The 58,903-nt window shown below is 41.3% G+C and overlaps 1 protein-coding gene across 3 annotated transcripts; it reads left to right on the forward strand.

Annotated features, from left to right (window-relative positions):
- Nucleotides 1-10,332: 10,332 nt before the first annotated feature.
- rhobtb4 (Rho related BTB domain containing 4) lies at nt 10,333-53,057 on the forward strand. 3 transcript variants are annotated; one of them, XM_054610760.1, is made up of 12 exons: nt 10,333-10,421; nt 11,071-11,167; nt 34,326-34,527; nt 34,853-34,956; nt 38,686-38,871; nt 39,318-40,137; nt 40,326-40,545; nt 41,556-41,674; nt 46,314-46,464; nt 46,752-46,840; nt 46,984-47,089; nt 47,745-53,057. In XM_054610760.1, the coding sequence occupies exons 3-12, from the start codon at nt 34,336-34,338 to the stop codon at nt 47,921-47,923; spliced, it is 2,166 nt and encodes a 721-aa protein (XP_054466735.1). In that variant the 5' UTR covers nt 10,333-10,421; nt 11,071-11,167; nt 34,326-34,335; the 3' UTR covers nt 47,924-53,057. The 3 variants fall into 3 exon arrangements, with proteins under 3 accessions (XP_054466735.1, XP_054466733.1, XP_054466734.1); XM_054610758.1 differs by lacking the exons at nt 10,333-10,421; nt 11,071-11,167 and adding an exon at nt 27,149-27,416; XM_054610759.1 differs by lacking the exons at nt 10,333-10,421; nt 11,071-11,167 and adding an exon at nt 27,149-27,333.
- Nucleotides 53,058-58,903: the final 5,846 nt, after the last annotated feature.

Below are 58,903 nucleotides of genomic sequence, written 5' to 3' on the forward strand. Positions count from 1 at the left end.
AACTGAAATCATATAAAAATAGAATAGATAAAGAAAAAAGAGCAATATATAAATACAAGATCAAATGGCAAGCAAAGTGATAATAATGTCAGCAGAGTCAGCAGGAGGGCTTCATATGCATCATGATGCGTTCAGTCATGTCCGCACTCTGTGACAGACTTAAATGTATAATTACATTTTTACTTTTATGTATTTCCTGTTGTAATTATTATTTTCTTTACAGTCCAAGATAGCTACGTCTGAAGCAATAATGTTTTTTCCAACTATGTCTTTGATGTATTTGTTACCCTTGCTTTCTGGTAACACCTTAGTCAATAGGTATTTAAACAGTAGTTTCTTTTATTTCCTAGAAAATTGCTTGAATATCTAGAAAGGACTTCATTGAAAAACAACCACCAAACTTCCATTCACCATTTTTTTTTTTAAGAATTACTGTGCAAAAGCAAGGTACAAAAGATAAATAGTTTTGTAGGGTCTGTTGAGAGGAGCTGATTATGCCTTCACTGAAAACAAATCTTGCCAGCTCTGTGTAATCTGGTATGGTTTATACCAGGTCATGTGAGTATTTTTTTAAATTCACATCAGGCCACCAGGTATTGTAATCCCACCTAATTTATTGTGACAAGACAAGAAGAATCAGGTCAGCAAGGAACCGGTGCTGTTTGTCAGTTTAGGGCTAAGCGTGTATTAAATCCCTGAGTTCTGGTCTTTTCTGGTTTGCAGTCAACACTGGTCATATAACATCAACTGACAAGACTGTTTTGAAACCACACACAAGGCAGGTTATATAACTCAAATGTGGTTGGTACCACCTGACAGCCCCGTTAATGCCTATAGCCTGATCAATTTTAAGGCATAAACATGCACTATTGTGCACACACACAAAGTCTATATGAATTCAATAATCAATAATTTTCAGTATGTCATGTTGTGTCATGCTTCCCAGCTGCCTTGGGGGAAGATAGCTAACTTTACTGGCTGAAAGGGGTCAGTAGAGGACTAAACTGTCAATATGAGGTCCCTAATGACAGGGACACTGAGGTTACATAACTAACTGGAACAGTAGGGAGGGAGGGAAAGGTTGGTCAAAAGTCATACAAGCAAAAGGATTGGAAGAGCAGAGGAGGTACAGAGTAAAAGAGGTTGTTAAAGAAAGGGCCAAGAGTAGAGAACCAGAGACAAACAACAGCAAACATTTATTCCTTGTTAACTAAGTCAATAGTTCTGTGCGACGCTCTAGTCCCATACACAGCCCCGGGGCCACTCATGCTGTGTACTGCTACAATACTTGTCAATAGTCGGCTCGTAGGTGTTACACACAGCTGAGCACACAAAGTTGGGGAGACCAGACTTCAACATGAACTGTGCTCAGATATGAAGCTAGTTGGACTGTTTAAGAATGCATGTGTGTACGTGCCTGTGTGTCTAATTGTGGTAGTGCAACATTCATTATCCAATTCTCCCTGTAGAAATCTTTTATTAATGAGAGTGAGATGAGAAAAATGGATTCTGCAAGACCTTCAATGAAGCACCCAGTGATGCCACGTGTCACTTTAATAAAATCCCAGATAAACACACTCTCTCTGAGAAGTCATCATGGCATGATTAAGGCACTGGCCTTTTATTAAACTTTCCAGCTATTAAGACATGTTTCGCAGTCTCACATTCTTATTAATCAAAGCTGATTAACCAACAAGACAAGTTTGTTCAGTGGACAACCGTACATGGGTATCGACGAAGCCCTGATTGTCAAACACAATGCCACAATACAAGTTCATCCATCAGGACCAGTTGTGGCAGTATGTGTTGGTGGGTGTGACAGGTATCTGTAGGTGTGTTTGTGAACACCATAACATGAATATCTTTCAGGCTGTTTGTTTGCGTGTTTATTAATTACTCTGGTGGAGAAGGAGTAATTTATCCCATGCCCATCCAGCCTTGTGGCAGCTGCCTAGGTCTGTGTTGCTAAGCCTACCGGGATGGAGCCGCACCACGGGGGATGAAGAGCCTAAAGCCCCTCCAGCCTGCTGCTACAGACAGACCAGCTCTCTGACAAGGCAACCAGGAAACCAGCTTCTATAGACATGCTGTATAAATAGATCTTACATTTTAAACTCCCTGAAATGGGGAGGAGGGGGGCACAACACACTGACAGACCTGAAAAACTGTCACTGCTGACTGACAGACGTACAGACATAGAGGTGCAAACCAGAAATAGGTCAAATAATATTTGCAAATGATCAGTTGTGTTTCTGGCCACGTGACGAATGTAAGTCCAATTTTCATTGCTCTGTTTTTTTGTCTACCAACTCCTGAGGGAAATATCTGGCTCTTTAGCTGCTAAATTCTCCACTATGTTATATGAGCAAGTAGCATAGAGTTAATTTTTAGAGCTTGTTTGCTGAAAACAGCTGCCTTATCAAATAAATAAAGTGGTGGACAGGGAAACTAAAGAAATGAGGGCCCGCAGATTCAAGTGACTCCTTTTACATATTGTTTTCATGCTGTCATTTGATTTTGTTATCATAACAAAGTTAAAATCATAGTTTTGCTCATTTGTTTTTAATTGGGCCATCTTAAAAAAAATCATATGTACTTTAATAATTCTATGCAAGGGATACGGAGTGACTGAAGTGGCCTGATGACTTGGACAGCTCATCCAGTATGCAAATATGCACAGATGACAGAAATGGGTTGATAGCAGTGTACTGGTTTAGCTCTGATTATTGTTACATTATAGTGAGGCCATGCCAACCCAACCGTCGCCGAAGCCACAGCTTCAGTGCATCATCGGGCTGTTTCATGGAAATCACACCCACACATGTCATGGCAGGACAATCCACCCTTCCTGTTTATGTGGGCTAAGTAATTCGAAATTTCGTTAAAAGATTTGACATTTAACTCATTATTAATATCTGGGTTTATAACATGTTCCGGTATATTCAGAATAGGCTTCTTAGGAACCATGTGGAATGATGTGGAAGCACAGCACAGTTGCATTGAATGACTTCTCAAAATAGCTTAGAAACAAAATACATGAGGCCATCGTTGACTCCAGGACTGATTAGTTTGTCGGTTATGTAATTTAGGTTGTTAAAAAAGGGAGGTGAATTCAGGGTTAAGTGTATAATGACCAATTAGGTGTATCCCATTTTACAGCAGCTATTAGTTAGTCCTTTCTGACAGACACACACACGCACATGCACAAAACCGGCTATATCTGCAGTACCGTCATTTAGACAGCATGGGTAGGCAATGGGACTTAAGTGCATCAGATTAGAGTAAAATAAACATGATCAGACCCTGCCATCTGCACTGGGATGGCATGGTTGCCTAGCACTCGGCAGTGTTTGGATTGTCTGATGACGCTGATGTGCTGACGTTAGAGTGTGTGTTATTGTGTGTGTGTTTATGTGTGTTTAAGACTATGTGTGTATGTGGCCATATGTGCAGATGGCACCAGTCAAATTTGGATTCAGTCTTTCAAATTAAGTCAGACTGCTCTCAGATTTGAATCAGTGTGTCTGTGTATGATCGCATGTGTACTGTATGTTTATGCATGTGTATGTGTTTAGTTTAGGTTTACTTTTTCCAGATATTTACAATATTTTTACAAAGTAATATTCACTGTAAAATGATCCCGGATAACTTGTTTCCACACCCTTCTTTTAGTAAAGGAGAGTTTATTATCATAATAATATATCTAATTGTAGGACGAAACTAGACTGGCATGCTTTGTGTGGTTTTTTTCACTTGGGAAAATATAACATAATACTACAGATCATTTGCATGGTCAATTTCAGATTTGTTTTTCTTTATGAAACTGCTTAAAATCTAGCTGCTTTTAATTCCCACCACTCTATTTCTCGCACATAAACACCCCTCCCGTTACCTCTGGTGTGTGGGTGAGAGTTATTGAGTCTCAAAATAGAGCTGCAGCAATAATAACAGCAATATCCTGGCAACCCATATCATTGTGCTTTGTCAGTGAGACTGCTAATAGGGTTAATATGAGAGAGATGAATGGGCGTCTTCAGGGCACAACCTGAATTTGAAATACATAAACATTTCCATCAAACATTGGGTTACGTGTGTTCTTTGTGTTGCTGCATGGGCACATAGGTGTGTGTGTGTGTGTGTGTGTGTGTGTGTGTGTGTGTGTGTGTGTGTGTGTGTGTGTGTGTGTGTGTGTGTGTGTGTGTGTGTGTGTGTCAGACAGAAAAAGAAATGCAGGCTTTATGAGTGGACCAACTTGGCATTCACCTCAATACGCTCACACCATTCCTAATTGGCAGCCATGGAGGAAGCCCAGGCAAACAAGCACTGCAGACATGTCATACAGAGTTATCTGGTGCACCGATGGAAAACAGATATGGAACCAATAGTCATTTTTTTAATCATCTCAGTCATTTTAATCACATCATTGTCAAGGTCCAGATATAAAACCAATAGTCATTTTAATCATTTACGTGTCAATGTGAACCATGTTCAACAATCAATAAACCAAAGAGTGCATTTAGCATTTTTACACAAATAATAAAAAGGAAACCGGTTGACTTTTAATGTTACCCTAACAGTACCACCACAGAGAGGGCCGTTTTATATAGCACCTGCTGTGCGTCAACAGAGGGTCTTCAGTTCAGCTCTGGTGTGCATGTGCCACATGTGTGTGTGCATGTGTGTTAATAAAGGAACATTTGTTCTTTCAAGTCAAGCAAAGCTCAATCAGTCGTGGCAGAAACAAAAATGGATCTACTTAAAATGTCAAATTCTTTCTTTAGAGACAGTGTAACTTTTGTCACCATGGTCAGTGAAGCTCTAGTTCAAGTGCATGCTTTTCATTCATTGTTGTTTGGATAACCTTTTCCATGCCAGGGGTATTGTGAACTAGTAGCTTATTTCTAGCAAGGCCATACATTCACACCCCTCTGCATGATGTGATCTTTTACTGTTGGACACTGTATCAATAATCCATAACAGTTCCATAACCTCTATATTTGTTTGAGCATCCCTAGCTTGTCATGCATACTTTTCCCATGAGTCCCTACTTAGACATAATATTGTTTTGGGAATAAAAAATTGGGAACTGTAAACTGCTTGTAGTTTGCATCATTATCATTACAATGATTATTATCATAACCTCCTTGGTAACAAGGTATTTATTCTGCTTTTTATTAGAGTTCTATATTTTCTATTGAACCCAAGAATAAAGAGATCATCCATTAGGTAATATGATTATAATGTATTTCATTCTTAAAGGCTCAGGCGAGTTTTCATATCAGAAAAGATGAACTGAAATGGTGCCCTACTGACACCCTCTACCCAACACATCATTCCCCAGCTGTTCTGTCACTCACCATGAGGGCACATGCACTACCAACACACAACCATTAAATGTGTGCCCACACCCTAATACTCACAACCTTATGACACATAGAGGTAGTCAGAGTGGTTTAAACTTTAACTGACTGGCTGTGACTAAATTATTGCTAGTTAATGTGTGTTCTTTCTAAACTCACTGGACATGAACTTAAGCCTTCCATGAGATATAGATGACTCCTTTGAAAAGTGTGCATAGTATCATGTAACGGCACTCTCACATGGTGAACTTTTCTTTGCTTCATCTGCCTATTTTAGTGAACAGTTCAATAGATGAATAGAAACTCTTATGATAACGCCGATAAGAACATTGTTTATAATGCCAAATCCTTCAGAGAGGTGACTGTATGAAAGATTTTTGCTGAAATTGTCAAATGTTTGATCATGATGACAATGCTAAAAAAGAACAGGAAAATCTGGAGGAATAGAATGAAGATTATCATTGTTTTGATATAAACTAGCAAAACCCTGTCAGGTGATAAAAAATGTATAAACCACAATACTAGGCCGAGGATGCAGCTGCTGAGTAACTACTATCTTTTAGTTTTGTTTTTATTAACTTAATAGCCTACCAGCCTCCCTCCATCCATCTGGCATCCTGCCTGCCAGCCAGGACACAGTAAGGTAAATGGAGCAGAAGTACAAACACTGCAATCTGCTCTCTACTTGTCCTGAGAAAGCTGTCGGACCTCCCTGACAAACGCAGTGACCCACACAGCCTTCCATTAAGGCCAGTCGCTCCCAGAACCAAATGCCTCTGTGGATGGAAGGAGAGGGAAAGAGGGAGAAGTTTGGCTATAAGAGAAGGTCAGAGGAGAAGAGAGACGTGACAGACCTCATGTACTTGGAAGACCCTAAGAAGCACCTGCTTTGGCCATCGACTCACCAGTGAAGAAGACACACAGTCAAACACACACTTTACACAGTATCCAAAGGAGACTGGAAGCCCCAGACCTTGCATAAATACACCATGATCAGTGGGTTTGTTCCTGTATTTTTCATTAGAGCAATGAGAACGACAATGACAAGACTTTAACAGTTCATGAATATGAAGCCCTCTGGATAGAATCACGAACCACCCGTTCCCCGCCGAGCGTCATAAGTCTCATAAACAGGAGACAGAGAAACCAAAAAAAGAAGAGAAAGAAAGAGATGGAGGGAGTAATAACAAAGGTAGAGGTGAAAACAGAAAAAAAAGGAGTAGGGAGAAAATGGGGAGAGAAAGACAGGAAGGAATAGAGAGAGAGAGAGAAAGACATCAGAGTTTGTCTGGAAAACACAACCAGTGGATGTCAGGGCGGAGGTAGTTGTGCTCGTCTCTGTTTCCATGGCGACCCAAATGTGCTGTCGGTGCAATGACGCCAGTTGGGAGTATTGCTTTGCGGCCGTTCTGACATGAGCCACACGTGCCAATGCCCTGCTGACAGCACTGAGCATACTCCACCGTCTATTCATAGCACCTAAGTGACACCCGGGAGGGACGCAGACAGCCTGCAGTGTGGGACAAGGAGGCCAGGTGCCCAAAACTGTGTGGGTTCTGGCCTAGGACTGGATAGCACCCCTTGATGGAGGTGGAGAGATGCATGGGGTATATTGAGGGAGGAACTCATGGTTGGTGTTATGTCCTCCTTTCTCTAAACTCTGTCTCACTGACAAAGTAACATTTGGCCCCTCGGTCAACACAAAGAGTTACACAAATCCCTGCTTTTTTGAGGTCTCTAAACATATGCACATTAGCACACAGTGTGCACAAATGTGGTGGGTTCATGACAGGTCAAACAGCACTTTAAAAAACAGCCCTAAAATGCATAGCAAATAGGAGTTACTAGGGCAGGTAAAGATGGTTACTAGAGTCTTGGGATAGGATGTTCTTTTCGAAACTGCCAGTATCTGGAAGATCAGATTAGGGACCTGTATTTAAATTATATTCACAACTCTAGTGGATCACCACTTCCTGGCTCAGCAGAAACATTGAATGAGAGATGGTTGTGTGTCTCTGCCTCTGACTCAGATCCAATACTTATTTTAGTCATATGTCCCATATCGGTTTGGGACACGTCATTGAAAAAAGATTAACAAACAAATCTTCTACATGTCCATGTCTTTTTTCTGCAGAATCAGATTTTGAAAAAAATAATATTGGAAACATCTAAGAACTGTTCTTCTGACCAGTTGGTAAAAAAATTATGCTAAAATCACTCAAAATTTCACAGTGAGATCTATTACTACTAATATATATATATTTTTTAATCCCCTGGGATACATTTTTTCTGATGTGCACAAGTATATTTAAATAAGATTGTATGTATTTTTAAGAAATAAGCTAATGAAACAGATTTTTTATTTTTATAAATAGAATCACCTAACAAACTACCTGAGTCTATCACTGTGGCTCATACCGATTAGAAAATCTCATGAAATGATTGTTTACAAATGAAAACCTATGCCACGAAGCCAAGTTGTACTTGTGAGCATGCCTGCATATGCCAATTTACCTTCACACCACACTGCCCAGAATGTGGTACAGTTGGCAAGAGCGCTGGAAACACCAAGTCAGTGCCTCCTTTGTGAGCGATTGTTCAAGCTCAATTGGCACTTCTGCAACACTGCTTTGTCTGTGAGATCAGGCAGAAGAATAGCAGAGGCTCTGAGGCAAAGAGCGGCCCATTGTGGTCAGTCAGCGCCCAAAGTTAGATGTCATTGTGATCATTCGATGGCTGGTGCCAAAGGCCATTGTGTCTCCTACCATGCCACAGTGGAGGTACTGAGTTGCTGAGGGAAATCGATCTGAGCGGGGACAAAGATCAGCGTTTTGTGTGTGTGTGTGTGTGTGTGAGGTTTGTATTGTTTATTTATGCGCTTGTATGTGTATTTGTATGTGTGTGAGTCCGTGTTGAGTGCTGTGTACTCTGTTTGTTTGTGGAAATTCAGCCGACGCATGACTTTCACACCCCTGGGATCAGCAGTTTGCCCCATCAGAAGAGAGACAGAGAGAGAGGTGGACCATGTGGACGCCCCCATTATGCCCCTATTGTGCCCATGCGGCTGCATCCATAGTGCTATTGCACGGGGCCAGTGGCATTGGAAAAGTGCTGTACAAGACACTTCGAGATAAATGTTCAGTAGACCTGTGTTTGGCATGAAGAAGAGAGGGGACAAAGAGCCTAATGAGAGCAGTGGACAGACTGAAAACACACACTGACTGTCAGCAGAACACAGGATGCAATGCGTGTAAAGCAGGCATATTTTTAAGCATTCACAGCAGTTTATCCCAAAATGGTATCCATGTCATGGCCACAGCATGATGTTCCACCACACATCTATACTTGTGAGTGTGTGACTCTGCGTGTTTGCGATGACTTCCAGTCCTGCTGGCCACAGCCTGAGGACGGTTGCTTAGGACTTGCATGCAAGCTGAGATAGGAGCAAGCCTGGGCAGGTCGCTTCGTTCCCTTCCCAGACAATGGCTGTTTCAGATGCCTGGCTGAGCAGGAGTCTTAGAGAATCTGTGAGAGACTGGGGGCCTCTCACAGCCCCAGCCTGACATGTATGCTTTTGCCAAGTTCCAGACAGACTTGCATACACAGAAAACAGAATCCTTAATTGCTTTTCTGATTGCTCAGATAAACAGCTCGACACTGAGGACTGAATTAGAGTCTTTTTTTTTTTTTAATTGTGTCATTTTGTAGATTGCTGTGCTGTCCTTGCTTGTTTCTAAGTGGAAGTTTAATACTTTGTTATTTGATAATATCCCCATAACTTAGTTCAGCAATACCTTGATCACACCAATAATCTCTCAGCTTTAAACCAGCCGTCTGGCTACTGTCAGTATGTGAACACTGAAGAAGTCCCTCCATACAGCTGTGGTTTACTGGGCATCTCCTGGGTATCAGTGTCAGAGGAGTTTGGCCACAAATGTTTGACTAGCACACAGACGTGGTATATGTTTCACTAGTGATTAATAGTTTCTACCGTACACTTAAGTATCGGTACTGAACAATGGCTGTGGCCAGCATCCTCCCTGAAGTAAAGTACCACACAATAGTGTTTTTCTAGACTTGAACATCCACCTCAATGGTTTCAGAATTAGTTGGGTGGGTAAGGATATAAACAAAGGTGTTGAAATGCTGTTACACAACCTTTCACAAACAGGCAGGTTCTGCAGGTGGACATGATGAAGTCAGCAGTTTGAAGGACTAAGCAGGGAGGACCTGCTGTAAGCTAGAGGCGGTTAGCCACAGCCCTCCTGAAGTGCTCTTGAGCAAGTTCACTGGTACTTCTTTTTTCTCATAATATTAAGATAATTTTCTTGATTAATAAATTAATTATTTGTCTTATTTTGTCCAGACGACAGTCTAAAATATTTTGTTAACCTAGCTTATATACTAGGGAAAAAAACAAGCAAATATTGATATTTTTTGGGGCATTAAACAAGTGATTATCAGATGTTCCATCACTACTCAATTTGTTGTTTCAGCTTCAATTGTCATCTGTGAAATTTACTCAGGTATCCAAATACAATGCAATTTACTAATTATGATACATTACAGCATATATCCTCTTTATAGTCTATACTGTATCCTTTCTCACCAATTACACATGCACCCATTAGTATCAAGAATGTCATCCTTGTGGAAAATAACAATTGGATTTATTAAGATGGAATAAGTCATAAAGTGCTCAATATTTCATTTGTTTTTCTATTTAGAGTACGAGACGCACACATTTAAGGCACGTAGCCAGAGTTAATTCATGTGTCCCCAGGTATATGAAGCACCATCTACCTCACTGGAGGCTGGAGGCTCTCTACTTTATGAATGGATGGGTGTGGCTCTGGTGACAAGCAATGATGCTGTGTCGTCACTGAGCTCCATGATAGGCGCTGGCGTGCTGTAGTGGTTGAAGGCTGGTCTACAGTGAAACATAACTGCTCAGACAACAGGAGAAGGAAAGGGGAGGAGAGGCGAGAGAGAGAGAGAGAGAGAGAGACGGAGACAGCACCCCACTCCCCAGCGAGGACCTAACTTCTGACCAGAAATTAGGTGAGATAGGGCTGAGGTAGAGGGGAATATATGGTTTATTATAGGACATGTTTTTTTTTTTTTACATGGGTAGTGAACAAATCATTAGGGGTGAGATTAGACAGATGCGATGAGGATGAAATGCATGCGAGCTGGGGAATAATCGTGGATAAATCCCTCTTTGCATTTGTGATGTAGAGTCATTACTTTAGAAAAAAAAAAAAAAAAAAAAAAAGAGTCATCCTGTCATGACGGGCAGCACTGCTGTGTAAAAACAAACAGACAGACAGACCTCCTCCATGTGCTCCCTCCTTGTAGGTGTGACAGAAACAACAAAGGGACTCGAACCAAACTCGCATCAGGACCACAGACATCTCTGAGCACCATAGCGTGTCTGCTGTGTTCATGTAATTACATTCCTCCTGGCGTCTCTCGGCTGCAACAGTCGGGACTATTTTTTTTCTTCTTCTTCTTCTGTCAGTTCTGGCAGGTCCTCACCCACCAAACACAAGCGTTTAGAAGCGAAACCGATCATTTGAGGACGATTCAAGTCCAGGCTGAGACGGGAGCAATTGTTAAAAAGAACAAAAAAAAAAGAACAAAAATGATTCCCATTTGTCATCCAGAGGGAATGCTCTGAAGTGACCGCATGTGTGTTTGTGCCTTGCAGTTTAATGGGGGAGAGATTTGACTGAAGGGAACAGAGTGAAGTGGACGGCGAGGGGAGAGAGACCTGCAGTGATTCCAGAAGTGAATGTCTGTCAAAGGTAGGATCCAGGGGATTGTCTCACACACAGCCTGCTATGTGTCTTAACTTGTAAACTGTATATACTCTCAACTCAACTCTACAGTGCAGACCACATGTGGATATTTAAGGGTTGCATAACTGTTGAGTTAGTTTGGGTTGCTCCGTTTTGCTCTTATGGACAGACCTGTCCAGTTGAAATGTAACTTCTTCTCCAGACAGTATTTGGTTAAGCTGTTTGGGAAACGAGACCCCATAAAAAGGGGCTGCAAGGCATCTTATATTTGGACTTGTCACTTGTCTGATGCCAAAATTTGCAAAATCAATGTGGGTCTGACACTTAAAGTCAAACCTAAAAAAAAATTCTGCTCTACATTTATAATAGTGGTTCTGCCCTAAAGGCTCAGTTCTATTTTGTGCCAAGTGAACTTGAAATGCCTGGTATTCTTTGGTTCTTTTTGCTTTTTAAAGATGAAAACATTGAGATGAAAATGGCATACTCACAAAGAGATCTTTAACATATATCATGCAATGTTACCAGGATGAATGATGGCAAAAACATTTTCGTAAAAAGAAACACAAATTACTTTTTTACAAAAAGGGGAATTATAATTTCAAGTATTAATAGACAATATTATAGTAGTAAAATGATGCAAAATACTTCAAGTCCCACAATGTTAACATCAGAGCCAGTCTTTGCTTTGCAAAAGTCTAGTTTGCTTGGCCTGGTTAAATACAGAATCACACATATCCACCACCTGCAGCCTAGATGAGTGAGTCCAGCATGAAGGCATACCTGAGGTGTGGAGTCACTCCGTGTATACAGAGCCAAACAGTGGCTGATCTAGATATTGTATATGCTAATGCACACAAAGGCCAAAGCATAGGAGGAAAGTGGGAATCTCTGACAACAGCCAAAACAGCATCCAGCTATCAGCTCCACCAGCAATGCCCACAGGGGTAGACTATTCCCTGTTTTTTTTCCATTCTTTCCTCTTTATTTTTCCTACGCTGTGTTCAGAGAACAGATGGTGGGTTTGACATCAGTTCCTCTGTTCTGTCCCACTCCTCTGTGTTTTTCTATCAGCTGTGGAATTTGAACCATTCTTCCTTCGGGTTGAGGCCCATCCCTCATGTCTGCCCCTGCTCAGAGGAGTAGGTTTTCTCCAGAGGAGGCTATGAGTGTGTTTCTGGGTAACTGGGGCTTTCCAGTCGAGTTGCGCATTAAACATTCCTGGCTGCTGGATGGCCGTCTAGAGGGCCAAATCCACACAGCTGGGAGTCATATAAGAAGCCCAGTCTTTGTGTGAGTTTAACATTATCGCACACATGCTGACACACATGCTGACACACATGCTGACACACATGCTGACACACATACAGAGTCTGCTTCGAGCCTACACCTCCCCTCAACAGGATCCAGAATGACTTGAGGCAGTGAGATGTATGCATGGGAAGGCTAGTTTGCATTGTTTGTATGTGAATGCATGTATGCCTGCATATATGTATGCAAGGACGGTGAGTTGTAATTATTAAAAAGTCGAAACAATGCCAATTGAAAGGCACTCGAATGCACACCCTTGCACGCCAACACAGGCATTCACACATCAAAAAAACCAAAAACTAAGACAGAGACTCACAGTCACCGTACAACATTGTCTTCTTCTCTTACCAGCACCACATGATGTTTGTCCTCTTGAGTAAGTTTTGCGAGAGAGTGTAAACATGGTGGGGGGGAGTGAGAGAGAGAGAGAGAGAGAGAAGGAGAGGGAGAAAGAGAGAAGCAAGTGATTGTGTTGGTGATGGCAACTGTACAGTTTGTTTCTCTCTCATTGGCTGCCTCTTTGGTTGTTTTTGAAATAGGGTGTCAGTGTGCAAAGAATGTGTATGCAAGAGCAGAAAGCAGAGTGAGACAGCGAGGGGAAAGTTAAGGAGCATAGGCCTTGTGTGCTGGGAGAAGAGAAGTGAAGAGGGGAGAGGGGAAGAGAAGAGAAGAGAGGAGAGGAGAAGAGAGAAGTGCTTGTTGAATAATATAGCTTGTAAATAAGAGAGAAATGAACTGTAGGGAGTAGAAAGAATGGAGGGAAAAGGAGTGCAGATCTTGAAGAAGAGGGACACGAAGGGGGTTTGGCTGAGGGGAAACTAGAGCAGAGCAAGCTGAGGGAGTGACAAAGAGAAAGAGAGAGATTGAGAAAGAGATCAAGTGAGAGAGAGTATGTCAGGCGCTAGACTGCGCGTTACTGTAAACATGTTCAATCTGAGGGCAAAACCTTGCATCTTTTCCCACTTCCTCTTCTAAGTTTAAACCGAAAAAATGGTAAAGAAAACAGGTAACCTTGCCCTATCTTGAAGGAAAAGTATCTGTTATCTTCTCAGAGCAAGTGAAAAACAGTTTCGCAACAGATTCAACATGAACAAATTTGAACATCTGTCTTAACTTCCTCTAATGTGGTAATCCGATGCACTGTCACAGGCACTTTTTCTGCCTCTTCTGTATGTGTGTGAATAGCTTTATCGGCCTCTGCGGCTGGTCTTAGTTACAGTGAGTTAATAAATTTCATCAACAGTTTGGTCCGCTAAACAATAAAAACAATATTAATATAAAATCAAACACATATGCCTGCAACAAACTCCTGTTTCATGTATGCAGGAAGTAAAACACATCTTTACAAGGCCAAACGGCTCACGTGTGAGGCAATGAGGCTGTTTGTGTGTGTTGAGAGACCCGGATAGGAAGGTGTTGCGTCGCCAGCGAGGACAGGGCAGGATCCGACCAAGAGGGAGAGAAGAGATAAGAGAGACACTTCAGGGATAGTGTCTTCATCCGGTCGTGGCCCTGCTGGGCTGAGGCCAGGGTCTGACAGGGGGCTATGGAGAGATCCAGGATGACTGCACTGACAGGGAGGCGTATTGCACAATCTCACTGTTGACAGAATATGGGTAAAGAGTTCTGGGCTAAAGGGTTTTTAAGCAGCAAGAACCGCTTCATTTATGTATGATCAGTGCTTTCAGATTGTAATTAATGAATAAAATCACAAACTTTTTATTTTTATTTTTTTAAATCCACTTAAAAAAACATATGTAGTTGTTTCTTGGTGGGACTTTATGCCCCTCTGGTTCTTGGTTGTTTTCTGTATGACGTCACCTGTAGGAAACTCTGCCTGCTCACATGTTCGACATTGTGCAGCTTCAAAACTGATTATGACAGGCCGGAGAAAAGTCAAGGTCAAGGTCAGGTAGCATTTCAGCGGAAGAAGAGACTGCTCTTTAAAGTAAATGGCAGGTGGATTTACTGGAACTCTGAGGTAATAGGGTAAAATCTCACATTTGCCAATATGCACATCATTAATCATTAATAGCATCTAAAAGCTGCTGCTACTGTTTCCCTAACCCTAACCCCTTAACCCCTACACACAGCAAATACATTTGAATAGTTCCTTCTTCAGACCTGATGTTAGTTTAATTTCACCAAATCTATGTTACTGACAGTTCATGTTTGTGGGTACTTGCATGCGTGTGCGTCTGCATGTGTGTTCAGAACGCGACAGCATGTTATGCCACAGACACCAAGAGGCACAGCTTGGTTGCTTGGCTCTAGCTCCTCTCTATTTATGTTCATGTTTGTGTGTGTGTTTGTGTGTGTGTACTTCTGTGTATCATGGTGGTGTGGATGTATCACTGCAACAAATATATCTTCCTGTGCATCTGCGTGCTAGTGTACATGCATTTATTTTTGTATGTTTGCATCTCTGTACGCAATTTCATCCCTGGGGTCTGTTTCTTTCTCTCTCGTTTGTGGCGGAAAGCCGATCCCCTCGGGTGAATTGGCTCCACAGTCATTTGACTGAGGATATGCCAGCTAGGTATTCAAGTGTTTGTGTGTGTGTGTGTGTGTGTGTGTGTGTGTGTGTGTGTGTGTGTGTGTGTGTGTGTGTGTGTGTGTGTGTGTGTGTGTGTGTGTGTGTGTGTGTGTGTGTGTAGAAATCAAAGATTGCATTTCACACCATAGGAGGTTGTCTGAGGGTTTTGAATAGGTTGATGTATTTGTGTTGAGTGCTACGTGCATGGTTGGACGGGTGTGGCTGTCCTTCCATCCCCAACAGGACTAAGGAGGCTGACCCACGCACCAACCACTTCCCAAGTCTGTGTGGGATCAAACAGCCCCATATGTCTTGCTTCTGTGTTGTTCACACGCAGTGGTGTTCTCTAGCGTCTCATTTTCAACGCTTGCAAGCGTTGGCTGTCTGTCTCTTTCCCTTCCTGTTTGTTTCCACCTCTTGTCTGCCTGTCTGTCCACCTGCCTTCCTGTAATAACTCACATCCCATTACAGACACTATTCAAAGCTGTGGCTTTCATTAATTCAGAATTAAGAAACCCCAATTAAAACCCTTAGCAACATCAGTGAATGACTGTGCTGGGTTGAGAGCAGGACAGTTTGTTAACAGTTTCATTTTCTTGTTTTGTCAGAGAGAGAGAGAGAGAGAGAGAGAAAGAGAGTTGCCACTGCATGCTGAATGTCACGTAGACGTTTGCTCTCATATCATTTTAGCACGGATTGCTGTTGTTACTGGAACACGTATAAATGTGGTCAAGAACAATGATGAAGAGGTTTCTTTCAGTTTTCTGTGACCTTGGGTGTTGCTGTGTTTTGGCAGTTAATTGCTTTCATTGTACAGTTCCTCCTTACTCTGCCTATATTGCATGCATCCAAAAACCCTCCACCACACCCAAATTCACACACACACACACACACACACACACACACACACACACACACACACACACACACACACACACACACACACACACACACACACACACACACACACACACACACACACACAGACAAACACAGATTAAAACACAATGACTCACACCCAAAACCACATGAACCTCCGAACCTATATTTGGAAACACAAAGAGACATTAATACATTGACACATGCATGTGCTCTCTTCCTGTCCACATGCCTTTGTCTCCTCTCTAGAAAGAGCTGAAGGCTATTAACTAATCTGTGGAGTGAGAAACGCCCAAGGGTGCCATTCCTGCTTATCAGGGTCAGACCAGTTTCAATGTTTGCCAAGGCACTAATGAAACCACAGGATTTTTATCTGTAATTATGTTTGTGTAAGTATGATTATACCTGTCAACGGGTTAAGGTGTTTCCTTTCAAATCTATATACAGGTTGTAATCGGCCGCAAGCTATTTGATCGAGGGCTGCCCATTTTTTTGCAGTTTAGGAGGCTGATGCAACCTGACTGACACTCTCTCTCTCTCTCTCTCTTTCTCTCTTTTACACACACACACCAGAAAGGATGAATCAGATTTACTGACTGAGAGTAGTAAGTTGCAGACGAGAGTTCTGTCATCATCCTAGTCAGTGTTTGTCTGACTCCCGTCTTTGTGGTTCGCTCTCCATGAAAATCTGAAATCGACTCACCATCATTTATGTGGTTTGGCTAACCAGTTTCAGCTTGGATCTATTTTTAGTCATTGCGTACTTCTGGAACCTTTTCCTTAATTAAAACAAATTGATGTAAAAAATCATAAAAGTCAAGTTGGTGCTTTTTTTCATAAATGACAGAGTAGTATGAAGCATGAGAATATGTAAATCATAAATATATATATATGTATAGTGAGTTATAGCTTGTATAGATCTGTCTAGATAGTATATTACTTTGTAAAGTTGTTCTCTCTCTGTTTATCACTAGAAAACAATACTCTAATTTCAACATAAATATTTAATCAATATCATCAATATCATTCCTATTTTATATCATGTGCTTCTTAATACCGATGCATTTTTCAACAGAGGTCCTGTTATGAATAATTATTGACTTCCTGAGTGTTGTTTTGCTCCATTATAGCTTTTATGGTTTTCTGTTAAATTGCTTCCCGTCACTGCAATGATCAATAATACAGTAGGGACATACTGTTTTTCTAAACTAAATAATTAAAAGCCATATAGAATTGTTCAGGACATTTTGCGATGTGTAAATGGTGTTTTGCACATCCTAGTGTGTCTCATCTGAACATTTCTCTGGTCTGAAGGTCCGCTGTTCACAAGTGGTTTGGATTAGCTGGGATCAACAGTTATGCACCATCTAAAAGAGCTTCCACCCCAATGCCCCTTGCCCTTATTCAAATGATTAAAGCCTCAGTCTCAGTGCTGCAACTTGGCAATGAATGACATGTGGTTACAGTGTGAGGTGACTATTGTGTGCCGGTTGTATCACCAGGCCACGGCGCAGCAGTGCGGAAATAACCGACACCAGTATAGATTTTTCCATAACGCTATTTTAGGATGCCGACTGTGCATAGTTTTGTGTGAGCATCTGTGTGCATGCATGTGCCGTTTTGTTTACGATATTCCTGCAAAGGTGAATATCGTAACACTATATTTAGTGGTTTTTTGTGGCCAGCTGAAGGATCACAAGGCTCCTCTACTGCCTGAGAAAAAGCTTTAACCTCTCAGGGTTACAAAACCCACTAAAGCTTTCTCAAACCACTATTGGATAAAGTCAAAACTGCATATCCATTGAGATAAATACGTTGTTGTTTTGCTCTGTCTGTGAGATGCAAGGTTTTACCACACAACAGGTTTGTTTTTGTTTGTGCAAGTGCAATACAATATGAGGAACTCTAACTAACAGAATGGATAAACAACATGCAGGGTATTTGAAGTAAACACAACAAAGGGCCTTCCTGTTATGCCTCAGCTCTCTGTAATGTGGTTTATTTGTCTGTGACTCAGTCTGTCTGTGTGATTTTTGCTTTTTCAATTCTGTTTTTTAACCCCCCCCCCTCCATTTCATCCTCTCTATTTATGTATCTGTGAGCAACAGTGTGTTTTAAATAGAGACAGACTGATACTGGTTTCCTTAGCCCGACACCAATATATATATTTAGCATAAGTTATGTTAAAAGAGGACAGTATATTGGTAGATATATTTATTTTACATTAACACTCATCATTGAAATGTGGTTGTTATGGTGAAATGTATCGAGTTAGATCTTTTACAGTTACATAATATAATAAAATTTTCATATCCGGCAACAAACAGTATACGGCTATACTGATATAGTGTGTATTTAATAAGCCAGTATTCGCTGATTAAAGCAGTCCAAGTGTAGCATTCAAGCTGTAGTTTTTACAGCTTAAAGAGCTGTGGCTCTCCACTTTTCTCTAATTTATTCTTTATTTCTTATGAATTACTAGATACTTGTATCTCCTTAAGCCTCTCAAAGTTATTCGAATAAACCTATACAAATAAATGACTCTTTAGTTTAACTGGTTGCCACTGGTGGCCATATGCAACCTGTGATGAGAGGTCCCAGGTACTTTGCTTCATTTTAGCAGGTCACAATCCATAGGGGCTGGGAACCTATACAGTACTTCTCAGAGTGTGCTGGGTTGATGTACTGACTGTGTGCAGTGTAATCTCTGCTTCTATGTGGCTTGTGGCTATGTGTTTGGCTTGGCTTCGGTTTGTGTTTGATCAGGCTGTTTCTGGAATACTGACTGACCTGTACCGAGGCCGAATGCATTTCCTCACAACGTTTGCCTTTTTCTTTTGCTCCTGCCCCTCCCCCTGGTTACTGTCACATTGGTCAAAACTTTACACAATTTCAATCCCTTACATTAAAGAATTATAAATCTATCAATATTGCTGCCCATATATGTTAATACATTACCAGATGATTACAACTAAAACAACCAAAGAAGATTTTTCTTTTTCTGTCCTATGTTTAGAAGAATGAGAGCTCCATTGCCCTCCGTCACCGTTTCCTGTTTGTTGTCTGATCTCAACCCCAGTCCAAAGTTTACTCTGATACATCCTCACCAGAGCATTTGAGTGTCTGCTGATCTGTCTGAGGTTCAGAGAGGTCACCAACATTCCCAACATGTCAGAGGTGTCCGATTGACATAGATTTCAAGTACTGTTGGAAAAACCTCCTGGCAGATGACAAATGACAGTACTTTGTTGTGGACCACCCATTGATCTGCCAATAACGGGCTGGTCAATGATGCATTTATAGGTATCTAGAGCATGACTTTAGCCATCATTGTAACCCATCTGAATCAGAATGAAGGCAGATGTGGCCTGCTGGGTCAGTTAAGTCATACTTTCCCTTAACACTATTAGATAGTATCAAGAAATCACCAAATTGTATCTCGTATTTGGCTTATTCCTGCAAATACATGGCCAAAGTTATGTGGTGACTGTTATGCAATGACTAGAACTAGGGCATCCACAGTAAGGTTTAATAGCAAGTTGTTTTTTAGCTGCCTAACAGGACATCAGTAAACACCAGGCTTTAGTCTCAGACCTTCACTATCTTCAATAAATTCTTGAGGAATCATCTATTTAGGCAAATGCAACAATAGGTCATACTGAAGTAAACACCAGAAGAGTCCTACATCATTATATGTTCAGGTTAACACGTGGGGTTTCATCTTTTTACATTTGTTAAAAAGTATTTCTTAAAACCCATCATATTACATTTGCCTTGCTATCTCCATATTAACAAGTTCCAGGAACAAAATATTCCATTTAAGGCACTTTGCAGGTAGTCCATGATAAGCTCCACTCTTATCCCTGCTGATGGATTAACTAAAGGACATATAAAAAAAAAAAAGCTTGGGGGGATATATCTGGTGGATTAAATGTACCTGGGGAGTAAGTGTCATAAATGTAATCATACGTGGCATAGAGAAGATTTTCAGAGGATTACACGTGTTAAACTTGTTAAAGGCATGATGTAGCAGAGATGTTTGACATGGTTATGACCTTGGTGACTCAGAATCCTACCATCAGGTACCAATCCTTCTTTATTCTTCAGAGTTCAGTGCTGTGCCTTGTCTTCCTACCGTTTGGCGTGTAGTCCAACATGTCAAAGGAAAGTGTAGACAGATACTGAATGAATAACTTGGTGATATGCTACATTTAATTACAGGTGCATGTGTTTTGGTATGTAATTAATAAACATTGGCATTTAAACTCACCCCATGGGTAACACTGAACCAAACTGCATACTGATTAAGTATCCTGATTACTTCTTGATCTCCATCTCATTCCTTGACCTGATTCTCACACCTGACCTCTGCGTCATTTCAAGCCAAACCCCATGATCTAAGCACAGCTCATCTTCACCCCTATCATGCCCTCAGGCCTGATCAGCCAGTGAATCCACCAAGGAATTCCTGAACCTACTGGCTCAACATGAACTTCCCAAGGTAATTAAAGTGATCTTTCACGTTGGTGGAGCATTAGCCACAACATTGAGTGCCCCTTCATGAGTCAACAAGCCACTGCGATCTTTACAGAATCTATGTGCATCATTATATGGATCTTTAAATCTTAATTCTCCATTTGCTTGCAGTTTCGAGGAACCATACAGTTTTGTCAAACCCATTCATCTAACACATATAATGCAGTATAATCTGTGCTTGAAGAGGACACTTCTTCCCCCAACAAAATGGCACCACTTCAGATTTTAAAGTTATGCTTGGATTCAAATGGGCTAATTTTCCAGCAAAGTGAACTATCACTTTAAGAGTTTGGACCAGCAGCTGAAGAGAGCCTTAATAAGATTAGCCCTGCCACTTGACAGCCACAGCTTAAGAGGCACCTCTACTGACCCGTGTGCCTCTACCCAGCAGAGAGTGTGCATTTGTATTTGTTTGTGCGTGTATGTATTACAAAAATTGGGTTTAGTTAGTGGGGGAGCCTGTTTATGCCTCCATGTTTGATTTAATGTAAAAACCAAGAGTCAGTCAAGTCAGAAAAACAATTAAGACATGGCTGTACAACCTCAATCCCCTCAGGTCAGAATGCAGACGGTATATCATGCCTGTGCTATTCACAGTTTGTCTTTATCACAGAAGATTTACGCCACTCAAGTATCCACTCAACCCTTCAGCCTCTCAAAAAACCCTGTTACATCTTGTCCACCGCCAGGCACTCTCTTGTTTTAGACCCTGGTTTAGGGTGAAGTAGGCTATAAATTACAGGCAAGGATTCTACACCAACAAGAAAATAATTCGCCAAACAAAAGGCCCACAGAATTACTGGATTGTCTTAAAGTTTTTCCTACTACAAATCAGAGATGTTTCAAACATGGTGCTTGAGGCCTTGCCAAGGAAACCATAGCCACAAAAAATCCGGGGTAACTTGACATGGCTACTGTATGCATTGCTGGTGGCAGATTTGCTGTTGGTGTTTGTGTATGCAAGATGCCACATGACTCTATATGGAGTCTGAGGGCAGCTAGCAAGGGACAGCTAGGAATATGTTGTCTTGTTCACATCAGGCACTGGTTTGTGAAAGCCATGCACCTCACAGTAAAAATGTAAGTTGGCATTAATATCATAATCAGAGGTCTGTTTATTCTCAGACAGAGAACCATCACCACCAACCCCACCACACACCCTCAGCAGTTCTGCCTTTTCTTTTTCACTCATCCCACCCTCCATCCTTCCCTTCTGCTTAGCTATTCCCACCTCTATCCAGCCTTTGCTCAAGGACCTCAAGCCACTTTACATTCCCAACATATTCCAGTAAACACTTTCTGTAGCAACGGGGGAAAATATCTAATATCAAGTGTGTCAACAAAAAGTGTTATAACGTTTGCTTACTGTTTGGGATACAGGGGACCTTGGGCACAGTTTAATTAATATTAATCATACAGACGTTATCTTTGAATCCATGTTTGGTTTTGACAGCACAGCTGATTCAATATTACTTCTTTCTCTACAGGGTGCACACCTCAAACACACTTTTTTTTAAAATGCTACCGAGTTTGTGGAAAATGTAGTTGCTTAATTTGGTCATCAGATGAAAATAATAACAAACATCTAGGATTTTTTTAATTCAAATTTGGACAATTGGTTGACTTTCAAATTGGACAGTTTGGTGTCTGTGGTCCTCCAAGATAATGCAAAAGATGAAGGCAATGCCAACAAAACATGAGATCTAATTTAAAATGGTCTCAAACAGACTTTTTGTCAAGTTCATATAAAAAGATTTTCGAGATAGATCATTTTTTACAACGCATAAAACCTGTGTTATCCTAGAGCAAAACAGCATTTAAGGGTGAATACATCCGTTAGCACCTAACTAATGCACTGTAGCATTTTACTCCATTGAAGTGTATTTCTTTTCTTTTTCTGTTGTAAGCAATGGAGTGATATGTCTTCATTAGGATACAATTAGGCAACAACAGCTGGTCACATACATGGAGTTTTCCAACTGACTGTAGATAAGACAAGCTACTGATAAATGACTAAGTAAACAATAACCCCAGCCTCTCTCTTGCACTCTGCTGTCTGTCTCTTTCTGTGCTTTCCCTCAGGCCTTATCTAGCATTGAATGTTTTTCACTTTAACTCACACTCTGCTAACATGCCCACTTCCTATTGCCACATAGGCCGGCTGTTACAAAACACTCTGTTTCATGCCAGAGTGCCGGCTCAGGCAACAGAGCTCAGTCACCTCACCATGTCAAAGTATGTGTGTATATTTGTGTGTGACAGAGAGAGAAAGAGAAAGACAGATTAACAGTGGTGGATGAAAAGGCGAAAAAGAGAGATATTGACGTAGATGTATGTATGTTTCTGTTTTATTCACTGTTCTTCTACCTGTGATCATTTAAGAATGCCAGTTTTCCACAGGCTCATTTTACTTAAGCCTCCAGTCGTTCATTCCTTTCTCACCCCTCACCTTTGACCTCTGAATTTTCTTCCCAGAGGAACAAATTGAAATTCCTGTGTTGATGCATTATTTCAACAGAATTGCGTCATCCTGCCAAAAAAGTAGCAAATGATCTCATACTGGAGATCTACATACACAAATGTGGTATGTAGGGTTTGTTCATGTGTGTGAATGTGCGTGTGTGTGTGTGTGTGTGTGTGTGTGTGTGTGTGTGTGTGTGTGTGTGTGTGTGTGTGTGTGTGTGTGTGTGTGTGTGTGTGTGTGTGTGTCCGCGCTTAAGGTAGAATTTAATCTTTGATACTGTTATCAGCACCATGGTGCTGGAGGACTGTTTGGAAGACCCACTGCAGCTCTGACCTACTTGTGTGAGTGTATACAGGGCTTCATGTAGGCTGTTTTCCACTGAGTGTGTGTTGTATGTGTGTGTGTTTATTAGTGCTTGGGACAGTGTGTGTTTGAGGAGATCTCTCTGTGGACTCAGGGAGTGTGAGAAGCCGGGTGTTTTGACAGCTTTAGAACAGTTCCAGTACAGTGCTGAGGCAGGGGGTGTGCAGGCCTGTTGGATATTTGGGCGAGCTGTAGGGGTGAGAATAGGGCCGGTGGAGGAGTGGACAGGAGGGGGAGAGTTTCATTTCAGTCCAAAATTGTGTAAAATTTAAATAAATTCATGATGTCATCTTAAATCAATCCATTTGAGCCCACAGGTAACCATAATGTAAACAAGTAGCGAATTTTACTGAAACACCAGCAATTTTTAAAATGGTGTATCTATTGTAAAATGAAGCCCTTCCTATATGTTTGATAAAAACGGAGGTGAAGGCATTTGCAGAGGTAACATGAAAGTATTGTGAAAGAGAAAGCGGTATCCACGGGATACCAAATTGTGATTTACTGAACAAAATGTTTTTTACCTAAATAAACAAATTCAATCCTTCAATAAAACTTGAGGAACATTGGATGGCGTTGAATATACTGCAGACTAAACGGAGTATTTGTCCAAGCAGCAGGACCTCCTTGTTGATGTAGTTATGCCAAAGAATGATCTCAGCTCATTCTCCCAACTTTAATCTCACCAAAGTGTAAAAGCAATGGGAGTGTACTTCCCACACAGTTAATAAAAGAGCGATAAAGCTCATGAAACAAAGCCACTCAGTGCTTTCTGTCCTACTGTAGCTGAAAAGGCCAGACATAAACTCAGGCTGTGCTGCTTTAGAGTTCTCTCACAAGAACACCTCTCCAACAAAGGGGCTGCCTTTCCACATTTCTAAGCCCGCTCAGTGCCAGTGCTGTTGAACCCCTGCTTTCTCCAGCAACATTCCAGTCCATCTTTCATGCTGTTTCATTCTGGCCATGCCAGCCAGGTCAAGGGCCAGAGTTTTCTCAGGGCTTCAAGACAAATAGATATAAAAAAGACATCTCCACTTGGTTGCACATTAAGCTCTTGTTCACATAACAGTGGTGTTGATGCTGGTGTAATGGCATGTGTGATTTTGCATGTTGTGTGCAAGAACATACATGAAAACACAGTTTGTGGGGACTGAGGAGAAAAAGGTTCAAGTAATAGATTTGTGGTTTGCTATAGCGTTATCCTGCGTCATTTAGCTCATTGCCTCTAGGCATATAGTGTGGCATTCACTGTTGATCTGCACAAGGACAGACAATGTAGGCTAGGTGCAGTGGCCTTGAGTGTCAACACTGACATAATGTAGCAGAGAGGGCAGCTTATATCACCTTTGTTTCAGAGAGGTCAGTACCAAATACTACCAGTAGATGTCTGTCTTCAGTCTTCGGTAAAAAAAAAAGGAAGTTGGTAGATCAGACTGTCCTCATTCCTCACATGGCCAAACACTGCAAAATGTCCTAAATTATTTGTAAGATGAAATGCAATCTAATACAAATCCATTTTCCCTTCTTATCTGGAATTGCAGGCATGGCTACAATGAAAGGCAGATGGACTCAGAGGAAGGTTCTTTTCTTTGAAACATGCCTGGGCAAAGAGTTCAGCTGCATAATTTAAAATTTAGTAAAAACTATTTTGCTGGCATAATAGTGAGGCATTTTACCCCCTGGCACCATGGCAACATTCTTCTTCCCAGATATAGCTTAACATTTCAGAAAGTAATTCCCAGACATCAAGATCTTGGAAAAATGTGAAGGGCAAAAGGCTTGGTGTTTTCCACAGCAATCCGTGATCTGCCTTTCTTTTCTTGGCTCCTGTCTTTTGCAGCAATAAATAAGTGTTGCTATGTGGTAGCTAGTTGCTATGAACACCCAGAATAACCATAGAACAGACATTCTCTCTCCATTGCCCATGAGTAATAACTAAACTATTGCATCATTTATCTGGATTTTAGTTTGGATAGGGGATGACTAATACGTATGGGCAAGGATTAAAGGAGAAATTAAGATAAAATCAGATGGATGTTTATACTTTTGCATTTTACTAGTGTATATTTGTATATATTTTTGGTAAATGTGTGCAATGCTTTTTTTTTTTTACTGTCCTGTCCCTCGTGTTTGATTAATATTGAAAGACATAATGACAGAGAGTCTACAAGCAGCACAGTAGTGGACGTGAATGCTCTGAATGACTGTAATGTAATGTAATGTAATGTAATGCTCCACCACCCAAAAGGCAGCATGCTTTATGGCACTTATTGAGTTAACAGGTTGGAAAGAGCACAGTTTCGGGGCGGGGATCCTCTCATCATTGCAGGATACGATTGGCTCTTAAGTCCTAATCTCTTATGAGACTTTAAAGTGGTCCTCTTCAGCTCCAACATCCGACATGTACGGTCTTCAATACAAGTTATTTGAAGTGTTCAGCCACTTCCATTGTCCACACCGGTGCAACTATTCATGTGAAAGAAAGCCACTAGACAGTTGTTCTCTAGCCCCAAGTCACACATCAAAGTAAAAATTGAAGATACAAGAGAAAATATAAACGCCAAGGGTTGAATATGATGTTGAAATTAATGCAAAAAACCCAAACGTTTTAAAATGTAAAATGCCCTTGCTATTAATCTCTTATATGCTTTCTAGTCCACCCTCAAAAGTCACGGACCTTCAGTCGGTGTATCTATAACAGTGGAGATGCCTTAAGGCAGGGGTGGGCAATTATTTTTCCCAGGGGGCCAAATGAGCAACTGAAAATATTTTGGAGGGCCGGGCCAAAATGCCGAACTCAATTATGCATAATATACATTTTATTTCTATATAAAAAGCAGTAAATGGCATTGTTTTGACCGCTGGTAAGAGTGTATGTTATTATTTGGCAATTAAAAGGTGAGGTTAGCTTTCAAAAATATCATTTATTCAAATAGAATTTCCAAAATGATAAACAAAATGTGAAACATTTGACTCATTTCCAGTTAATAGTTTCATTTCAGTCCAAAATTGTGTAAAATTTAAATAAATTCATGATGTCATCTTAAATCAATCCAGTTAATTTTCAATTAATAACAAAGGGCATTTTGAGTTTCATATACTATTGAAACAAGGATTTTCTTAGCTTTCTAAAGACATCACATCATCTTTGTAGCCAAAATAAACAAGACATGTCACTGAACTGTGTAACTGTGTAAAGCAGGGGTGTCAAACTCAAATACACAGTGGGCCGAAATAAAGAAATTGATACAAGTCAAGGGCCAGATGGGTTCAACGTTTATTGAAAACTTATTGAAAGAACCTTAGTGCACATATTGAACCTGGAACTAACAAGGCCTATAGAGTATTGGCGGCTGTGGCACATGAGGTAGAGCGCTTGTCCCGTAACCACAAGGTTGGTGGTTCAAACCCCTCTACCGGCAACATGCCGAGGTGTCCTTGAGCAAGACACCTAACCCCAAGTTGCTCCCCGGGCGCTTCATTGCAGCCCACTGCTCCTCCGGGATGGGTTAAATGCAGAGAAATAATTTCCCCATTGTGGGACTAATAAAGGATTGATTATTATTATTATTATTATTATTATTATTATTATTATTATTATTATTGCCTATAACAACATTAATTATGAAATAAATGAAATAAAAATGATAAATAATACATAAATAAATAAAAATAAAAGTAATAAAATCAGTTTCATTAATTGCTTATGGCTCTATCTGCAGTTTTTCCAGAGTAATTTAAAGTGAAAACATTGGACACAGAAAAGAAAGTGTATTCGTGTATTCGTTTTTTCTGACAGCAATTGAACGCAGCACAAGATGAGTTGTGTGGTGACGCGCATCGTGGGGGCGTGGCTTAGCTGCAGTCAGCTGGAGGAACAACAACAGAGCAGGAGGCGGCTCAGACCAGAGAGGGTTTAAGGCCAGCTATGTTTACATCCTACCCCGAGCAGCGTGCCATTACTTCAGGTCTGCAGCAAGCGAGTCAGGACCTGACAAATAACGGGACCACCGTGAACACCTCTTCTTTCTGAGCGTCTTTGTCCGGTTTGAGGGACATGTGGGTCAATTCCGGAACCGTCGGAAGGTAGGGACCCTCCTGCAGCAGTACTGGGTCACATCCCCCCCGATGCAATTCTCTTTGTGCACAAAGCAATCCGCACACTGCTGGTAATTATTATTATATTCCTTTATTGATCCCCATGGGGGAAATTCAAGTGTTGCAGCAGCTCAACTACACAGACACAGACAATAAATACACATACTATACAACTACACAGACAATAAATACACATACTATACAACTACACAGACAATAAATACACATACTATACAACTACACAGACAATAAATACACATACTATACAACTACACAGACAATACTATACAACTACACAGACAATAAATACTATACAACTACACAGACAATAAATACACATACTATACAACTACACAGACAATAAATACACATACTATACAACTACACAGACAATAAATACACATACTATACAACTACACAGACAATAAATACACATACTATACAACTACACAGACAATAAATACACATACCTTCACTCTAAAGATTCTTAATTCATCAGCTGTATTTAAATCATGTCATTGTGACCTTAATGTTGACTACTTAATGGATTTTTTTTTTTTAAATCTCTCAGATCTCTATAATGTCCCTGTTATAGTTTCTTATATTTCACATGTAATACAATATTTTTTTAATCCCACGTGTGCTGCACATACTGCTTCAGAACATTCTGAATCAGTGCTGTAGTGCAGCGGATGGGCTTGGCACATTACAAAGGCTTATCAGTGCATCATTGTGGATGTAGGATGACATCCACCTGCCTTTAACAAACACAGATGATAACAGACACCTTACCAGGTGTGTAACCTGCATTACGTTTCTGCACACAGCTATGCCAAAGCAATAGATGGCCTGCTTTGTCAAATCGGATACCAAAAAAGAAAAAAAAAAAAATATGAATGAGCCAGGTGGTTATGAATGGCTGCGGGGAGAGGGAGCTCTTCATTGATGAGTGTAGTGATGCTCCAGCACAGGATTTACTGGAACAGCATGCGGATCAGAGCTGTGACAATACATAACGGTCGAAATCTGAGTTTTTGAGCATGCACGTGGTATGTTTGGAAACTATATATTGTAAAATAATATGATAATTAGGGTTCAGGCTTTTGAATGGACCCGGCTTTAATATCCTAGCCCATTTTAAAGGGTATTTATGTTTAAATCCCCTGTTACATTCCCAAAGGAGATTTATGGCCCGGAATGTGTTGTATGTTGGGTTACTTTGGCTCAAAGTTACAGTAAATCACAATTGCTTTGGCACAACACACACACACACACACACACACACACACACACACACACACACACACACACACACACACACACACACAATGCTGCTGATCCTGTGACTATGACGTCATCGGTTGGATTGCGTGCAGGTGGCTGCGTGGTTGGTGAAGAAGCCTCTCCCTTCAATCTGGAAATGGATAAATAAGAGTTTTTATCTTACCATATATCATTTCCAGTCATCAGCAATTATTTATATGTGCAAGATGTGGTTGGGTAAACAGTTTGGCCCACTTTTCTTTCATATTGTGCAGTTTTAGTATTTTGATAAATGTATCTTTCTCCTGAAAAGATGTCTATTAATGGCCACCTGACTGCGGCTCAACCATTTGCATTACTAAATATTATTTGCCATTCTGGTACAAATTAGCAATTTTAGTAAAATTAGTTTTTGGTTTTTAGATTTTCTATCAGCCTACTGCTACTGTTAATTTATCAATGATCCTGGCTGTCATTATGTATAAGGTCAAATGGATCTGGGACAGCGCTGTTTATTGTCCTGGTTAGGTACTAAGCCTAACACTTTGACTGTGTCAACAGCTTTGAGATAACATAGTGCAGCACTGACAGACCCACATGGAAGAGTCAGCCAGCATTATATGGCCGTCCTGAATGTTCTGATCCCTGAAACAGGCTGTAGTGGAGGGTACACAGGGGTAATAGACCTTGCAACTGTGTTTATGTTTTAATGCTTTATGTGTGTGTCCTTCTCGATCTGAACCCAGTATGTTATAACATGGACCGGAGAGCTTTGGTGAGAAAAAAGTGTTGCACTTTTAACAATGTTCAGCTCTGTTAGTGGTATGTTTGGAAACTATATATTGTAAAATAATATGATAATTAGGGTTCAGGCTTTTGAATGGACCCGGCTTTAATATTTTAAAGGGTATTTATGTTTAAATCCCCTGTTACATTCCCAAAGGAGATTTATGGCCTGGAATGTGTTGTATGTTGGGTTACTTTGGCTCAAAGTTACAGTAAATCACAATTGCTTTGGCACAACACACACACACACACACACACACACACACACACACACACACACACACACACACACACACACACACACACACACACACACACAGTATCATAACAAGGTATTAGACATCAAACCAGAGTATTCAATGGTGATTGAAATGATCTGATTTGCACTTTTTATGCAAACACTGCAACTTATATGTAATGGTTACAATTTTGCAAGAATTGTTCTTGTTTTGTTCTTAAGACTTGCTCCTTCAAGACAGAGTCAAAGCAGTCACAAAGTACTGTAATGGTCAATGGCAAAGGAATTGACAGGTCATCTGTTTACTTTATCAGAAAAGTCTAGAAAAGAAAACAGTTAAAATGGGTGGGAGAGGTGAAAGAATTAAAGTCATGCTGGAAGATTATAAACAGAAAATGGTCTGTATTGGAGCAGATACTGGAAAGAATAAGGGTGTAAAATAGAAAACACGATAAAGAGAAACAAGTTAAGGCAGCAAGAGAGAGTAGGTGTAAAATATGGACAAGGGAGGAGGAGGAAGGGGACGTGGAAGATGAGAGGGATAAAAGGAAATTAAGGCATCAGGAGGAGCCTTCCTGTGTTTACTAAGCATCATCAGAGAGGATGAAGGCTTTCTCATGCAGGCTGACATGCTGCTCCCAAAGACCCTCTCATTCATTAGGACTGATGCGCACATATTGTCGTCTGCCACGGGGCGCGCAGTAATACCAGTACCATCTGCAGTGGGTGAGGTGAAGTACGTGCCGGAATGCTTGTGTGTGAGCATGTCCGTGCTAGTGTGTGTGAGTCTGAGGTCTACTGTCAGCCATCCAGGAAGCCAAGCAGAGGCTACAGACCAGGTTATGTAACCAGTCTGTGCCAGCTGCGCCTGTGGCAGTCACTGTCTCAAACACCAACATAACACACACACACACACACACACTCCCTCTCACACACACACACACACACACACACACACACACACACACACACACACACACACACACACACACACACACACACACACACACACACACAAAACACCTAAAAAGCAAACCCAAGTAAGACTAATGCATAGACATTTTCTTTCATGAGAGCAGACTTTGATGAATAAATAGTTAGAATAGAATTAGGTTGCATACATGACTGCACATGTAGTCATAATTTCATCCAACAGTTACACATGGACACTTTGGATATGCAGTCAAGCCTGTGATAGTGTAAACCCCATAGCTCTGTGTGAGTGTGCAAGTGTTGGCCCATCACCCATAAAGTGGGTGGTTTTTTGGGGGCTTTTTTTTTTTGGAGAGAGCGGAGAGGCATGCGGCTACAGTCAGGGTGTTGGGGTGAACTCTAGCCCAAAGGAAGAGGACAAAAAAGAGGCAGATGGGGCTGTGGAGGGCTTTGGGATGAGTGGTCGCTGCCAGTGGATTGCTTAAAATGTTGTATAACAGAGAGAGGGAAACAGAGGGGGAAGCAAACCGGATGTGGGAGGGCTGTCTGCTTAATGCTACTACTTGATTGCTATCCAAAAAGTGTGATGTCATAGATGGATGGATAGACGACCTTTAAATCAAGGGCGGGCGAAGGGAGCATGATGTTGGATGAGACAGGAAAAAAAGACAGAGAGGACAGGAAAGAGGGCGGTGGAGAGAGGTTGCTAAAAGACAATGAGTGAAGTGAAGGAAAGAATAAACTGTGAGCTGGAGCGTTACTTTAGGAGAATGAATACAGAATAGGAAGGAGAGTGGAGGGAGTTTGTGAGCGGGTCAGAAGGTGAGGTTGAGTGGGCACAGCTGGGAACAAACCAGAGAGGCGGAGACAGACAGAAGGATAAATGAAAGGATTTAGACAGGAAGTGTGAAAAAAAAAAAAAAAACCCATAAATATGCCAGGAAATGTGCAATGAAGTAGAGCTGTGAGCCATCTCCTTATGAAACCCCCTCTGGCCTTAAAGCAAAGCCATACTGAGACGCACACTATCCAAATTATGCATGAGCTTCTTTGTCTGTCTGGTCCTCCTGCACCAAACACACTCACACACACACACACACACTGACTCAATCCGTGACATTCCAGAGTGAAAACCAGAAGCTCGGTGTTTGAGTGTTTAGAGTGAGTGTCTGAGACCCCGTCACAGCGTTCCTATCACTGTGGTCTTTCCTACACGCATCAATATGTCACTATAAAAATCAGAAATACATGCACAAAAAACTGGGACAGAATCTCATTCTCTTTTTCACGCACATTTTATATTGTTACATGCAACACTTTGCGGCCTTGTTGGGAAGATGACACTGTCGAGCAAATGAAGTCTAGACGTCTGTGTACAGTTCACTATAGGTCGTTGGCTAAACATGAAACCTGAGCCGTGCAGCTTCTCTTTCCACTCCTCTGAGCTGCACTGCTCCGCTCTCACAGTCTCCGGCTTCAGCTCATCCTTCAGTCATGCAATTAAAAATAATTGTTAAAGTTGGTGAAAGCTCATGCACTTTAAACATAAGCCTGAGAGCAGGTGCATATCTATCAAGTGCAGTGGTGTGCAAGTGAACAATTGTGTTATGTTTGTGGACTGGCGCGTGGCCAGACTCTCGCACTGAGCCAGATGCAGAGCCTCAGATGGAGGATGATATCTGGTAGCCGGGTGCTCTTTATCCACCTGGGAAACTGTCCACACCACCACCAACTCTGCCTCCTGGTTACATCACTGCTCGCATCATTCCATGCCTCACAGGCCCGGCCTTAAGCTCATTACAACGCGCACACGCATGCACTCACTCTTGCATGCTCACATGCCGAAATGCATACTGACTTCCAGACTCCTGTGGGTCAGTAGAGGATCTTAAACTGTTCTCTGGTCTCTTTTTCTATCTGTCTTTCGCTCTTAGAGAACCACATATTTGACGGTAGAGGGAAGCAGCAGCAGGAAAAGCTATGATACGTTCCCCTGAGCAGCCTCGGTTATTGCTGGTCTTGCCCTTTTGATCCCAGTGGCATAACTGACTGATTCCAATGCTGGGCTGACAGTCCCTCTCTTTCTCTCTAAGACTCTAATAATCCCCTCCCTGCCTTGTTTCTATTGCAATCCCCTTTGCTTATCTGCTGTTGCACTGGAAATGCTTGGAATTCACAGTACTCTGCATCCCTCTCATATTGGGGATGTTACAGAACCACTCGTGTCAGGCTTCATATTTGGCCCTTCATCCCTCTTTACCTAATACAGCAAGAAGAGGGCTGCTGCCATGACCATTAGGCAGAAAGCTATTAGATAAGTGGTAAATTTTTATTGCTTCCTCTATCTCACTCCTCTGCCTGTAGTACGTGTCTCAGCAGGTGTGACAGCCAGACAGGTGGCAAGGGAAAAGAACGGTATTTATAGCTCTGAAAGGCACAGTTCTATCTTTTCCATATGGACCATTCAGGAAACGGCCTCTTTGACGGAGACTTTTCTTCAGCTCACATAGACAAAGGTAGGCTCTCTGTGCTGTACTTTCTGGCTGACATAATTGGGACTCCTTTTGACAGGAGAGATGCTTTTGTTGATGTTGACAGGGTAAAATCGTTGTCTGAGGTCTGCTGGGAAAGAAATAAGCTCTCTATTGCAGCAGTGGTATTATGAACAGGTCGGAGGTCCGTGGGGATATGGAGAGCAGGTCATGGCTGATGGGCAGGGTGCACACATGGCTCATATGTCCGATGAATAGATGGCATTTTTAGCTGTTGGTCTGAAGTGTTGCACTGGTATCCACGTCAAAGGATTAGCAAGGCCTTTATGAATGTTTCATATGCTCTATATATGGGCTGGGTCTTTGAACTAGTTGCAAGGACGGATGGACTGATTATCTGACTTCAGGTCTAACTGTGTGTGTGTGTTGTTGTGTGTATGTGTGTATGTGTGTGTGGGCTGGTTATGCAATACAGTAGATTTTTTTTTTTCCAGGAATGTTTTAGAAAATGGGTATTAACATGTGTTTTGACATGTCACAAATGTTTGTAAGCAGTTTATGGAAAGGGGATTTTGATAACCTTTCCACAGAGATATGTTATTTTAAAAGAGGAAGTCTGTGTACATAGTCACATAACCACCTCTGTCTTGCGCTCCTGTTAGGTGCAGAATTGAGAGGTAGTCAAACATATAAAAACACTGTTTTTCTACTTTCCTTTCTATGTAAGCCTACAGTAAATACGTTTCAACCCAACAGATGATGCACAGCTCCCCGCTGGCCTCCTGAATGACCTAAACAGTTATTATGAATACCTTTGTGCTGCCAAGGTAGCTGTTTCATCCCTTTGCATTATGTTTTCTCTGAAGCAAAGATGCTATTAATGCATCGAAAGGGAAACGGATACAGGGAAAGACGGACAAGGAGAGAAAAGGACAGTGAGCTCATGGGAAGTCTCTCATGAGCTCACTCTCTCTGTGCTGTTACAGAAATAGTTCTGCGGTCCCTTCATTGCTCAGCCTGCGAACCATGTGTTCAGTTTTAGGAGTTTGGCAGAAGCGTCTGAACACTGGTCAGTACAGCTACTGGAGCCTTAACAAAGCCTCCCTAGCCTGGACGAGAATTAGAGGCTATACTGTACCTCATGCTAGTTGCTTTCATTGTCCAAATGCAGTGTCAGTCTTCCTGGGATGCGTTATCATGTGTTTTTTATTTCCCATGAATATTGATTTAACATCTTTTTCGTTCTCTATTTTTCTGCTTTTCTCCAGGGCCCTCTCCATGGATATAGACACAGACTATGAGCGGCCCAATGTGGAAACCATTAAATGTGTGGTGGTAGGGGATAATGCAGTAGGCAAGACCAGGCTAATCTGTGCCCGGGCCTGCAATGCCACCCTCACACAGTATCAGCTGCTTGCCACCCACGTGCCAACCGTCTGGGCCATCGACCAGTACCGAGTATGCCAGGAGGTGGGCACACACACACACACACACGCATAAACACACAGCCAAACACAGTGTGGAAAAAGCCACATATAGACACGCTCTGGTACACCGTTGGACATGTTACTGAGGCTAATTCAGTTTATTGTGCATATGTATCACATGTAAAAACCTCTCTCTTCAGGCCTATGAAATACAACTTGTTTCTAAAAATGTTGACCATGCAGTTTGACATTGTGCATTGTTTTTTTTCCCTTCCTGAGTGATTGCATAATCTTTCAATTCCACTAAAAACACAAACATCAAAATGAACCTTTTGACCTGCTGACGGGGATATATGACTGTTTTGCAGGTGTTGGAGAGATCTCGTGATGTAGTGGATGAGGTCAGTGTGTCCCTGAGGCTATGGGACACGTTCGGGGATCATCACAAAGACAGACGATTTGCCTATGGCAGGTGAGCAGACACATACACAGTAACAGGCAATCCTTGCAACACGTTCCCTTTTCACAATTGGTGCAGCCAAGACATTGCTTTGTCTTTGCTGTAGAATTTGTAAGGCCTTGACACAGTTTCTTTGGGTTCATATGTGACCAAATTCATTGCCGGCCAGTTCAGAATGCAACTCGTCTGTCATACACATGAAAATGCCTGCATAACATTTACTTACCCAAAGGTTGTTTTTTGTGTGTAATCCAGCTGCAACGCATATTATTCAACTAATATGCGTTGCAGCTCTGCTGTCAAGCTGTTACATCCTTCCTCCACCAGACATGATTGGATCATCGCTCTATCCTCTTACTCCCCGCCCTTTATCAAAGCTGCTTTATTGGCATAAAATGCAAAAGTACTTATTGCCAAAGCAAAATCAGCAAATACCCATTCAAACGACGGTGACCAAACTTGACCACATGACAGTTACACAGAAAAGTGAAGATCTATATATCATACATTATTAGATTAGTTCTGTACATATATATATATATATATATTTAATTAAATATGCCACATATTTATCTAACACAATCATTTTGGCTTTTCTTTTTGTTTCTTTTCCAACACAATGCTGAGACATTTGTTTCCATCTGCATTGCCATTTTAAATAATATTTTATACATATCTTTCGTAATTGAATGTCTCTTACATTCACGGCATTACATCATAAGCCATAATCAGATTCAATCATCCACACGCACACATGTACACGTCAAACTCTGCAATCTGTGAGTTCTCTCACGGGTGGGTGGATGCACTTTGTGTAACATGTCATCCCGTCACCTTTTGGCAAGTGTGTCTGCGTGCCAGACAGTGCGATTGTGCATTTGTAGGTTGTGTGTAGTTCAGTTTGAGGCTCCCTTCTGCTGTGTTCTTCCACTCCCTCAGCGTGTGTACATTTGCACATTGACCTGCCTCTGTTTGTGTCTGTTTTGGTGTGTGTGTGTGTGTGTGTGTGTGTGTGTGTGTGTGTGTGTGTGTGTTGTGCGTGCCTGACTTCATGTCCTGTATGCTTTGTCAGCCTGCAGTCAGCTGATAACGACACAGCGCCAGCTCAGCCTTTTCCGCCTGCCTGCCTCTCTGGCGTCTGCCGCTCCAGGCATCAACCACAACCTCAACCTCCTCCTCCTCCTCCTCCTCCTCCTCCTCCTCCTCCTCCTCCTCCTCCTCTCCTCCTTCTCCTTCTCCTTTTCTTCCTCCTCCAGCCAAGTTCATCCACTCGTTCATCTGGGCCAAGCCTTCTCCTCCAACCTGCCCTCAGTCTCTCCTCAGCCTCACCTCCCCTCTCCCCCATCTCCCTCATTACCCTGTAACTCAACTCCCATCATTAGCCTCCTCTATACCCTTTACACTTTGCTGTTCCTAAACCCTCTCAACACCTTCCTCCTCTCTGTAGCCTTTTGTTGATACCAAAACTCAAAACATCACACTGTTAGACAATACCCAGACTGTCACATGCTTTTTTAGGAGAGACTTTCTTGCTTTGGAAACAATGTTAGCCTGAAAATAGTCAAAGCCAAACTTTACCTGAGCCAACCTCAACTTAATGTTTTTTTTTTTCAGTCAGCAGAATTTCGTTCAGAAAATAGGAATCTTGTTTTGCTTCTAGACTAAATAAGCGAAACAATATCATATTAATAAGCATTGCTCTAATAATCTGTTTTAGTAGTCTGTTATTAACTTTCATAATACCGTTTGTCAGACTTAATGAATGATGAGAAATGTTATGCCAGGCTGTGTGATACATGTGTCTGCATGAGAGCTATTCATTGCTTTATTGCAACAGAAAATCTGATTATCTGGGACATCTCTGTTTGTTCTTGTGTCTATGTATGTGTCTCCTTTACATCATTTTGCAGCTGATGACCTTTGTAGATTGGATACACCACACACCAGTACACACACACACACACACACACACACACACACACACACACACACACACACACACACACACACACACACACACACACACACACACACTAAATTACCAGTCATTTATTACGCATTAGTGCTGGTTCTAAATTGTGATCTTAGATAACTGCGTTATCGTTTGACTTGCATTGGCTTTCTCATTTAGACAAACCTATATGTATATATACACACAGTGTCGACCTGCAAGTTGAACCTGAAAATAGCTCTGCAGTGCAAAGCATCAGTACTAATGGATTCATTTGGTATTGGATTTTATTTACCTCACCTTAGCTCTCTGCTTTTGAAACGTTGGTCAAGATACTGGCACAAACTATGGAAGTAAAGCCTAGGTTGTAAAAAACAAAATCCTTTAGACACAAAGAACAAAGGCACGTACACATAACATGACCTCAAGCATACTAAGCCATGGTAATGATCCTTTGACAAAGTGCTAATGGGCAGTCCTGTGTGTGTGTGTGTGTGTGTGTGTGTTAGAGAGATGTGATGTAATGCTTTGGTAGTGTTGTGTCCTTGGCAGTAGGAGCTTTTCGGAGATTACATTAGTGAGAGTAAAGTTGGACTATGGAACCCGTGTAGCTCTGACACTGTAGGAAATGCCCTTTTTCGAGAAGTAATTTGATATAGTGCTGTGTGCCTTTAAAGTAATTCAACTTGTCAGTCAGATGCATGTTTGTAATGCAAATTTAAGTATTTTTATTAAACCTCAAGGACTCTTCAATCTTTTAAAGATTTTTAAATGCTTAAAATGGTGGAATTACCTCTATTTGCTGGACTTTTCATCTGATTTGCACAAAGTGAAGTAAATATTTTAAAAGTTAATGATTGAAACAAGCAGATAAGATAGATTTTACAGTAGTGTTGCCTTTGTCTACTCAGTAAATAGGCCATGTGCGCTGTAGCTCAGGAGGGAAAAAGATAAATGTTTAAGTGGTGTGTAATGCTTCTCTCAAGTTCAGGATGCGGTTTAGCAACTCATGTCTTTTAGTGTATACCGACTATCTGACGAGTATCAAAAACAGGAATATATATTTCATTATCTGCAGGCTATCAATGATGGTTAATGTTGTACGTAAGTTACGTAAGTGATGCTAATGCGTAATAGGCCTGGTTTTGTGCTGCCGGGGTCAAAAGCCCTGTGTTTTGTGTTGTTTTAAAAAGTAGATCATTTAGGAGGTATAGATTCTTGCACGGTCAGCATTGTACTGGTACTAATGGTATCAGCACCAGAGAATAGCTGTAAGTGCTACTGTGTGCTTGCTCAAACACATCGGTTGAGGAGATGAATTTGTGTGCGTGTGTATCCTGATCTATTCTTAGCTTTCTCTTTGTGGTCCATGTAGCCTTGGAGGGCTTAGGGATATTTACGTAAGAGAGAGAGAGAGAGAGAGAGAGAGAGAGAGAGAGAGAGATGGGCCAAACAGATCACCAGCCCAGAGGCCCAGAAAAACTCACACACACACATGCGTCTTGATGACACTGTCGATGCTCCCACAATGCCTTGCAGCAGCTGGACAAGTTTCTTCCATACACATATCACACATGCTTTAACATAAACTGACAAGATGTTCACTGGCTCAGTACTGACCCCTTTTTTTCTTTGTTTCTTTTCTGTCCCCTTTACTCCATCAAAGGCCGTATGTCTTCCCTCTGCTGACATCAGCTCCTCCCTGCCATATTTTTTCCATCTTATCTATGATCTCTGTTAGGTTATAAGTACATGAAATGAATACTCTTCTACCCCTCCTCTCCCTGTAGGTCTGACGTAGTGGTGCTTTGCTTCTCTCTGGCTAATCCCAATTCCCTGCGCCACGTACGCACCATGTGGTTCCCAGAGATAAAGCACTTTTGTCCACGGACGCCCATCATTCTGGTTGGCTGCCAGCTGGACCTGCGCTATGCCGACCTTGATGCAGTTAACCGTGCACGGCGACCCCTAGCCAAGTGAGACGCCTTCTTCATCAGGCATTAACAGACAAATTAAGACAGAACATGCGCTCCGGAAACTCCAGTTTATCAATTATAAATATTAGCAGCATAACAGTAACTGAATCAGAACGTCAAACGTCAAATAAGACATTGCTCTACCTATCATTGATTTATGTTTTGAAGAAAAACCTGCAAAGTGTTTAAAGTCATTTTTTGGCTGTTCCATTCTTTAAATGTAATTCCAATTGTTCCATCATATAAGTATATTATAGTATTAGTAGTAGTAAAATTTATATATTTTTTTATTAAAGTATAAATAAATGTTGTTAAAATGAGTTCTCGGATGAAGACATCACAAATTGTGTAATAGATTCTCAACTTCCTGCTTCCCTTGTACCTTTTACTTACATTTTAATCTCAACACTGTCATCTTTACATCATTATCTCTTCCTGTCCCACAGACCAATCAAACCTACCGATATCCTTCCCCCAGAGAGAGGCCACGAGGTGGCAAAAGAACTTGGGATTCCCTACTACGAGACCAGCATTGTTGCCCAGTTTGGAGTCAAAGATGTTTTTGACAATGCCATCCGAGCCGCACTGATCTCCCGTCGTCACCTGCAGTTCTGGAAGTCTCACCTGAAGAAGGTCCAGAGGCCCCTTCTCCAGGCGCCCTTCCTGCCTCCTCGCCCGCCTCGCCCCATAGTGGGCATTCCAGACCCGCCTCCCACAGACGGCGAGGGCCCTGATTCCCTTTTCTGCCAGCCACTGTGTACAGATGTTCTTTTCCTTCTGCAGGGCGGTGCCACTCGCGTATTTGCACACAAAGTATATCTGGCAACTTCCTGCTCCAAGTTCTATGACCTCTTCACCCTTGATCTTGGTGGATCATGCATGATGCCATGGGGGGAGGAGCAGGAGAGCAATGAAACCTTGGAGAGTGGGGAGGAGGATGAGCAGAGCAGGAGAGGAGCCAAGGAGCAAGCTGGGCGCACTAAGAGCCTGGACATTGACAAAGACGGAGTAGATGGAGGAGTGCGGGGCCTAAATCGACCCCAGCTGCTCCAGCAGGGTTCTTTGAGGACTTCCCAGAGTGATAATGCGCTCCCCTCTCGAGCCCACTACTCCATGGGAGCACTGGGGACTGGTCGAGCACTTTCCGGATGGGGAAGGGGGTTCCTGAGTGTGTGTCTGGAGCATGTTGATGATCCCATGACGGGACGACCACGACTCATGACTATGGTAGTCATGGATGCCCTTATTCAGGAAGAACCATTCAAGGTGATGGACTTTAAATCAACAAGATTACAAAAAACATATTCTTACATAATTGGGAAGTAGAACATAAATCTGTTGATGTGATTATTAGAAATGTTTGGCATATTACTGCAGGCTACAAAAGCTTTTTAGGTGTTTTCACAGTTGTTCCAAAGCTGTATATCTGACTTCTTAATTTGTTCTGGTTTCAGGCCGTGCTTCAGTACCTGTACACGGGCAGTCTGGACGAGGGCCGAGGGGATCTGATGCAGGTGGCCACCATCGCAGAGCTGCTTGAGGTGTTTGACCTGCGGATGATGGTGGCCAACGTTCTCAACAGAGAGAGCTTCATGAACCAGGAGATCACCAAGGCTTTCCACGTCCGCAGAGCCAACCGCATCAAGGAGTCACTCAATAAAGGCACCTTTGCTGGTAAACCAATGTGCCAACCATTCAGTGCCTCAATACTTTCAGTCGCATTGGTGTCATTGTAGATGTTTTCCACATATGCACCAGTAGGTGTTTGACTGTAGGTGTGTGCATGTGTGTGAGAGTGTGAGTATGGAGGATTATAAAAAGCTGATGAGGAGAATTTGCGATAAAGATTTAGCTAATGTCAAGCATTCTTTCTCAGTCTATGGAAATGTACACTCTGTGTACATTTCGATCACATACTTTCCATTGAATATTTGTCTACAAAGATGCATTTTAAGTGTTGTGGTTTACCTGGTTTCTGAATTCCTTTTAAAGTCATCAGGTTATTTGATGACTTCTGTTTCAGTCTGCTCGGTGTCCTGTGTTGGCTCTCGTGTGCTTCCTGTGTGTTGTGTTTGTGCGGTGTTGTCTGCTCCCCGAAGCTGTCATGTATGCATGTTGTCACAGCATTTGCAGCCAGAGCCAGACATCAGCTGTCTCTGAACAAAGCCTGTCTCACATTCACTTCTCTCCATACTTTCTCTGTTGTCTTCATGATTATAATAATGATAAGATTAATTTATAGTGTTTATATGAGATTCTATTGATACATTAAGCAGGAACAATTGCATTATCAGATCTGTTTCATCACAGTTATTTTTCAAGGATTGATTTTAAGATAGATGAAATTCTTTGCTTTCAGATTTAGCCCAATGCAACATTTATACACTAATATAGTTGCTGTATTCCTTACTGACACTTTCTCTTCCAAACATCCACACAGGATTTACTGCCCTGCGTCTGCTCTCCTTCCCTTACTCTGTGTCAAAGGCTGTTCTGTCCTTCTGTCAATTTATCTCTTTGTCTGTCTACTTGTGTCTATGTCTTTGTGTGTGTCTGTCTGTCTGTCTGGCCTTCTGCCTCTGTTTGTGTGTCTGGATGTCTGCCTTGTCTGTCTTTCCCCCTCTGTAGCTTGGGCTTCTGTGGCACTCCAAGAGATGAATGCTCTTTTCCCATCCTGGTTATAGATGTCGTGTTTCGACTGGACGATGGCTGCCTCCCGGCCCACAAGCCCCTGCTCATCTCCAGCTGCAGCTGGATGGCTGCCATGTTCCGAGGCTCTTTCATGGAAAGCTACATTGAGGAGGTGAGTGCAGACATACCGGGATAACTTCAGGAAGGAGTTACTTTTGAGTTTTGAGCGGGGATTTAGTGTCTGTGTCCTGAATCTTTGGAAGGTAACTCAGGTCAGCTTTTAGGGGCAACCTAAACGCACTCCTGTACAAAACAACAACAGCAACATCTGATAAAAGAAGCGGGTAAGCAAGGTAAATAGGTCGCTTGCATAAGGTTTATTACTTGGGAGATGTCTAACCCACCTGACATAAAACCTGCAAATGTGTGTCTTGTTCTCATTTTGTTGTAAGTATGTGGAGGTTTACAGCTCAGCATGCCTGAGGCCTTTTATCAGATTGACCTACAAACTGTTGTTTCATCTATAAATGTGGTCGACGCTCTGCAATTTTTAGATCCCTGGAGGCTGCACACATAATGAGCACATATTGAATGAAAATGTACATGTACACACACCAGAGATGGGCACTTCCACTCGGGACTCAAGTTGAACTTAAGTCTCACACACAACGTCTTGAGACTTGACTTGCACTTGCAAAATATCACTTGTGAGCAACTCTGGGTTTGAGAGGCTAGAGTGATGTGTGAAGTTACAGTAGATAATAAACTGTCATTAGTTAGACAACCAGTGTAATTATGCAAAACGTTGTTGAAAAATAGGTTATGGTTATTATAGCATGCTTAATAAAGGTAGTGTTCTTTTTTGTGTTAGTGATCATATATCAAAACAACTAATCAATGTTGATTCAGTGTGCTAATAGATAAAAGAGGTATGGTAATACAGTAGCCGGCATGCTTTGAATTCCTTAGATATAGCTATGCCGGGTCCTAGGGCTTAGCACGACATGCCTATAACGTTCATTACAACCATAACAGACTTGAGACTTGACTTTGACTTGAGTCTTGATTGCCAAAAATGACTTGTGAGCATCTATGACACACGGACCTACTTTTTTCACATATTCTGTGATAGCAGCATTAGGATGTTTCAGTTACCTGTCTCAGTGCTCAAAGTAAGCCCAGAATAGTCCCTCTTTTGAGGTCAGTATTCTCCAAGTGGTGGGTCTGGTTACTTCAGGTGTGCTCTCTCTCACCTGAGTTCAGTCCCTGGATGCTTGGTGCTCCTCTGGGGGCCAGTGCATGTGCAACGGACTTGACCTAATCAGAGAGGAAGTTCATGTCTCCGTCTGTCTTTAAGTCGCCTCTCCCTGGACTGTGTTGCCGAACCAGATCCTCTGGGGTATGATTACTTTCACGGTCAGCAGGGTTAGTTTACATTGATTCAGGCCCTCAGAAGGATTGGAAGTAATCAGAGAGGGACAGACAAGGAATACAAATGTTGTGTATCCAGTTTAGGTGTAAAGGTCAAAGTTATAGAAGGCATGTTAGAAGAAAACTAAATAATTTAGTTTTTTTGTATTTCCACACGGATGGCCTTGAATTTATTCCAGAACACACCATGTGAGTGGGTGTAAAACAAGCCAGCAGATTGCAGATATTGCGGACGGTGATGAATACAGGACATCAGCATCACTGAGGGGGGAACAGTGTTTGGTGCTGGTGGGCTGCCGGTGTCTATGGTTACTCTAAATGGTTCATGTAAGTGACTATTGTGACATTGTTTATGGCATGGAGCTGTCACAGCATAGAAGGCAGGTGCACTGGAGACAAAGACTCAAAGGCCGACTGCTGAATGAAGCTGTCAGCACTTGTGTTTATGGAGTGTATAAAGTATATTTTGCATGTATCTGCATTTTTATGTTGGTAAAACTGCTTTGCAGTGCCAAGTATTTAATGTGATTTTACTTGCCAATGGCAAGCTGCAGTTACCAGATTGTCTGCTGTGTTAAGTTACTTATTTCCTCCTTAAACAGGCAAATATTGCAGTGTTGCTAATGCAAAGATCGCATTTACAGAATTGCCATGAATTTGACTGACAACATATCATATTCCCTTTGAGGCACACATCTTTAAGGATAAATGCTCTTTTTAAAAGGCAGTGTCAGTAGTTGTTTACAGAAATGCTTACTTAAACACTTATCACAGGTCTTTTATAGAAACAGAGCATTTAGAACCACCCTATACTAGTAAACTATATCATCAAATTATCATATTTCACCTGTTCTTTTAGGTTTAGGAAGATCTTCATATAAATCAGTGATATGAAAATTCATAGAACTTGTATCTATAACTGTGAGAGTAGCATGTGATCAGCCCATGCTGTTCTATTTCCATGCTCATTTCACACTTATCAGTATTTTTAGGCTTACACATTTCAGTGGTGATGCTGTTTTGTGATAACATGACTATTCTAGTTCAGTGCAGAACAGCATTAAGATATGTGTTCCAACCTAATTCATTATCATTATCATCATTATCGTTTGTAGCTTTTTAGGTTTTTTCAACATTATAGACGCCTTACACAATGAGCATGTTCATGAAAAACTCCATAGACCATCAATAATAATAATAGTAATAGTTAAAATCGATGGTGTAGTAGTCAAAAAACAGGAATCAAAAGATTTAGTGTCTGTGTAGGCCATTATACAACAGGCCGCTGAGTGTGTCATGGTGGTCCACCCCTGAATTATGCTATAAGTGTGTACCTCCATATGCATCCCAGTGGGGAGACGACAGATTTAACAGGAATTCCTCTACTTTTTTTTCACTGCAGAGGAAGAATGACGTCAAAATTTAAACTTTGTACCTGATCTGTGGTGGCGGCTGCATGACTCAGTGCTTTTCCTAACCCACATATTATTTTGAGTTTTGACTCTAAAGTATTTCACACTCATTACGTCTTTTAAATTTGGAATTCCTTTACAGTTAGACCTTTTTAAGCCCTTCGAGGACTGATATATTGCATTTACACCCTTTTTTCTTCTCTTTTTCCATCATTAGATTTGATCATTGTTTTCTCTCTGAGTGGAAGATTTATTTATTTGTTGAATTGCACAAATACAAATAAAAAAAAAAGGACAGCAAAAGTTTAAACAAATTTTAACATTGTGCAGGAGAGGTTAGAAACCAAAAATGGCTCATGTAGATACCTCCCCTATTAGATATCAATAGTCATACTTGAAAAGAGGATAAAGGATAAAAAAGGATTAAAAAAAAAAAGAAACAAAATTGCATAATCCAGTTTCGATAGCAGTTACACAAAGATTGATACAAATGCAAGTTGAGATGCAATACAATAAAATCCAGGAATAGCTATTATACTGTGCTAGTTAAAGGCCTTTATGAGTTTTCAAATAATGCCAACTTTTAATTTAGCTCTAGGGTGGCAGACTGAGGGGACAAAAGAACACCTATCAGTACAGATGATGGGTCTTTCCATACTGTGGATGTGTCCACTCATTAATGCTTCCTGGCCCCAGCTGGGGCTTCAAGCTCTGGAGACCACCCTTGTCTTGGTGTTGTGACTTTTTAGTCGTTATGAGAGGTCATGCCAAGCTGACATTCTCCTAATTGGCCATGGTAGTGGAAGTTTAAGAGCCTCTCAGTGGGTACACTCAGAGAGCTTCTGGAGGGGGCAGGTCATCACTTCCAATATCACTTGCCTTCCTTTTGTCCTTCCTGGTCTTAGACTGCATCACCTGCCACTGACTTGCTGTTTGCTGTTTCCGGCTCTCAGTAATCAGAATCATAAAGGACCTTGCTGGTTTTTGTTCATTTAAGTAAATGTTTTCTTTTTATGCTGGACTCTGGTTCTTCACTTTTGCCCCACTATAAAACCCTATTGGTTCATATGTTGTTTGACCATTATAATAAAACCATGTTTAGCCGTGCATGTCTGGTACTGTCCAGTCATCACCAATGGTCCCTTACATTTAGACTACATCTGTATGTATGTCCTATGTTCATATATTATTATATATAGAAGTACTACAGTCTTCCTTCATTAGTTGTTGCACTTACTGTATTCCTATCAGTTCGCTGCATTATTGAATTCGTATTTGTTTACTGCACTTATCCTATTCGTAGTAGTTTGTAGCACTTATTATATTCGTATTAGTCTGTTGCAATCATTGTTCTTGTAGTAATTTGCCTCTGCACTATACTTTTGCTCTGGTTTATGCTTTAAGATGCTTGTTTAAGAAAGGAGATGCACTTATGACTTCTGGTGACTAGTAGTTCTCTTGAATACCTATGTTGAATACACTTCCTGTAAGTCACTTTGGATAAAAGCGTCTGCTAAATGACTGTAATGTAATGTAATGTAATGTATATTTCATTCAACATTGATAGTCAGTGTGAGTGTCTCATTTGTGGTAAGGGTCTGATAGCAGGGTTGCCTGTGTGAGCTTTTTGGTCTTTAGCTATAGCCATATTGCTTACATCACTAGCCCCCAGACAGGGCTTTCTTCTGAGCCTAGATCAAAAAGACTGCTACCAGAACAGCATGTCCTCTGCCCTTTACGTCCAAATACACACTGCACTGCTTTAATTCATGTTACAGTCTTTTTGCACCCACCCCATTCCTAGCCATTACACTTACAGTTATGTAGTATATAAATGCCAACATATTATTTGGGATTAAATTCTCATGAAAAAGAATGTTTATATTTGTGTCCATTCATTTCCACATTGATATTCATCCCTTTTTTGTTTTTGTTTTGTTTTGTTTCTCTGATCTGGTCACTTTCCAGGTATCCATTCCTAACACCAGTGCAGCCTGTATGCGGGGGGTGTTGGAGTTCCTGTACTGCGGTCTGCTGACACCCTGTCCTGGTCTGGAGCCCATAGAACTTATTATTCTCGCCAACCGTCTGTGTTTGCCTCGCCTAGTCGCCCTCACAGGTAAAGACTCCCTCTGCAGAGTTAGAAATGTTGCAAAGAGAACCATTTACTCGAATGTCTCCTTTGAATATATGTTGCAGAATATGGTTTTAGATCAAGCTTTATCAGGCACAAACTGCCTTTTCATCAATGACTCAAAAGATTGTAGGTGCAGTCAGTTGTTGCTCGTTGCAGACTGCCAGACAGACTAAGAATTTATGACTGGTAAATTAAAATGTCAGCCAATTGTCAGTGGTGCATGTAAACAGTAATATTGACATGATTATGTGCATTTTATGCATCTCCAGAACAGCATGCTGTGGATGAGCTTCTCCACATGGCAGCGAAAGGAGGTGACGTTGATGGACAAGTGTTGGCTTACCTCGAGCTTGCACAGGTCTGTTAAATAATCAATTAATAATTTACCAATGACAAATTTCACATTGTGTATTTTTTTCACAAATCTCACCCTTAAACATTAAAAGGCATCTTCTCACACATCTTTAGTAACTCATTTCTCCTCTGTTTCTCTTTTTGCAGTTCCACAATGCCAAGCAACTATCAGCTTGGTGTCTCCATCACATCTGCACTAATTACAATAGCATCTGCCGCAAGTTTCCCAAAGACATGAAGGTCATGTCTCCAGGTACAGGCCTCCCCTCAGCTCCCCTCCCCTCCCCTCTTGGACCTGATAATCTGCCTCTCCCAAACCTCTTTCACACATGCAGCTTTCCCTTCAGTAAAAGTAATACAAAGTTTACTTTGCAGCGTTCGTTTGAAAAAAAGTATGTTTTCTGGGTTAAGCACACTGCTAAGGAATTATAGCATGCTGTGACTTGTTCATAGCAAGCATATGATTGGAGTGGGAGAGATAACATTTTTGTTTGGAAAAAAAACTTTGATGCAAGGAAGCTAGAAATATATATATATATGTTATACGGAGAAACACGCGCCCCTTATGATCTTAGCTGACAAATCTTTCTGTCTTACAATATCCATCCTCATGTTTCATGAAGGTGTTTTACACTCATTTTATAAATAGTTGGTTGCAATATTACCATGTGGAAGCCATGTGGAAACTACTAGAATGATAATCTATTTGATCTCATGGATTTTATGGGTAATCATAAAAATCTTTAGTGACCTCTCCTTGTTCACTTGTCCTTACACCTTCACATTACTGTTGGTTGTTTCCTTATTTCACCTTTTTAATGACATTATTCTTACACAGTCACTTAACTGTGCAACAATATTTTTTTAAGTCCCCCTTTCTGTACACCTCTTTGTCCATCTCTCTGTAGAAAACCAGAAGCACTTTGAGAAGCAGCGCTGGCCTCCTGTGTGGTTCCTGAAGGAGGAGGACCGCTATCTGCGCTCTCAGAAGGAGCGCGAGCGTGAAGAGGAGATCTTGCGCAAGCAGCACACCAAACGGGGCTGGTGTTTCTGGAGGCATCCATCCTCCTCTCCTCATGTCTCCTAAAGGGTTTCCTCCACTAACATCTTCATCCAGACCTGGTTCATCCTACCCGGGATAACTAACCCGCCCCCCCCTCCCCCCAAACGCGTGCAGAAGACATTGAACCCTCTATCAGTAGATAAATGACTCTCAGTGCTACTATGCCTGAGTGTCAGCATGTTTGAGGGAATGTATGTGCCTCTTTATAATTGTGGGTGACTTCATGAGTGCATTTTGGAATGCTTCTGTGACAAGTGTGGACTTAGCTGAAGGTTTATGTGCATGGATGTGTGAGGGTATGTTTGCGGTTGGCATGACTGAGTGATGCTTCCGAGTTGAGTGCTTCGCAGACACCCTGATCTATAAGGTCCTGCAGCGTTGCAGTGCAGCCCCTCGTCCCCTCCACGAGAGCTCTGTCCCTCCACCAGCACTCACAGTGTCCAAGCCTTTGAGTGATTGGACTGGAAGCAAGGGCTCTCTATTTCTCTCAGTCTCCTTCCTTCACATTGACCTTAATGACTATTACTCATTGACCACTGCAGCTCCTCTCGGGGAGCTTACCTCTGCCTTCACATCTATGTAGACTGTTAGTTTGCACACACAGACTGGTGCAAAATACCCACCCCTCTAAAACCAGCACTGGATTCCCAGCAACTGACACTTAGCAATGTAATTATTATTATTTTGATATTATTTGAACTTTTTACATGTTTTTGCTTATCAGGGGCAATGGAGCACACTACTCCCAGGAAGTGTTGAGAACCTTGATTGCCATTGCAACAATGGGACTGTTCCAGAGCCCAGGTTTGGGTGCAAGGGCAAACCTTAAAATCGTTAGCAAGGTGGGATGCTCCAGTCAGGAGGCTTGATCATTGCCATTAGCTTCCAGGATAGTACTGAAGTGGTCCTTGGTGTCGTTCATCCACCCCTGCACCTCCAGCCCCTCCACCTGCACGCCAGACGTGCAAAAAACAGCAAAACACAAGCTCTCCTTGAGTTGGATTCACCAATCTGCACCTCAGAGACATTCAAAGTGACCACTCTATAGCAATGATGGTTGTAAAGAGGGCTAGCCTTACTTGATACCTCTGCCATTGAGGATGATGGATGCAGTATTAAACAAATGCGCTTGTTACGTCTATGACCATTTGGTTGCATCAAAGCACCTCAGCCAGCCTGCCTTTACACCCCTACACCACTAGGGGTAGCTCTGCTCAGGGCCCTGGCATCAACCTTCACACTAACTAACATCGGTTTTTGTGCCTGTGATTGTTTCACTCTAGTTTCAGTTATTAAGATCAGTATAACTTAAATCCTTGCAGTGTTAAGAGAAAGCTAAAGCACAGTGTTTTTAGTGCAGTCTGGATACCAAAGCTGTGATTCTTTTGACCTCTTTCTTCCTCCCGTTCTTCATTTCTGCTTCCCTGCTCCTTTTACTGGCAAGAGTGGATGGAAGAGAAAAGAGAAAGTGACTCATGAGAGAAGGAGGCAGTATGGTATGGTATTAGAATCCCTTCTCGTGGTGGTAAAACTGCTGTCACTGCTGGACATTGCCTTCCATTCCTCTTGCTGGAATTGAAAATGGTGCTTAAGTCACAATGAGACAGTGTCCACATGAACACACAGACACACTAGCTACTTTATGTTCACAGTTAAGCATCTGTCTAGTTGTTTTGGTGTTTACCTGCAATGAACAAGCAGAATATTGATGGTATTTTCGAATTTTTCCTCCGTATTAAAGAAACAGTCTGTCAGAGGTAATAGGTCACTGATTTTAGCGTGTGTAGAATTCTGCCTTTACATACAGCGGTTCCAACTTGTAATGTCTTTAACTGCTTTTGAATTCAAAAACAGTGCATTTTGTTATGCCTCCTTGTTAACCAGGAAGATAATATTTCTTTAGATTAAATTTGAAGTCGTGAGGGTTGTCTCAAAGGAAATGCATTTGAGAGCAAATCTGATTTTCTTGTTAAGGGTGCTAATTTATTTAGGCTTTAGCACTGAATGGGAAAACAAGTCATTGTGGTGATGAGTTTCTATTAACACATCATTCTATTTGTGGGTTTGCGCCCCTCAGCTTCACACAGACTGCACCATAGTAGATAAATGAAGGGTGTGAGACATGTGGTGGGTTCTGCCGTTCTCAATTGGAGGCGTGTTAAAATCATTGTGGGCGACCAAAATAGAAGTCAGACAGGATATCACGAGACCCAAGTGAGAATTGAGCTGAAAGTGGAGTACAAGTTTCAATCAGCATTAAATGCAACCTACATAATTTGGAATTACTCCAGTAATAATTAAAACTCATCCCAGTGCAGTGCTTTGGGAATTTAGAAACGAGACCCAAAGAGGGAAAAAGTCGGGGGACAGTTTTTGATGGACTTCCATGGCCTCTTTTTGGTTCCCCATAGAAGGGATGGTGATTAGATTTGTCTTATTGATGGATGTTATGACCCATTAAGCCTCTCCTCTTGGTCTGTGTGCCTTATAGTTGGATAAAACTAAAAACTAGACTGGGATTTTAGCAACATATTAGTTCAAACATGCAGACAGGTTCTGCAGTGGTGGACATGATGGATACAGTAAAAACGGCCATGATGGTGTTAGAATTGATTGGTTGGTTGCTTTATGCACTCTCAGACATTATCCTTCTTGAGGCGATTTTTGAGCCAACTGGAGTCATGCCTGTTGAGAATTAAAGGGCCTGCTGCTTGTTTTTATGCAGACAAACACACTTAAATTAAACTCTGTGTAGAGTCTAGTACAGCAGGTTGGTCAAACCCAATGGCCTTTGATCAGTATGTTTTCCTATACTGGTAAATATTTAAACGTAGATGGACTGTCCACTGACCAGATGATTGACAGCTAGAATTTAAATTGAGTAGCAGGTTGATTCCTGTATAGAAACTTTAAAACCATTGACTTTGAGAAAGCAAAGCTTTTTAATGAGCACTGGCTGGCCTGCGTGCTGGGGGAGTGCAACCAGTTTTGTAATGTGGTTAATTTGCATGGTGGCCTAACTTTGTCATTATAATGACACTTGGTGTTGGAATGCACTTTCTTCCTTTTTTTTGTCTATTACTATACCTTTCTGTGCTTAGCATGAATTGTTCCTTATGTAAGATTATTTTTAAACATGATGATTGTAGCATGATATTTCCACTTCTCCTTCAGTCTCTCAGAATTTCCCACAACCTCCTCGGTGAGGTTAACGTCTAGCTGGCAATGAACCACAACGTAGCCCTCTTCGTGCTTTGTGGCTTTATGCAGAATTTTTACTTAGTATGCTCAGCACAGCTCAAGGTAGCATCACTAATTATACATAATAAAATAACATGCTGGGACATTTTCTTAAAAAACTAATGCAGAGGATCTGTTTCTGCCGTGAAGAAGTCTGTTCAACTGTTATGGTAGTTATTACAATCAATTTTATTCTTGTGAATTGTAAGATATTGAGCATGAAACTGAAAATCATAAAAAGCTAAATTTCAATATACATCATATATCTAAGAATTGTAATGCACATATTTAAAGAATGTCCTTCATGGCTGAAAACCAAGTGTAATGTTGGGTGACGCTACAATCTTTGATATTTTAACTGCCAGTTCACGACAACTTGAGTATTCGCTAATCATCGGTGTAAATACAGAATTGTGGGTAAAGAAATTGAGTCATAGGCCAGAAAAGTTTGAGAAACCCGATACAGAGAGGGAGAGACGGAGATGCAAATTTATAAACCTTGTTAGCTTTAATCAGTCCTCAATATTTGCTCCACACTGACCCCTGCAGGCCAAAGTCACATTCTGATGTAGGGTTGTGTTATTCATCTGGATTGTCTTGATCTACCTTAACACATCCTTTTTACTGCAACATTCTCCTCATTTATCTTAGGTGGAGCTTTTTCTTCCTTCTTAGCAGGCCTGACCTTCCTTTTTGAATGTGAGGCCTAGTGACCGAGAGACAACCTTGTTTTTAGTCGTAGGTGTCTCCTTTCCTGTGCCTTCAGTGAAATCACACGCTTTTGGCTCTGCATAGTCTGGAGGCACTACACCTGCCGCCTTCTGGGCTGACAATAAAGTTGATTAAGCCAAGAAATATACACAAATGTGAGCACAGGTATAAAATTAGGCAGCTTTCTTTAATGTACAGTATCTTAGCATAGTTACTGCCTATTTGGGTCACAGTGCTAACTTCCAATGATAACACAGATATGGAGCTTTACATGTCCAGTATGTAATATAATCTATGCTAAAGCATCTTCAATTATGAAATGACCAAGAAACCCAGCAAACCAGCAGTTTAGAAAAAAAGTATTTTGCACTCTTTCAGGTGCCTGCACTTTCTATGATGTAGCCTAATACAACTTTTTTAATAAGTACGTTAAGTCTTTATAATTACCAGTTTTCTCGATCAAAATTCAAATATCTTTTCCATTTTTTCGTGATCTGTCTCTCTCTAAGCAAAATTCAATAGAATACCCTATTGCTTCCACTATTTAGCTGCAATGTTCTATGTTGCAATCATGCATGAAGTCAGTGTATTCCAAGTTGTGGAACAGCATCTGTGGACTTCTGGTTGGATTAAAGGCAGATATTAGCTGTGACAACTATATATATTACGCTTTAATGAATATAGTTGTTATCTAAAGTACAGTTGTAAATCACCATACCGTTATTACAGTTTTTACTAAGCTGGTGTATACATAGGATTGAATGCACGGAGAGGCCCAGAACAGGAAGAGAGTTTGTATAGACATACATGGTGTGACTAACCCCTGGTCTATACTGTCATATTTAAGGATCGTATTGGATCGTATATACTGTATAATATTGTTATGCACTTTTGTTTCCATTGACTCATGAGTTTTTATTAACATTTAGTGCTCATGTTATCGTGTGTATTAAAATAAAAGGCAAAAGAAAGAGCACACCACACTCACAAACTATTAAGGGCTTTCAAGAAAATATACAACAATCAGAATGTTTTGCTGCTTTTGCAAAAAAATGTTTTGGAACTAAAACTTTGTAATATTTTTGAACCACTGTGATTTGTACAAAATTAAGAAAAAAATGTAGAAAAAAGTGTTTTTTTCCTTTTTTTGCCATTTCAGTATTTTGATGTTTGACATGGATTTTAATAAAACTGTTAATCTTTTGAACTTGTCTCATGTGTTTGTTGTCATTGTGTGTTTTCCTGTATAATTCATAGACTTTTCTGACACGTAGTTAGTTCCACTTAATTTTACTCAATTTCAATTTGCAATTAAATTACAAAGAGGTGGTCATCTAACTAATTAAGGAGAAAATACCACTGATAAATACCACGGACAGCTCTGCATGAAAAATTTGAAATGATATCCATATAAATATTCTTTGATGTAAATGTCCACTGAATTCAGTTACAGTGCATTGATAAAATGATAGATTTTGCCCATTAGTTGACCCACTAACAAGTCAACAGAATCAAGTCTCAAAGAAAGAGAAAGTAAAACACAGAAAACAAGAAAAGCAGTTGATTCTATGCTTTTACTTGTTCTCAACCTTTTCCTCACACATGAACTTACACATACTGATAGTTTGATGCAGCTGTGCCACCTAGTGGGGAAAAAAAAACCTGTGTGCAACCTTACAGTGTAAGATTAAAAAAAAGTATTTCTACATGAAATAGGTTGAACACATATTTTCTACATTTTTACACACACACACACACAGACACACTTTATTTTGTTTTTGTGATGAAAACTACAAAACATGTATCATACAGAATTGAAGGTCCGCATTACAACCCTGTGTCCAGATACTTTGAATGATTCACAAGACCAAGAGTTAGATTTGAAGCCCAACACATGCCAGGGATCACAGACATTTACAGTTTCAGGGCCACAACTGGGCTGCTGTCAGGAGTTCCCTGCTGCATTAACTCATGTTGAGCAGCACACGGAAATTTGTATACGTCTATCTTATCATTAATCCCTAATATGTTCAGTTTCAATATTTAATGTTGTTTTTAAGATCACCAATCAGTTGCCCTCTTAAATTCGAATATTCTTTTACATTCTTTTCACATTTTCTTGAAAGAGAGACTGAATCAGCAGCTCATACCCAGTGGCTTCCTGAGCCCATGCATAATCAAGACCAACATGTTGTGAGCTGAGACTTTTAATAGAGTAAGTCTGGTAAGGGATGTCAGAAAGCCACAGAAACATGGGGGGAGTGGGCCGAGTGTTGCCATGGTGATGTTTAGTGATGTGGCTTATGATGAGTAACTTTAAAAGAGTGACGAGGAAAGGTGGAGGTTGTGGTATAGTGAAATATGTATGTCATTATGCCATTTGGACATAATGACATACATTGGTGTGTGTGTGCATGTGTGATACAACCAGACTCTCACAGAAAAACACAGCAGTGAAGCTGTCTGCATGAAACTCTTAACAACCAATGACGTACACCAGTTTTCCTCCCTTTCTCTAGTAAATGGAGGAATTTACTAGCGTGCTTTGTGCAGCAGAGACCTCAGCATCATGCATGGTCACGAGCATTGGTTTGAACACTGATTACAGACTCTTAATGCTGCGTCAGCTGTTTGATCCGTGGGCTGTGTTCAAGTTTCCCACCAACCTTGCCCCTGCTCTCGCACCGCAGCCTCGTAGAACACAACTTGAGTCGCAGACACAAGCTGACATCACCACATCTGGCTCTCATTTTCCAGGGTTCCCTCGGGAGCAGATAAGAAGATCAGAATTTGAGAGCAAAGACAAAACACCGTCTCACAGCTGAGAATGCACAATGTGAATGCGTTGGGGCTCTTCTTAGACCATACAGGTGTGATAGGAGCTGAAATAATCAGAGACTGTAGAGACGAATCTTTGCTGATGCTTGAGGCTTTGAAGAATACGATGGAGGAGTGACAAGAGAATTTAAACTTCAGAGAGGATATATGCCTGATTAAATCTGGAACAGGACTGAGCTGCTTAACAGCAAGATTGTATTTTGAGAGTTTCAACACACTCACATGCCATGGACATTTTATTAAAAAGTGGTCCAACAAGTAATCCAAATGAACAAAGAAGGTCCATTGCCAGAGGAGTGACAGACACATTCCTTTGTATATTTCACCCTCCTCCAAGTGTCATCTCATCTTCATGTTGTTGGTCCAGACCTCCCCAAAGTCTGCTCCATAAGCAAAACTGTCTGCCCCCTCACACACACACACACACACACACACACACACACACACACACACACACACACACACACACACACACACACACACACACACACACACACACACACACACACACACACACACACACACAAATCAGGGTCTCTCAAAGCAAAGTTTAGGAATTCTTTATCATCCTGACACCACAGTCTAATTTAAGGTCTGTTTTGTAAGGAAAAGCAGACGTAGAGGTCATTTTTAAACTGAGATTTGTGGTCTCTTTGTATTTCCCTGTAACCCTGCCATTTGTTTATGCTTGTCATACTTCACTGAAGCAAGGCAAACCCGAAACCATGAGGAAGTCATATCCTATGTTGACTCTGAATGTGTAAAGGGGAGCAAAAGTGAGGTGAGGAAGAAAAGCATGCTGCTTTTCAAAACTGTGTGGGTTTACAGAATAAAGAATGTGATTTCATGCAGTGCATGCACACAAAGACTCACACATGCTCATATACACACTCAAACTCAAGGGGAAAATATCTCAAGTTTTGTTGTGAAGGCGCATAGCTGAGCAGTGACCTCACCTGGAGACCCGACAAGAAGACAGATCCACAGAGAATGTGTATCTCTCTCTCTCTCTCTCTCTCTCTCTCTCCCCCTCTCTCACACACACACACACACACACACACACACACACACACACACACACACACACACACACACACACACACACACACACATACAAACACGCACACATGGTATGTTGTGCCCTCTTTCTTTCTCTTCCCTTTTGCTTTTTATTTCCAACTTTGCCACATACCTCTGATGTTTTCTTTTCGTACCAAACCTGAATAACCTGAGTTGACCTCAACCGTCCTCCAATGCTAAGTCATGGTGTTGTGAGCCACTACCAGCTGCTGTTGCACAATTTTTAGTTCAGTTGTCAGATAAATGTGTGTTCACCACATTGTATCACCACTGGCTTACTTCTACCCTGTTGTATCGTCGCCACTAATGATTCTCTCCTACATCTACATCATTATCTACCTCCAGGAGAGCAATAACACGACTCCTCCACAGAGCTCAGCATTGCCATGACAGGAGGAGGTCAGATGGAGATGCCAAAGTGTGTTCACTCTGCTAGAAGTAAAAACACCTACTCTCACTGATACAATTAGTAATATAGTACATTCCCAATTGACTTAAGGCTTTAGCTGTAGTTAGTTACAACTTTTTGATGTTATTTGTATCATACACATACAAGTCTCTGGCCCAAATGGACTTACACACAATGCCAACAATACAGTTGCAGTTGTAAAACATCTGCAAGACAATAGATTCTTATCACATTGCAAACATGGAACTTGTGGAAGATTAACACATACAATCTGGCATATAAAATCCCCTTCCTAAAACACAGCTCAATAGAAGAAAGGACTATTTAAGTGTAGCCTTTAAAACATCATATAATGAGCAATAAATCATTAAATATATACTTAACGTTGGTTTAGACAAGCGACAGTGATTGATGGTTTCCATGGGATGGATGAATGAATTGTACCATGTACAGTACAGCAAGATCTGACTTGTTTGAAATACAACTGGCACAAAAGGCTCTCAAAAGGTTGGACACATTTCAGCAGGTCATACTGTAAATATACAGTATAATACAGTAAATTCACAAGATGATGTGATAATGTCATAGGAAAGGTTGGATTTATGACAACTTGAACAGAAGATTACAACTATTGCAACTATTCATACACACAAATATGACAGCACATGCAGGTAATCCTGCCTCTCACAACATGCAGAGAAGAGCAGTGCAACATGTTATCAGTGACTTAGGACAACAGGAGGACAAAGATCAAGCTGTGACCCTAAACCCCAAAACATCTCTGACCTTTTAACACCCCTCATCGGATCTGAGCACACATAAACCTGCCACACAAGCCTTCGCTCCAGGAAAACAAACCCATGCTTACAAGGAACTGTTTTTTTAAGTGGCAGAAGTGTATTGTGTCAATTCAGATGGACATTGCACTTTTTGTATGTTATGCAATGCCACACATCATTGGAGGGTAGAGCAGTCACATGTACAACAACTTGTTTAGAATCAATGAATTATCTGAGACACTTCCTGATGAATAGTTTCAGGATTTAAGATCGAGTTAAGAGACTATGAGAGGATGTTGCGTGTGACTGGACCACTCAACACTCTGTCACCCACACTCTGCTTGTTTAGACCATATCAAGAAGGCAGGAAGCTGGACAAAAAGCCGGTGACAATTAGAGCAGTTTCAGCAAAGGAGGAGAAAATCCCCATTAGTGCCACCGCACACACACACACACACACACACACACACACACACACACACACACACACACACACACACACACACACACACACACACACACACACACACACACACACACACACACACACACACACACACACACAACTCCAAATCCCCACTGGATATACAATCATTCCCACATTTACACCCCATCTCCAACAACAGCGGCCACCGCACCCCAGCAAAGGAAATGCCAAAGTCTTCTGAAGTGGAGCAAAACAGCACTGCAGTTCACATCCACACTGAAGAGGCTGGAAGGGCAGGAGAGCCTCTAATAGCAGGAAGTTGTAAGAATAATAGCGGCATGGGGATGTCATGGCCCCTGTCCCTCTGGCATGCAAGCATTGACCCAAACAGCAGAGTCTGAGTGCTGCATGCTTGCTTACACAACTAGTGCAACATTTTTCACATAACTTACATTAAGGGTTTACCAGATTTGGGTTCGTTTGGGAGAACATTTACTGACAAAAGGCTAAACAGTTGTCAAGTGTCATGCAAGATTTGTGGAATTACGTTTACTACTTCTTAACATTATGGCAATTTCAATCTGTTTTTAAACAACAGGGTCATCCTTTTTTTTAAAGTTGTTTGCTCTTCTCTAATGTAAATACTGAGATTGTTAAACAATTAAAAAATCTGCTTTGTATTTGCAGTATATACTCTGGCATCCCTGGAAAACAGCTACAACCCTTACAGTGAAAGAATGTGCCTAAGGAAGAGGACTACAAAGATGGAAATGGAAACTCTTTACCTTAAAAGGAAGTGGTTATCCCAAATGATTGTCGGGTGACTGGGTCAATCCAATACTCACCAGAGGGTTATCATGAGCCACTGTGACAGAACTGTTTCCAGATCAAATCTCGGCAGTGAAAAGCATGGCATGGCATATTAAATGTTATGAAAAGTGATCTGAAATCAAATATCAACAGGTCAAATCCACCCTGAGTCTATTAGAACATACAAAACCTGTGGCTTTATCCCCCTACATCTGTCCTGGATTATCTAAGAATGGCTGCTAAGTAAATTACAGAGCTCAGGAACATTCCCATAATCCAAGATCTTAACCCCCCATGCCACTGACCCACAGTCAAATGCTAGTGCACGAGTGTGTATGTGTGTGTGTTTGCATGTCGGGAGGGAGTTAGTCTAGAGTTCAAATCTTGTGTGTGTGTGCATGGGTGAGCCTTTGCACGGCAGTGTTTGTGTATGATTGTGTGGCGAGTTTGTTTTATTGGGTGTCGCTCTTGGGCAGCCATTGAGCAGACCCCCAGCCGTTCTTAAACACTGAAACAGCCTCTTTTTTTATATGCAACCTGCTTCAGACCCATTTCCCATGAAATTGGCCCTTCTTTGGCTCATTCAGAGATTGCCTGCACTGTAAATGGCTTCTCTGGAGTCTGCCAAAGGCCAGTGGGGGCCGATTTAAAGACAAACAGAGACAAAGAAAGACTGACGGATCCAAAGCGGGCACACTGCCCCCCTGTAG

Source organism: Anoplopoma fimbria, chromosome 13, assembly GCF_027596085.1.
Source record: "Anoplopoma fimbria isolate UVic2021 breed Golden Eagle Sablefish chromosome 13, Afim_UVic_2022, whole genome shotgun sequence".
In the NCBI taxonomy this organism is placed as follows: domain Eukaryota; kingdom Metazoa; phylum Chordata; class Actinopteri; order Perciformes; family Anoplopomatidae; genus Anoplopoma; species Anoplopoma fimbria.

What these genes read in the sequence shown, in the direction of transcription:
- rhobtb4 (XM_054610758.1), top strand. Translation starts at nt 27,376, where the DNA reads ATGCAATTCTCTTTGTGCACAAAGCAATCCGCACACTGCTG. An exon ending in AGTACCGAGTATGCCAGGAG is followed by an intron (nt 34,528 to 34,852) that starts GTGGGCACACAC and finishes ACTGTTTTGCAG; the next exon opens with GTGTTGGAGAGATCTCGTGA. An exon ending in TTCAGGAAGAACCATTCAAG is followed by an intron (nt 40,138 to 40,325) that starts GTGATGGACTTT and finishes TTCTGGTTTCAG; the next exon opens with GCCGTGCTTCAGTACCTGTA.